Source organism: Cornus florida, unplaced genomic scaffold (assembly GCF_030987335.1).
Source record: "Cornus florida cultivar Cherokee Brave unplaced genomic scaffold, ASM3098733v1 CherokeeBrave_3.0.0_Hap2_Chr04, whole genome shotgun sequence".
In the NCBI taxonomy this organism is placed as follows: domain Eukaryota; kingdom Viridiplantae; phylum Streptophyta; class Magnoliopsida; order Cornales; family Cornaceae; genus Cornus; species Cornus florida.
The window spans coordinates 72,433,242-72,505,330 of NW_026775574.1; the positions used below are offsets into that span (position 1 = coordinate 72,433,242).

The window sequence follows — 72,089 nt, forward strand, 5'->3', positions numbered from 1 at the left end:
AACTATTCTGCTTGAAATCCTTTTTTTATCCTTCTGTGAAGTCTTATTTGAGTTTATACAGACAATGGCTTTTTATGTTAATAGGGCGACGATCTGATTCTGAATAATATTATTTTGTTTGTTTTCCAATCTAATTTCTGTGTAATTCTTGTTTTTTACATCATTCGATACCCAAGTTAGTTCTGAAGTTGAGCCTAAATTTCAAATCTATGTGTGTTTGTGTGACACCTCTTGAGAAAGATCATGTGGCTTAGATTTTAACTGCATATATATATAGAGAGAGAGAGAGAGGGATAGAGAGATTTGTTGACCCTAACTTTCTGACATTAGAGCTGAACTGTATGTGTACAAAAATTTGTTAATATGGATTTCATGATCCATCAAACTTGAACTTAAAATGTGCTTTTGATTCGTCTAATTTGATGAAAGTCTATATATATATATATACATATATATATATATATTTCAGACTGAGTTTGGGTTGACTCCAAAGTCGTACCTTTATATATATATATATATATACACATTTGTTATATATATATATGTGTGTGTGTGTGTGTGTGTGTGTGTGTGTGTGTGTCTTGCTCACCTATGAGAGAGAGAGAGGGAGAGAGGTTTGTTGACCCTAACTTTGTGACATTAGAGCTGAACTGTATCTGTACAAAAAATTTACATCAAACTTGAACATAAAATGTGCTTTTAATTCGTCTAATTTGATCAAAGTCTATATATATATCAGATTGAGTTTGGGTTGACTCCAAAGTCGTACCTTTTTTAGAAAAACGATAATTACTCCAATTGGATAGTCCAAGTGAAAAATTCTAATATTTTAATTGTCAGCTGATACCCATTTCTTTATCTCCCCACTTGACTAATATGTAAAATTATGGAGGGTATGGAGGGCTTACGTGACTCCTGTTTAACAGTAGGTGCTTGTTTCAAAAGGTTAACCTATTGTGTAATATTATATACCTATTTATTTATACACAATTATTTTTTTATTTAGATTTGATGTGTGACAAATAACTCTCGTTATATTCTCCTCCATCTAAATTTGCAATGCTCTCGTTATGACTCGGGCCACCATGTCTACCAGGGCTAAGAGCTTGGCGTAACATCGGATCAAAGACTGTAACTGACTTTGATACTAACTATAACGGGTGGACACTTGTCCATTTACTCAAAAGTTAAAACTGTTGGGTAATGTTGCATACCCACCGATTTATACTTAATCACTTTTTATCCAGATCTAGTATGGAACAAATAAACCTTGTTACAATAGGTCATCCATGATTTAAGTAGCACATATTGATCTAACCCTCATTCTCGATATTGACATTTTCGTGTTTTTGCTCTTGAATTTACTCTCACTTCAATTTTCGCCTTATGTGAGCATCTTTTTAGGAATGCCTAATTTTTGAGAAAAAAAAAAAAAAAAAAGCAATAAAAAGATTTTTGGAATGTCGTGACCCCATTTTCATACGTACCTCTTTAAATGTTACACACAAAATTAGAAAAAAACCATTCCAGTCAAGCTCAAGTACCACCAAAGTCAATTGAAATTTAACTTTAGCGACGTCTGTATATGGGGTACACATATTATTTGACGAATAATGTTCATTTTTTGTAGTAATATTCCCAGTCGATGTGAGACGATTGTCGCAACATCTAGAATTTTCTATGCATTTATGTCTCCCACTTGACAGTGACAACTCAAAGAAAATTAAGGGTACCCTATATTTATTTATTATTATTTTTTTTTTGAAAGGTAGGGTTACCCTATATTTAGCCAAAACAGAATGATGAGGAAACTCGTTTAAAATGTAATTGAAAAAAAAAAAAAAACACACACACACACACACACACAAATTCAATAACAAACAGATCTCCATGTGCTTGGTAGGTTTTATTTTTAAATACACCATAATTGTTTTAGGTTTATATTTAATTGCTAATATATATACCTACATATATATATATATAGTCTATACCCATTAAAAATGGGACCACCATTTCCCTTTGGAAGTTTTAGTACTGTTTTGTATACTGAACTATCCAACCCATGCAACAAGAAAGATACAATAAATAAATAAATAATAAATAATAAAAATATTGAGAGAGAGATTAAACATGCAACAAATGTGATTGTTTTGGGATTAAAAATATACATACTTATTTCTTGATTATAATGTCAACTATTGCCACCTCACTTTCGGCAGTCGAGAAGAATGAAAACAATATGCGTGATTTGATAGAAGTCATTTTGATTTTATTAAAAAGATATTATAAATTGCAATCATTAAAGAAAATGCAATGTTCAACGGTAATTTCTCATATTTTCAAAGTAAAAAATCGAAAAGTTAAAGTTCTCAATTTAAGTTTGTGAGGGTCTTCTCAGAATAAAAATTAAAAAAAAAAAATGAAAGACATAAACGTGAATCACAGGATGTCATGTGTAGCTACTATAATATTTTTACATTAATTTCGTAATAATTTTAAAACATTTATTCAATAATTATTTTAAGTAATTACGTAATATTTGAATTTTTAACTCTACTACCGTTGGAATAGATGGCTAAGGGGGGTTTTAAATGCACATTTTCTTCCAAGCTTTTGTTTGGGGTAATAGAATTTTCTTTGTTCCCAAAGTGAAAGATAGGAGCAAAATTTTTTAAAACTATCGTGAGAGTTATTTTTTTAAAAAAATAATAATAAAATAGAAAAGAAAAATTATATCGACCTCTTTTGAGATTTTAACATATATGGGTAGACCATTTAACATATTTTACTTCGATCTCTTTTGAGATTGACACGTGTGTTCACACTCCTAGCATTTTATTTCTAACAAAATTGTTGATTAATTTTTTTTTTTTAAATGATGATTTTGTCCTTCACTAATATAAAATGTAATATAATACTCCCCCTTTCAAATTTAGTTGTCGATGCAAGTATTGTGTTGTCCAAGTTGTTGAGTTGCTCTTCATATATGGGAGTCCGTGTTCAAGTCTTGCACCTTCCCCATCCCTTTTTAACAATTAACCAGTAACCCCTAACATTCTTGCCTGAAAAAAAAAAAAAAAAAAAAAAAAAAAAAATTGATCTTTCCTTTTCAGGTTGTCCCAATACTTGTCCACTTTACGACTTAGTTTGGATTGAGTGATTTAGAGGGATATGGAAAGAAAAGAAAAGAAAAAATTGAGTTATTTAAAGGGATATGGAAAGAAAAGAAAAAAAGAAAAATAATAGTGGAAATACTATTTGGATAATTTTTAGTAGAGAGAAAATAAAGGATTGTGAGAGTATCCCTAGTGTTCTATCTTCCAAAAAAATGAAAAGATTTTGAGAGAAATGATAATAAGTAAGTAATATTTTCATAATCCCAAAACTAATTTCTTATAACATTTGACTCTCATCTTATAACAAAATAAGACATTGATGTCTCATATTTTTTTCAATGAAAAAGCATCCCATCAATTTTTTTTTTTTTTTTTTTCGAAAGTTTCATCCCATCAAATTTTACAGAATCATAATCAATTTAAAAAATATATAAATGCATGACATAAACATATTTTAGCACGCCCCACTGATTTGAATAAATCTAGAAGCTGCTAGAAAAAGGAAAAGCAGCAAATCTCATTAGTCAAGCTGCTACGAGATTCAATATCTCCACAATCCCGTCAATTTTTTGACCTACTACTCCTCGAGTGACAACAACAAATCCATAATTCCTTTTAAATTTTCTTGCCAATACCATCCTATAAAGAATCACCAGTCTCATTTTTCACCACCATCTCACCATACCCATTTTCATAGAGTTTTTTTTTATATAAAAATAAGGATAAATTTGATATTAGCAAAGTTTCAATAAAAAAATTTAGTTTTCAATTTCTTTTCATTTTTTGGAGGATAACAAAAGTTACTATTTGTACCTAATTCTATCCTACCAAATTCTTTATTTTCCTTTCTTTTCTTTTCCATCCAACATGTCGTACTAAGCACATTTTTATTATTTCTTTCTATTACCGTTCCTTTTTTTTTTTACTTTCTTTTCCATTCTACCAAACCAAACCGACCCTTAAAAAGTTTAAAGAGTAATGATACCATTTGCACCATTGCCTCCAAAACTCAATGCAGAGCTACAATGGAAGATGAATTCAATGTTCTTCTTAAAAAATATACGAGCTCTCTAGTGCCGGCTTCTGTAACTCTGCAAATGAGTTCTTAAACTTAAAAAGTAAGTTGATTGTAATATTAAAAAGGATAGATTATGTATAAGTAGAGCATTTAATCTTTATTACTTTGAACTTTCTTGAAATTTGGCGTATGTACTCAACAACACTCCCTTCCATTAATAAATATTAAAAAAATGACTATATTATCATTTTCTTATATTAAAAGACTTTAATAATTTTATTTTTTGACATGAAATGTCATTAAAATAATGCAAAGTATAATTTTTATTAAATTTTACAAAAACAATTATTTATTTATTTATTTTTAATGACATTTGATTATATTTCATTTTAGAGTTTCATTAATTTTTTTTTTATTTTTTATAAAAAAAAAAATGTTACCCTACTAAAAAGTTACAAGACACGATTTGCTGCAAAAGATTTCAATCAAAGCTACATTATTGACTTTGACAAAACATTAAAAATTCTTTCTTACGTTAAAACCCCACCATTCAATTAGTTCTTCCTCCTACAGTTAGCCACGGATGGCTTACGCGGTAACTTCACATTAAAAATGCTTTCTTATGTTAGGGGATGTATAGTTTAGTGATACTAACTCATCTTCGAGAATAAAATGTTTGAATTAAAAAAAAAAAAAAATTTCACCACTCACACACACTTTGCTCATTTAGAGACTTAGTTTAGTTTGGTTTCAATGGAAAAATAAAATGTAGTACCTAACAACGCATCTTCACAGACCAAAACTCTCACCATCCACTTTGAAAGGAGTAAGAGATACCACTGGATTTGAATTGAAGATTCAAGCCCTCGTAAAAATAAAAGTGAGTATGTGAGTGTGTTTTTTGTCGCTGGTTTAATAATTCTTTTCTTCCGAACTTTTTTTTTCCCAATAAGAAAATCGCATTGGGGAAGAAGTTAAGCATGGAATTTTATTCATGACTTTCAATTTCTTATTCCTCACCCTTACCAGAAAAAGAGAAACAATGGTTTTTTCTCTTACGTACTCCTTTTGTTTTGATAATGAAAAAAAAGGTTACTTGAGATAACGGTATACCTTAGAAGTCCAAGAATTAGATGCGAAGAGCTCATCTCTCCTTTCTAACCTTTGTCATGACTTTAATTTTCAACATCTTGAAATTCAAGTGAAAATGCATTGATGCAAATTGTATAAATGGATGATATATGAATAACATAATCAAAAGTAATCAGACATTAATTTAAAAAATTATTTTATGATTATTTCAAAAGTATCTTTTATGGGTAGGCAAGATTTGGTCCAAGGATCGAATGCACTACTATGTATTAAATATCTTTGCTTTATGAATTCTATTCTCTAGCATCTATGTTGTTTTTTTTGGTACATATAAAAAGTGGTAATCAAAATTGTTAAAAAGAAAGAAAGAAATAAATAAATAATTACTCATGAAGTCAGACAAAGGGGGTGATGATGAGTCATAACATTTGGCTTTTTATAATATTATGAATTGTTAAATAAAAGCCCATTCTATTGCCTTAAATGGTAATATTTTAAATAATTTTAGGAAAACAAATTTTTTAATGGTTGGTTAGCTCATGTTTATATAAATGCACATTTTTAGTATCATCCATTCTTCTTATCCATTCAAACAAGATGGATAAAATTTTACGAATTTTATCATTATAAACCATTTTATAATCCTTAAAATTTTAATCGAATGACTTGATTTTATAATTTAGAATGGAATAAAATTAGTTTAAACTCTATACTAAATTTCTTTCAAGTCTAAATTCTAGTTTAAACTCTATACTAAATTTCTTTCAAGTCTAAATTCCGAGCATCGATTCAATACTCCCAATTGACCATTCAATAAATTCCGAGCATCAATTCAATAATCAGCTTCTCCCTAGCGAGGATGTACGTCATTCTCATTATCAATTTAATAATTAAAGAAAACATGTCAATTGTACTAGTGAGGTTCTAAGTATTATTCTAAAAGTATATAAAAAAAAAATTGAATATATATATATATATATATATATATATATATATATATATATTCAACTGTCACTTATTTGTTGAAGGTATTAAGTACTTTGGAGTATTACAAAATTTCGTTAATGTTGCATGATCATTATCGCTCAATGGATAATCTGAGTCCTACCATGAGACTCATACTTGACTCTCGCCAGTATCCGATGATCATTGAGGGATTAGAATTGGAATTTCGTTAATGTTGCATGATCATTATCGCTCAATGGATAATCTGAGTCCTACCATGAGACTCATACTTGACTCTCGCCAGTATCCGATGATCATTGAGGGATTAGAATTGGATGATGCACTTTCCCACAATAAATATATATATATATATATATATATGTATATGGAGGATGCCTTCTTATTGGAGAATGGAGATGTGAGTCCTGCTATACATTATGAAACTGATACTATCCAACTACGAACAATAACCATGTAACACATGCAAGACTCGTACTATCCAATTGCCATCAACAATAACACTCGTACTATCCAATTGCCATCAACAATAACCGTGTAACACATGCAACATTTGTCAAACGCACCTCTTCCTCATTTATTTTAAAATGAATAAGGTATTGTTTGTTAACCTTATCCAACTGTACAATGGCCGCTTAGAGCTTTAGGCGACTTTCCCACTATCTCACTCCATTTCTTATTTTCTATTCTCTAACATCTTTTGATATTACTCCAAAGAATTTGATGTTAGTTTTTCGTTTTTAAACAACTATGGCCTCAAATCATTTTTATATGTTTTGTCTAAGGCCTCAAATTATATCGCGGTTTGTTCACTATTCAACACTTAATTATAAATAAATTATACATTTATGATTGGTCAATTTGAGATAAAAGATTAGATCCAAAAGTTCAAAATTAACTTAAAGATAAAATTGAGTTGGATAAAGGTGGTTCAAATTCAAAGAACCAAAGGATCTCTTTGAATCCCCAACAGGTTACAAAAGATTGGGAGAATCGCCATCTATAAATACGAAGCCTGACAAGTGAATAGGTATGAGACAATTAATACATAAAATTACTGTTATTATTTTAGAGCTCCGGTGACTGACTTGATCGTCAGAGAGCTCTTGACAGACACCATACCGATGCCGGTCAAGGTTCATTTCTTTTCTTTACAGAAACAGTGTCGTCCCAAGTCATGCTGAATTTCGTTTCAACAATGGCGCTGTTTGTGGGAACGAATTCTCTTTATAAAAAAATCATGGTACAATTGCGGTCTGGACTAGCCGCCGGCAAGGGAACATCATTATAGGACCCCAGTCAAAGGGAATTGCATAGGGAACATCCAGACGCCTCAAACGACTGAGAACGCATTACAACGTTGGAATGACAGGTCCATAACTTGAACCAAGGACTGGACAATTTGGTCCAACAAAATATGACGATTTTGCAACGCCTGGCTGCCCTGGCAGGACCACCACTCCAACAAGAATTGCCGAATGAATATCTAAATCCTCCTAATCTGAATGATAAGGGAGAAAGTAGGAAGACCAAGATAATAATCCTTCTTATGAGGTCGAGGCAGAGCAGAGCCAGGTTGGAAACCGACATAGAAAGCCAGCTCCTCTTTTTCCCCAACGGAATTCCCAACTCCGGGCAGATATGATTGCCTGTATCGAGGAAAAGACAGAGGAAGTCACCCACTCCGACTTACAAATCTAAGAACTCAAGGCAAAAATGGAGTATGTGATGCAGGCTATGAAAGGAAAAAGTCCTGCTGTCATAGATAAGTTGGTGTAGAGGACCAACTTACCATTCAGTCCTACTATCATGAAGTGCCCCTTGTCAAGCAAGTTCAAGATGCCCTTAATTGAAAGTTTTGATGGGACGAAAGATCCCTTCGACTACTTGGAGACTTTCCAAGCTCTTATGCATCCACACGTTGTGCTGGATGAAATCATGTGTTGAGATTTTACCATAACCCTCAAAGCATCAGCTCGTGTATGGTTCAACAAGCTGAAGCTACGAACTATCGAGACCTTTAAAAAACTGAGTAAGCATTTGTAGGCCATTTCATTGCAAGCTAGAGGCGTAGAAGGTCGGCCACCTAACTGCTCACTGTGAAGCAACAAAAAGAAGAGTCGCTACGGGAGTACATTACCCGATTCAATACAGAGATGTTGCATGTAGAAGAGATGGATGACGATGTGGCTTTGACTGCTTTCATAGGAGGATTACAAACTTCCAGATTCTTATTCTCCTTGGCAAAGGAACTCTCTACCAGTATAGCGGAGTTGTTAGTCAGAGTGCAAAAGCACAAGAATACTGAAGACGACAATAACGTTCGGAAGGAAAAGGAAGGAGAAGACAAGAAGATGTCAACCCCTAACACCAGGGATGAGAAGGAAACCAAATACAATAAATCCTTCTTCAACCATAGCGAGAGGACGTCTCATGAGAAAGACTTAGATAAGTAAGTTGACTACACTCCTCAGAATACGTCGAAAGACCAGATCTTCTTACATATCCAAGATGATGCGTATTTGAAATGGCCACAGAGGATGAAATCTGATTTAGCGAAAAGATCTCATGATAAGTATTGCAGGTTCCATCGGGATCATGTGCACACTGTGGAGGACTATTTTGACCTTAAGAATTAGATTGATAATCTGATTTGAAGGGTTTACTTGCAAATGTTCATTGCCAATGAAGGTACCAACCCCAAATAACTTCCCTTTTGAGCGGTAACCAATTAAGGAGACCAGGACCATCTCTGGATGAGTAGACTCAGGATGGTGAATCCAACTCAGCTCATGAGGCTAACGTGATAAAATTTGCCTCCTAATTAGAAGGGGCCTTATTGAGTCATTAAAAATAAAAACCGGGGACATGCTAATTAAGGACTTTGGAGGGAAGATAGTTCTGTCACATTTTATTTTGTTTTCTAATAAAGTCATTATTATCAATAAGATGGATGATTCCTAATGTTCAAAGATCTTTATGCAATAAAAAATTATCTTTTCAATTATCTGTCAATTGCCTATATGCTATGCTTTACATAAAGTTAACAAAAAAATAAGTTCCCTTAGTAAAGTGACGAGTTGAGTGAAGGTCCTAAAAACAGTTCCCTTACTAAAGGGACGAACTGACTGAAGCTCATAAAATCCAATTCTTTATCAAAGGGATGAGCTGAGTAAAGCTCGTAAAAGTTATTCTTTTACCAAAGGGACGAGTTGAGTGAAGCTTATAAAATCTATTCAATAAAAATAATAAACAAATAGCATGTTGGATTCCTAAAGGAAATCCAGCCATGCATCACTAAGAGTTATTGATTGTGAGGTTTGAATCAACGCCCTTACGAAACAAAACCTTGATTTGGTATCTATATTACTTCACCTTGGGAATTATAACCCGAGGCCAAAAAAATATTATAGGTACTATTCGCGTAACAGTACCCAAGGTGGACTATTCACCCTAAAATATTATAGGTACTTTTCACGTAATAGTACCCAAGGTGGACTATTCACCCTGGGAATAAAATAAAATAAAAATTATTTAGTATTTCTTAGTCTATTCTAAACTAGGAAATATGGGGAAACTAATGGGTCAATTTGAGATAGAGATAAGATCCAAAAGTTTGAAATTAAATTAAAGATAAAGTTGAGTTGATAAAGATGGTTCAAATTCAAAGAATTGAAGGATCTCTTCAAATCCCCAATAGGTTGCAATAGACTAGAAGAATCGCATCTATAAATATGAAACCTAACTAGTGAACTGGTATGAGACAGTAAATACATAAAATTGTTGCATTACTTCAGAGCTCTGATGACTGACTTGATCATCGGAGAACTCTTGGCAGGCACCACATTGATGTCAGTAAAGTTTATCTATTTTCTTCACTTTTTTTTGCAAGAAAACGGTATCGTCCCGGGTCATGCTGAATTTCGCTTCAACTTTAATAAAGTGTGTTTAATAATGCAATAAAAAAAAAACCACTTAAAGAACTTAAAATATAATAAAGTTTTTAAATGATAGAGGCATCATTTATCACTGAAGATTGAACATTTAAAATTCAAAAAATGAATTATAAAAATGTTGATTTATAATTAAAGGCCACCAATATCTCATGTGCATCTCTCTCTCTCTCTCTCGTTCTGTCTTAAAATGAAATTACAAAAGAGTCCTTAAATCACAAAGTACTTGGTTCATACATTTTTAATATCACAATTTCCCTTTTCTTATAAATTTTTCAATCATCTTCTCTCACACATTCTCTCTATCTCTCTCTCTCATTAAAGGGATTTATTGATATAATAAAAATTCTAACTCAAAAATTATTTATCCTAATCCCATAACTTCTATTGTCATAATCATGTATATTTGATTAATACGCTCTCAAATTATTATATTGAACTCTAATGGTATGTTTGGTTAAAGGGAAGGATTGGGAAGTGATGGATGAAAGGGGGATAAAATAATTTATTCGTGTTTGGTTGGAGGAAAGGGAAGAGATGGAAGAAACAAGGAGGGATGAAGTTGTTTACACCATAAAATTAAATTTTAAGATCTGGTCATGTGGCAGAAATTAAATGCCATGGTTGTTCTTATTGGGATAAAATGGTGATACTATGTTATGATTAATTTGTTGGTGGTATGTTGTATTTTGCTTGCATGGTTATGGGGGGACATTGTCGTGGTTGTCAACATGTGTGTTATATTTCGCAAGAATCCACATCAGTTTGCATGGAAGATTAACAGTTTGCACAAAAAGCTTGTGTGAAAAAAGGAAAGGATAAAGGGAAGAGATAAGTACAAAATAAACTACTTGCATAGGAATTCAAAAGTACAATTGAAGCAATTGTCATGGAGGATGAGTATAAATAACAGAAGATAAGTCTGAGATAAACATCCCGACCAAAAGAATTACTTTCATAATATAGCATTTAAGTTTTCATCTACAGTAGTATGTTGTAACCTAGTTTAAATAGGATTAGCCTAGTTCATTTGTAAACCAACTCTTATATTTTTTGTACATGACATATCATTTATGGAATAAAACGTGAACACCATAGGGTATTTTCTCTATCTTGTTGCTTTCTTCACTTTGCTTCTGAATTGATTTTATAGAATAGACGTCAATACCACAGGGTGTACTTTACGCATTGACTTTTTCTTCGCTATGTAGTCAATACCACAATGTGTATAGTACATTTTGTCGCTTTCTTCATTGTTGTCCCATATTTTACAAAAGTCCTTGTTTTAGAGGCAATTTGAACCATAGAAGAGGGTCATTCCTACTCTTCTCTACATCGCCTAATAAAAAATAAACCGATCAATCAATGATGGATTGATCGTGTTTTGAATAGGAATAGTTTGGCTACTTGCTAAAATTTGAAACCAAATAAAATGGCACGCCCAATGAGACAGTGATGAAATAATTAGCGTTTTAAATCGCTTGGGCTACCAAGAAACAATCGAACATTATGACCGATCTAAATTGTGCTTGTTAAAATTAAATCTTTAAAAATTCAACTTGCCCTCATTTTCAAAGAGGTGGGGGAACATTGTTTACACCGTAAAATAAAATTTTAAGATATGGTCACGTGGCAGAAATTAAATGTTGTGGCTATTCTTATTGGGATAAAAGTTCTTATTCGGATAAAATGGTGTTAATATGTTATGATTGATTTGTTTTGGTGGTATGCTGTATTTTGCTTGCATGGTCATGGAGAGACAACTTGTTAACATGCGTGTTATTCTTTTTCCTATTGGGAAACAATGCTCGAGCCGAAATCCACGTCAATTTGCATAGACGGTTAACAGTTTGCACAAAAAGTTTGCGTGGCAAAATAAGATGATAAAAGGAAAGATAATAAACTGTTTGCATTGGAATTCAAAAAGTACAGTTGAAGCAACTATCATGGAGGATGAGTATAAATAGCAGGAGAGGAGTCAAAGATAAAGGTCCCTGAAACAATTACTTTCATAATGTAGCGTTTACGTTTTCGTTTGCAGTAGTTATAGCTTAGTTTAGATATGATTAGTCTAGTTCATTTGTAAAAAAAACTCTTGTATTCTTTGTATAAGATGTATCGTTTGTGGAATAAAAAGTGAATACCATAAGTATCTTCTCTATCATGTTGCTTTCTTCAGTTTGTTCCTGAATTAATTGTATGGAATACAAGTGAATGCCACAGGATGTATTATATTATGTATTGTATTATAGGGTTAGGGTTAGCTGGTTTCACCTACCTTCATTACCATATATATCATTACCTTATGTGGAGTTCACTTGCTCTCCACATAGACCTCTCCTATATCCCTCTCCTATTTTCTCATTTATTTATACTTCTAACATGGTATTAGAGCCACTCTTCTTTCTTCTATTTCTTTTTAGGTTCTTTAAATTCTAGGTGTAGGAATTTTTCTACATTCCTTTCCGTTCTTCACGCACTGCTATATGCCACAATTTCCATCCAAGCATGCATACGCGCCACAACGTGTTAGATCCAATCAGATCACGCGCATATACTCCTTTACGTGCCCAGTACATCAGCTCACATTATTCAGCGCTCACACGCGCCTATGCACAACAGATTCCAAAAGACAGTGCCACGTCATCATCCTAGTCAGTTGCCACGTCAGCAGCCATGTCAGCGCCTGGGCTCATCAGCTGCCATGTCAGCAAGTGGCCATTCTGCCATGTCAGCATTGCCACTTCATCAACCACGACATCTGACACGTTAACAATAGGACCCATTGTGCCACTTCATCTGTCCATGTCAACTGCCACGTCAGGATCACATTTCAGCTACCATGTCAGCAATCGGGACCCATTCTGCCTTATCATCGGTCTAAGTCAGCAGCTACATCATCTTCCACGTTGACACATGTCAACAGCGACATCATCTGCCATGTCAGACAGGTTGCCATGTTAGCAGTCTCATTAAGTTTTTTCGAAGAGATCATTCCAGCCCAGTTTTTTCACGCTGAGTCCAAATTTGCAGTCCATTTTTGCATTTGAGATTTCTAAATGGCACAAAATGAGATTATTCCTCTTATTTAAGCTGTTATGAAAGAGCTTGACCAAATGAGGACATGCTTGCAGGCTCCCACTGTGGCTTTTCAGTCGACATCTTCTTATCACAACGGACAGCACAACCACTATGTTCACTCTTTTTACTGCACTTTTTGTCAGATTCGAGGACATTCTTTTCAGGAGTGTCGCACTCGTGCTAAACTGACTCCACTTACTCCAATTATGGCTACCTCTCGCATTGTGCCATTACAGTCACGACCCCCAGCTCCAGTACCCATGTCTAGCACTCCTAACAAGTCTTTATCTTTTTCATCTGCATTTTTTACAACTAACCTTAAGGCAATCATCAATCAAGTTTTGACTAGAAGAAAAGGTGTATCTTCCTCTTCTCTTTTTACCACACTAGGTAAGAATACATGTTGGTATTTTGATTTTGCCTGTTGTAATCACATGACATTCAATTCCACTGTTCTTGCTACTCAAACTCCTGCACCTTACTCACCATTTTAGAAAAAAAATGTAGAATCAAAATAAATAAATAAATAAAAATTTCCCCATTACCATAGCCATTAAATGAGTTATAGATAAATTTGAGATTTTTCGGATAGGATTTGTCTTAACAAGGTGAATAATCTTATCTGAAAAGAACAATTATGGCATTTTAATAAATGTAATAACCAAATATTATGTGGTGTAGGAAAGTTTGATTAAAGATCAAGATATCTTGAATTGTATGGCATAAAAAGTACTACGTGTTCATAATCAACGGTCAGATATTCACTCTCAAAAATGCTCACGTGTTACCATCAATATTCTAATAAAACTTGGCTCAAACATTCCATATTTCCACCGCCATACATCAGATATTGTGCTTACATGTCAGAGCTACACAGATTTGATGACGTTGCACCACACAGATGTTATATTTTGATTCGTCAACGTGGACTCTGTGTATGCATGCGCACAAGGCGCACATTAGCTAAAGTTACTGGTCCAATTCCCAACGCGTGACGTCCACAACTACCGTTTCGGTTAGAATACTCACGTACATCTGGACCACAGTTCTCCTGCACCTAGTTTGAAATTCTTCGCACGAAAATACACGTGTCGTCGTCTAGTAACTCCATTTTCTGAGGCTCCATTGAGCACTAGACTGCTGGACCATCCTATCATATCCTCTTCTAATTTAGATTTTTAAAAAGCTAAAAGAAAAGAATATTTGAATTAGCTAAATTGTAAATTTTAGTCTAATAAATTTGAAATTTGATTAAAGCCTGTAATTTTTATAAAATATAAAAAATATTATTATTTTTATTTAAAATTTCTTCAAAGCCAATCCCATTTCTTATTTTATTCATTCTTAAATATGAGGACTCACATTTTAAACATGCAATCTCTCATTTTATTCGTGTTGTTGAAGTAGTTGGATTGCTTTCCGCGTCTAAAAGTTAATTTTCGAGTCTTGCACCCTCTTCCTCTAATAATTAACCTATCATTCTAGCCATGATAAATATATATATATATATATATATATATATATATATATATCTTAATAAATATTTCAATTAAGTGAATTATTATTTGTATTAATATTTTAGGTATAAAAATAAGAATAATAATTCTTAGACTTAGTAATTTAGTTGAGGAGGTCTTATCTATATTAAATAAGGTCAAAATTTAGATCCAAGTCAATGCATCTGTAAATAAAAAAACTCTTGTATTTGATTTTTTAATTAATATTTATTCCATATTCACAAAATAAAGAAGTGAAAAAAGGAGCTAAAACTCTTAAAAAATGTTTGATTTGATTTGATTTGATTTAATAAAAATAAAATAAAATAAAATAAAATTCAGAGTGAAAAATATGGACAAATGGCTTGAAAGGACACGTTGATTTAAATCTAGATAAAATATGAGAGCACACCGGATTACTAACACACATAGGATAAAATCTACCTTCTCCATGACAAGAAGCAAAGAAATTAATCCCATTTTCTATATTTAGTCATCAACTTCTAGAGAGAGAAAGTTTAGAGAGAGAAAAAGTAAACAAAGTAATAAACACGCTGTATTGCTATAATTAATTTAAAAATTATAAACCCTCTGGCTTCATATATAAGCTCCTCTCTCTCTCTCTGTATATATATATGTACAAGTATATAAACTGCAGAGTGCTCTGTTCTCTCAATTTTCTTCTGCATGAAGCATTTGCTTGATTGAATTGATATCAAAACCTAAGACTCGCATTTTCGAAGAGCTATTCGACGTCACTGAGGAGGTTTCGGAACCAAAGGCATGTTATTGAATTGCTCTCTTTCTCTTTTAATTTCTCTCTTAGTTGGGGTTCTCGAATGATTTTGAGCATGAATTGAATAATTTAGTGTTTGTTGATCATTTTTTCCTATTCCAAGTTTTGATTTTTGTTGTTCGACTGTTGGATTTTGTGTGTATTTTCGAGTTTTGGGTGTGATTTTGGTTTGGATTATAGACAGGGGATTAGGGTTTTGTGGTGAAGAATGTTGATTAGCTTCAATTGTTTTGTTGGCGTGGTCTCTAGGGCTTCAAATTAAGAACTGATTACTTTGATGTGATAAATTGTAAGATATCATTTCCTATTATACTGTGTATTGCTGAATTCATTTTTTTATAATTGAACTCACTCATTCACTCACTCTAATCTTTTTATAAATCTATCTATGCACGTCTATTGTCTGCTTGAATAATTTTGTTGTTATAGCAGATAATCCATAACATAATCACACACATATATAACTATTGTGTAGATTTGTATCTGAATGATATATGTATTTATATATGCATGTATGTGCTTATTCGCGTGCTCATGTACTGAACGCTGAAGTAATTTTGATATCCCGTTATTTTGTGGGATATATGATCAAATATATGCCTGTAATTTTATTTCATGCATTAGATTCGTTGGTATCTTTAAGGTGCAAATGGGGGTGGCCAACAGAACCAAAACCCAGTATTTCGTGGGTGTAAGCAGCCTTTTTCAAAAACTAGGTCAGCTTGGGTTGAAAAATCCCCACTTATTTTCTTTCCAGTTGAACTTGGGATAACATATTGCATGCCCAAATGTAAGCCGAGTTGGCCAAACTGAGCTCAATTCATTTATAATCGAAATCACTTATTTTTCATCTTTCATATTCCTACCATGGAAATTATTCTTTGTCCAAGAGAATTCAACATGTCCAATTTTCTGTCAGCCTGTAGCATGTAAAGCAAACAATCTGGACCTTTGTGACTTTGTCCTGTCAGCCTGTAGCATGTTCAAGAGAATTCAGCATATCCATTTTTTGCTTCACAACATTATGCAGGGGCAGACTTACAATGCCCCCCAAATTCTTTTTAAAACCATCTATTCAGGTCTATATGGTGAGCCTGAAAAAAAATTACATGTGGCTCCCTCAAAATCCATAGAGAATTAGAATTTGGTCCTTTTTAGTCTTTATTTACAATGTTCAAATTTGGTAAAGTAATCCAATAAAATGATAGTCCTAGCTATAGCAAATCAATAATCTGTTCGCATAGATATATACACACACACACACACATCCATATACATAATTGATTCAAGCGAGAAAAAAGATGGATACTTGGTACTCAGCGTGCTCATTCTGTGGTTCCCACTCTTTGTTGAAGGTGCTCTTACTAGACTTGGACCCTTAGAACGATTGGATTGCAAGATTGTGCGGTTAGCCTCTGAATACAACAGTAATCAGGATGTGAGCACAATGAGAGCAATTTCATGATAGACAAGCTCTGGAATATAGACCAAGACATATTGTAATTTTTCAGAATTCTAATTACTTAGTGAGTTCTGGATCCTCCCGACATTATGTTTTTATGTTTCAATTTGTTTTGGATCTTGTTTTTTCGCAACAAAGTTTTCCATGAGCTCCCCGCAGTGGCGGGAGCCTCGTGCACTGGGTTTACCCAATTTTGCATATCGTACTTTGCAAATTAATCTAGTATAAGTAGGAAAATAAATAACAATTAATCTAGTATATTTGTCTTCATTTTTTTATATGTTCTGCACATAGTTTGAAACTTAAATTTTGTAGAAGATATATTGACTCCACAGTTTATAGTTCAGTCATGTCCCACTGTTTTGAGATATGAGAGTTGGACAAGCAATCTGAACCAATACTTGAACCTGAACCCGACCTTAGTTCTAAGTTTCAAGCACAGGCTAGGCTTGGGTTGAAGGTCGGGTTAAGTTGAACTTGGACTGAAAGATTCATACCATGGGTTGAGCCTAGGCTAACCCCTAATCCCTCTTATCCTTAGTTTGTATTTTATCTTATAGGATATGACTATAGATGGTAATAAATATAGATTTAGGGCTGCTTTTTAATACACACTGGCAGTAAAATATGTGTCTATATGCATATGCATATCTATTTATGCTTTAATAATTTTGTTACTAGTGCAGTATAAAATCTGTATTTCATGGATGTTTAGTCTTGGGGACTGTAAGTAATATTAATTTTGGCCTGCTTTTTAGATTACACCGGCACTGAAAAGTGGTTGTTTCATTCAAGGACCTGCAGATCATTCAGATGAATCTGGTAAGACATTGTGCTTATCAAAACAACAATAATGAGAATATGATATGGCATCGTTTCTTTTCAACATAAGGTATATTCAATTTGTGGTGGTTCTCATATCTTTGAATTTCAGTATTATTGTCGGTGTAATTGAGAAACATTCCATGAAATGTAGTAAACAGAGAGTTGGTGTGAGTTTGCTTTCCATTTTTTTTTCGAAGAAAAAAATATTTTCTTATAAAATTTTCCCATAAAACTCATTTATGTTGATAGTTTGGAAAGTGAAAATGGATTCAATAAGGTTAATCTGGGAAAGGAGAAATAAGTCTAATTGGCGTTGAGTAACATTCAAGCCTGTTTTTACTATAAAAAAAATTCCTTAAACCAGGGTTTAAGACGAAGTTTTTGCATGCATTAAAATGTATATTTCCCACAGTATAATTGGTTTCAGCTTGTTGCCTCATAATAAGTAACAGAGAATTTTGTAGAAGATTGTGTGCCTTATTGCTTCATGGAAGTTTCTTTTGAATTTTTTTTTTCTTCTTCCGTAGTTGGTACTCACACACCCTCCCTCCAAGGAATTGTTTGCACCCAGCAGGAATTTTCTTTTAAACTTGGTTTGTTGTGAAAATAAATACTTGACTATTATACCAATTTTGTGCATGGATGCATGCATTTTGTGTTCCTTCATATGTGCATGTGCATCTTTGGGCATGTATTCGTGCATGTTCAAGAAGGGGAGGGGGAGGGGCAGGGGGAGGACGTAACTGCTGTTCTTTTTTAGGCCAAATTTTTTGTTGGGCACTTCCAGATAAATGAAGTAGCTGTCAAAGATCTGAGCTGTATACCAACACACTATGGGTTCTAGCATGATATTTATAGCAGATTGTGTCTACATCGTGTATGATTTTTTTTTTTTTTTTTTACTCTGTACATTATGATTCATAAGATTCAACATTATTGAGTTATAACTAATATGTTAACTTGATTGTCCCTGCAAGTTTCTTGAATATACTGCTTAACTTTTGAAGTTGCTGATTATGGCACCACTATTATTTCATTTTAATTTTGTTTATTTATTATTTATGCTGTTTTCCTTTTTCTCCGTTATAACTTTCCACTTTTTTCATGTCAGGAGTTATCTGGGACTGAAAATATATTTGTGAGGCATTTCACGAGTGGAAAATTTTGCACAAGAACAGAATCTGGGGCGTGCAGTCTTGCTGCCACCCTAAGATCACCTTGTTCACATTTTAACTCCGCATTAGCACCTACGGGCTTGAAGCCCGACAACTTATTAGATGAATTTTGTCCAAGAAAGGTGGCTTGCCGAGGCTCCTTTACTACTGCTGATATGTTATCTCCTTTTAAAAGCAAAGAACACAATTTTGGACATCATACAAGTAAAACTGGTGACATTCTCAGTGCTTGTTCAAGTCATGATTCATCCTCTGAAAATGCAGAAAGCAAAGCTACTTTGATGGCTCCTGATACCTCTGGCATTGCAATGCTTTCAAAGGCAGCTGCCGATCCAACTATTGCAGATGATCAGGGACTTCTTGAGCCACAGATTTTTTGTGGTAAGAGAATCTTCTCAGATCAGCATAAGCAGCAGAAAGTTTCAGAATGTAATGGTGATGACATCTCATGTGTCACTGGAGATGACAGCCCAAACATGATCGTTGGTGATCATAGAGGTGACACAGACAGGAAGAATGTGCCATGTAGTTCAACTTCAGTTAGTAGTTCTGGTCTAGAAAGATTTGAGAAGGAAGTTAATGTTCAACCCACTTCATATTGTTCTGCTGGTAGTCCTGATGAAATAGAAGAGAAACACATTTGCTCAAGTAGGCCAACCGAGTTTAACAAGGGATCTTTACAGGAGACTGCGCCTATTTTTGATAAATCAAACCCGTCAGTGACTTCTTCTTTAGGAGATGATGTTTGTGCTGGAGGTAGTGCACTGAAGGTGCGAAGTCAATTTTTTTTTTTTTTTTTAACTTCAAGTGGAAAATACTTCCTTTAATTCAACTGCTGATAAAAAAAGATAATTTATGTTTCTCATTTCCAGGGAGATCTTTCAGTCTGTTCCATGGAACAAGTAGATTCATCTCTTGCAAGATTGCCAACCTTTAGTCATAATGGTCAAAAACATGATGCACTTGTCAGTGCTGAATCTGTTAAATTCAAAACTGAATTGGATGAGGGGGATCCAACAACCAAAGCTATGAATTGTACAGGCCAGAATGAAAACTTGGTAATGCTTGAAGTGTCCTATGCTCAGGAACCTCCGGTGCATTCTCAGCCTGTCGGCTGTAATGATGGGTCAGATCTTTTGGAGGATGTACGTACTGTTTATTTCTTGAATTATTTTAACATTCTCAATGTGGCACTGTTTGCATTGCATTGACTGACTTTCTAGGAATAAAAGCATGGTCACCGACGCAGACAAGACCTGGACACATCAACCTGGTAAATCTTAAAAAATTAGGACACAATCATGGCAATGAAGATAGATTTTTAATGTCTATGGTTTTATTTTGCATGCTGGGGAGTGCCTATCACATGTCTGAAATTATGGATTTTAAATTTTATGTTCATAGGCACACCTAATATGTGTTGGATACGAGTCTAGAAGATTTGAGCAAGAGCCTACGTCTAATAAATTCTAACATACACGACTCCTAATTAGTATTTGTACCTTTTAGGATGAACGCAATGAAGTTAACAAAGCATAAAAATGACATTATTTTCTTTCATGGAATTGCATTTGACTAATAACACAGTTTTTACCATGAAGAAAAATCAGTGTCTCAAGGTACACCTAGAAAGTACGAGTCCTGATTGTGATCATTGTATGGGGGACTAGCGGTGATTGATTATTTAAAGGGCTAGGTAGCTAATGCAGGAACCCTGACAGGGTGTCAAGGTACACCTATTTATATTTGTTGTTAATTCTCTGTAGTAACATTGCCTGGTTGGTGTCATAACAGGTAAAAGTTTGTGATATCTGTGGGGATGCTGGTCGGGAGGAGTTGCTTGCTACTTGTAGCAGGTGCAGTGATGGGGCAGAGCACATGTAAGTCATTTACAATTATCCTTTGGATGTTTTGTTTTTCTGTTTTTTCTGAAACTATTATTTTGCAATAACTGCATGTTTCAACATTTCTTCTTTTTTGAGGTCATTGACACTTGTTTTCTATCAATCAGTTACTGCATGCGTGTTCGGCTGGATAAGGTTCCTGAAGGCAATTGGATGTGTGAAGAATGCATGCTGTATGAGGGAACTGAGAAACAGACGCAGAATAAATATGGAAAATTAGTTGGATCTTCAAAAGGTCCAGCCTTGAATGAAATACACCAAGATGTTGGGAATTCTTGTACTGCCAATCCCAAAACTTCTTTGTCATCAGACGACAAAGATTCAAATGTCGATAAAAGCAGAAGAGAGTCGAGGGACAAAGTTAGTTCAATTCAACAATTCCCTGCTAAGAGACTTGCAGACAATTCGGAATCTGTCTCAGTGGTGAAAAGAAGGGCTCTTGAAACAAGTGCTGAATCACCCAGGGTGTCCAGTCCTTTGAGAAAATCTTTACTGTCTCGCGAGTCTTCTTACAAGGCCGTGGATGGGGGGAAAACAAAACCAACCTACAAGATATCTTCTCTTGAAGATCACTGTTCTAATAATACATTGGGGAAGGCACACTTGCTTACTAAATCAGTTCATAATTCACCAAAATCGCCACATGTTCTAATGTCACGGGGTAATTTTTTCTTGCATAGCTTTTGCTCAATATAAATTATCTCAATCATCAGGCAGACATTATGTTATAATGAGAATGCCATGTTTCACCTGTGTTTGGATTTATGAGTTCAAAATTTGGTTTTACAGGTACTCTCACAAGGTCAAATTCAGTCACCATTTTAGCCTCAAAACGGAAAATCCAACTGTCAGAAAAAGATACTCTCCAAAAGCAAAAGTTCCCTAGAGAAACTGCTGCTAGCGAGAAGAAAAAGGATGGCACTGTCAGAATGATGAGTAAATCTATGTCATTTAATAATGTCAGCTCTGGCCATTCAAATGCTGCTGATTTAAATTTCAAAATGCTCTCTTCAAAATCTTCTCATGTTGAGGATTTCAAGAGATTAAGACATGCAAAAGAATGTAATTCGATTGAGAGGAAGCATACAGGAAAATTAGATAATACACTAGGTAGTTTAACGATGGCTAGTTCCTGTCCATTAAAAAATGATGGAAAAATTGAATCTCATGCTGAAACTCTATTACGACATCCTTCTGGAACTTATCATGATCTGAAGGCTGTTCAACGTCATGGAAATTCACAGAATTCATCAAAACCAGCTAGGCATCTGGTTCATAAAAGCTCCAAAAATCCCAATCATCTAGGTAGGGGTTCCTTTCTTTTCCTGATAAACTATCATTTTTACTCTCTTTCTTTTCCTTTTCTTTTTTTTTTTTTCTTTTTTAAAGTTTATTGGTTGTCTGTTCCACACTGAGTAATTATCTTTTGGTTAATAGATAAATCTGGTGTGGTAAAGCGGATGTGTACGAGTGGGGATCCATCTTCTCATGCAATATCTGACTCTTATCAGGAAATGAAGCCAAGTCTAGTTGTCCTTAAGGATGATCTTGCATCTAGTTCTTTATTGAGTTCTGGTTGTCATTGTGGTAATTCTGATTCAATTGCAAAAGATATATCACCTCAGTCACGGGAATCTTCCAGTGGGGGTGAGAAAGTCAAGGAGACCTCTGATTTCAGCAAGCCTGGGCAGCATGTTTCAGCTGGAAGTGGAAGTGTATGCTGTCATAAATGTAAGAATATGGGTCACGCTGCAGAATCTTGCCCAATGATTAGTACTCGGGCTCCTATTCTTGATGCAGGAACTTCAAAGGAAGTGGACCGAAGTAGTAGGACGGATCTTAGGCCCATGTTTTGCAATCAACCTGATGAATTTAGGATTTTTTCTGTTCCAAAGCTTGATTATATTTGGAAGTATGCCCTTCTCCACTCCTCTTATTATCTTATTTTGTAGTTTGTTAAATTCGGTTTTGTCAAGATTGAGTAATTGCTGTGGTTTTTAAGAATGTCTTATACACATTTTCCTGACATGCCATGCAGAGGCGAATTTGAAATTCAGAGTAGTGGAAGACTTCCCAGTTTCTGTTATGGGATTCAGGCTCACTTATCTACTTGCTCATCGCCTAAAGTTCCTGAAGAAGTAAAGAAATTCCCTCACAAAATCCTTTTGGAGGAAGTACCTCGTTTGAGTACATGGCCAACTCAGTTTCTGGGGAATCATCTCAAAGAAGACAGCATTGGGCTTTACTTCTTTGCGGAAGATCTGGAAAGGTTTTTTTTTTTTTTGTTTTTTTGTTTTTTTTTTTTCTTTGGCATATTTGCTTTTCCTTATATGCATTATAGGCGCCATCTTCCTTGCAGACTTATTTTTTAACCTTTTCATATGCCTTTCTTGCAGCTATGGAAGAAATTATAAGAGCATGTTGGAGTGCATGATCAATTATGATTTAGCTCTTATAGGGAAATTTGATGGAATTGAACTTTTAATATTTTCATCCAATGTTCTTCCTGAAAATTCCCAGTGTAAGGCCGAATCTTCATGCTCTTTGATTTTCTTTAAGATTGTCAAACTCATGCAAGCTTATGCATTGGCATTTTCTCAGTTGTATGTCATGTTTTTGGCAGGTTGGAATAAGTTGTTTTTCTTATGGGGTGTTTTTAGAGAAAGGAAGGTCAACAATGTAGAATGTCTTGGCTCTCAAAATAAAACTTCTAACCCCAGCTTGAATGATGTACCCTTGGACCAGAATTTGGCCTCACTTGGTATGTTTGGGTCTCGACACATGTATTCTTCTGGAAAGCCAAGTGAATTTTTGTCTACAGCTAAGTTACTCTACAATGTAGAACGATCATCTACTTACATCGATCCTCTGGAGTTGCCCTCTGTTTCTTCTACTAGAAAGGATGGGAATCGTAAACTTATATTACACTCTTCTGAACAGAAGTGTTTCAGTTCAGAAGCAAATTATATTCATCAACCAAGCAGAGATGACGGTGTTTTGCTATCAAGGATTCCAATGGAAGCAGAGCAGTTGTGCAGCGATGTGCAACAAACGAATACCTTTCTGGTAATATTTGTTTCCATTGCACTTTGATCTTGTTATATATTTCTTGCTTTGTTCCTATTTAATTATTGCCTGCATTAACTTTTGGGTACGGTTACAAAAAAGGTTCGGCTTGTATTATAGTTGTTCATATGATTAATTGTCTTTTGGCAGTAAAATTTACAAAAAGGTTCAGCTTGTATTTTAGTGGATCATATGATTAATTTTCTTTTGGGAGAAAAAATGTAGGCTTAGGCTGCTTAGCAGGTGGTAAAATAATTAAATTGAACTATATTGAACATCTTCATCAAGTAAATAATGTCTACAAAAGGTCATGCATGGGGATAAGCAACATTCTCATCAACACCTCTTCGATAGTATTTATTTCTACTGCTATTTGTTGTTATGATAAATGGATTCTCTCCCTCTTGTTTATTTCCTTTGGTTAATGCCTTTATTCTCTTTAGCATAGAGTTAATGAGTTATAAATGGTTTAAGCTTTTAAGTTACTAAATTGTATAATTGTTTTTCAGTTGGCAGTAAAAGTGTAGGCTTAACGAGGGGGATAGTGTCAACTTTAAAGGTCATTACCCACTGATTGTCTGGCAACGCAGAGTGCTGGGAGGTTTTACACTAGATGCAGACCAAAACTTTGTCATTATTTGTACAAGTGATTACTCTGAAGTCTAGAACCTATATCTCAGTTCCTACGCTCAACTATGAATTTTACTATTGCACCAAGTAATTGCCCAAAAAATATAATAACTTTAATTAAATTAAATATTTTACATGAGTTAAATTTATCAAGTACAAAAGTTTAAAAAAAATAAAGGAAGGGTATTAAAAGAGCAAGGGTTATACTTTAAAGCCATAATGATATTTGTGCTGTCAAACATGTGAAGAAATTTTGGACACAAAATAAACATTATTAACCGCATGAAACAACTTAATCAAGGTTGATGATAAAATGGAGAAATGACTAGTTTGTGGATAGTTCATATGGAGACAAGTGAACTACTAATAGTCTAATCATAATTAGCTTACAACAAGGACTTGCATTGAGTGAACTTTTTGACATTGATCTACAAAACCCATTTCTTGGAAACTTAGGGCTTCTCACCCCCTTTTCCATAAAATGATGAACCAACGGTCTATGTAGAAATACTAGAAAGGAATTTTTTTTTTTTTTATCTAAAAAAGGAAACGACTTTGATGACATTTGCGTCTTCATTGTTTTGCTAGAATTGTTTGCATATTCTATCTTGGGTTTCTGATTATTTTAACATTTTTAAATGTGAACACGGATGAGGTAAGTATGTATGTTTGTTGTTGACAATCTAGGTCTAGGTGACGAATGTACAGGGATTAATTAGTCATTATAATTATGTAATTGATTCAGAATTCAAAGTTCTTGTGTTAAATGATATGGAATGCCGTGGGAATGTATTTGCATAGTGAAAAGAGTCGAGCCCATAATATACTCTCTCTCTCTCTCTCTCTCTCTTTTTAAGTAACTTTTTTGGAACATCATGTACTGAAGAGATGTAATTTCATAAAACAGAAACAAAATTGATAGTGGAGAAGCGCTGCTGTTGTGGTATGTACTAAATGGCTAAAAAGTAACCATGCTAAATAGAATGGAATTCTTGGAAAAAATGGAGAAATGACTAGTTTGTGGATAGTTCATGCGGAGACAAGTGAACTACTAATTGTCTAATCATAATTAGCTTACATCAAGGACTTGCATCGAGTCCTTGACTTTCACACTGGTTTGGACCAACTTAGTGGGCATATTTAGGAAAAATGTAGGTGGTTTCAAATGAATAGTCGGGGAACTTTTTGACATTGATCTACAAAACCCATTTCTTGGAAACTTAGGGCTTCTCACCCCCTTTTCCATAAAATGATGAACCAACGGCCTATGTAGAAATACTAGAAAGGAATTTTTTTTTATCTAAAAATGGAAACGACTTTGATGACATTTGCGTCTTCATTGTTTTGTTAGAATTGTTTGCATATTCTATCTTTGGTTTCTGATTAGTTTTAACATTTTTAAATGTGAACACGGATGAGGAAAATATGTATGTTGGTTGTTGACAATCTAGGTCTAGGTGACGAATGTACAGGGATTAATTAGTCATTATAATTATGAAATTGATTCAGAATTCAAAGTTCTTGTGTTAAATTATATGGAATGCCCATAATATACTCTCTCTTTCTCTCTCTCTCTTTTCAAGTAACTTCTTTGGAACATCATGTACTGAAGAGATGTAATTTCATAAAACAGAAACAAAATTGACAGTGGAGAAGCGCTGCTGTTGTGGTATGTACTGTATGTTTAATATTTTAAAAAATAAACTGAAATCTACTAAATGGCTAAAAAGTAACTATGCTAAATAGAATGGAATTCTTGGCAGCAAAAAACATGTTCCATAGAATGTTTGTAAAATGAATTGAGGGTTCAGGTCTCCACTGGGGCGTAATGGGGGTGTGTGTGTTGAGTTGTGTGTCTGCACTCACTGAAATACAAAAGGGAAATGAATAAACGATGTTAATAGCAAGAGACATTTTGGCCAATGATTTAGTGAAGTATGCCAGTACATGTTGTAATAAAGTTGAATGGCAGAAAATGACTTAGCCCAATCTATTTGGCTGTTGTTGCCTTGGATTAAAAAAAAAATCTATTTGGTTGGTGGCTTAGGATTGGTGCTTGTATTTTCTCACACTATTATAATCATCTATCAATGCTAAAATTTCAAAGCTTAAATATTCTTCCCTGATTTTGTAAAATCGGTGCTAATTTCTACTTGTTCTAATTGCAGAAAGAACATGAAGTTACTGAGAGAAAGCAAGGAGTTTCAGCAAGTCAAGGTCCAGTGGGTGGCATGTCAGAGGTCATGTCCTCAAAATCGCAAGTTATGGCATCAGATTACAAGGATCAGCTGGGGTTTGAGTTTTTAGATCTTCAACTTTCATTAGGGGCTGGAAAAAATTTGACAACGCAGCGGCTCAGGCCTTCATTTCTTGGGATTGTGGAAGAAAAGCATAACCAAGACAAGGTTCCAAGTTCTGTGGCGAGCAAGAAAAACAATGATGGTGGTGAATTCCCAGTATCACTCGATCTTTCCCTTACTTTACCTTCTCATGATAAGTGAACAAGTTCCAAGGCCTCATTCAAACAAGAAGAAAAAAGCAGTTTTTGCTTGAGAGTGCAAGTACTAGCTGCTTGTTTGGTGGTTTCTGGAAGACTTGGATATAGAAATGATGCACTGTAAATAGGGCTTGAAATGGATGTTGGTGGTGTATACTAGGCTAGAATATAATGATCTTGATCCTGTTATTGTAGAGAAAAGATTTTCCTTGGTATCATAATCACATGCTTTTTTGCCTCCAAAACATTTCTATGGCCTCTCCTTTTTCTATGTTTTCCTGTTCATTTCTCGTTTGATGTCATGAATATCGAAGCAACTGTTTCTTGTTTCATCTTGTTTTATGAAGTGATGAAAAACAGCTTTCATGGCCGAGACAGTTTGATATCCAAAACCCCATTTCTAGGGTTTCTTTCTTTCTTCTCTCCCTCTTTTTTTCGTTCTTTTTTATTTTATTTTTTATTCGGAAGGTAAAGTAATGTATTGATAAAATAAAAGCATGTGGCAGTTGCGTTTTTTTTTTTTTTTTTTTTTTATCCTAAGATTTATAGAAGATGAAAAGAAATTGAATGCAATCTTGGTGGTTTTTGGAGTATGACAGGAAATAGCTTGTGGTGGTAATAAATAAATTAATGGATAACGTGTTATTTTTAACAACCAACTATAGACACTACTTTTGGTCCTACTACATTTATTAAGGAACTATATTAATTGAAAAAAATAAACTGCAAAATGTTGGAAGCACCATTCCTTTCATTTTCTTCAAAGATAAAATTTGATAAAACAATAATATAAAAACAACTCATCAATTGATAAATAAATAAATAAATAACTACTAAGAATTAAAAAAGTTCAAGACAAGTGAAGTCCAATACACACTTGCCAAAAAAAAAAAAAAGAATTGAAGTCCAATATAAGATAATTAAACATCAGACAAATGGATATAATTCCATTTGAGGATTGAATTCCATTCACCTCTAATCTACTTTATTTTGTTATTCAACATTTTTTTGTATAGATTTTTTACCATTGTTTCGACAAATGGATATAAATTTTAGAAATGAATTAAAACTCAAAATAAGCTTGACTACTTGAGCTCGTTTTTCACTGCTATTATTAATTATACACAAAAGGAACAAAAATTAGAAGATTTGTATTTCATTTTTTTTTTCTTTTCAAAATTTAGAAAAAATTTGACGCCAATTTGTCTTAAGTTTCCACTTAATTGTCTCTTCTTACTATTTAAAGGTCTTTGATAGAATAAAAAAGATAAAGAGCCAAAAAAAACAGAAAAGAAAAAGAACCCTACTATATAGAAAATGTGCAAATTTTTAGTCATGTTAAAAAAACTTTACATTTTTCAAATTGGACAAATAAGGACATTTTCTCAATTTGAAGATTAAAATTCCTAAAATTCCCATAAAGCAAAATTAATATAGATATATATATATATATTAATTTACATATTTATTGAGGGTATTTTGGGTTTTATAAAAAATATCAAAATTGACAATCATGGACAATTTGCTACAAAAATTCAAAAGTTAGGGATGTTTATGCATATAATTATAAAAATTTGAAAATAAACTTTTTTTATGACTGAATTTTTATTACTTAATTTACAGAAAAATGACAACCAAACAAGTTTTTTTTATTTTTTTGAAGTTTTTTATTTTCAATTTTCTGAAAAATAAAAATTATTTCAAAAACTTACAATGGGCCCACATGCCTAACTATGATGCAGGATTTTTAAAGAAATAGAGAATAAAGTAAATCAAGACAACAAAATACAACATCAATTGTAATGTTAAATAGTACAGTATCTGATAATACATACAAAATAATTGTACGGTTTCTTACTAGGATCAAATACAACATCAATTGTATCAAACAATGAATTAATAAAAATGCACCTTTTAAGTTTATTATTATTATTATTTATTTATTATGTTTTATCAATCACACTGACACAACTTTACTCACCAAACACGCCACACAAATATAAATACAAAGTCTGATGCACTCAATGCACACTTTTTGGCCTTCACATCATCATCAAGACTTGTTGTTTCTAATTATCCTCCGCTTGTTCCTGAGAATCAAACATAAGTAGACTGGTTATATGAAAAGCATTGGCACAATCATTTTTTCACTAGTCAACATTTGACCACTACTATGCTGGAAAACAACATCTTTTACTAAAATTTCATCGTACCTTTCCTTTCCCAACCAACCACCTCTGCACATGGCTATTATCCTCCGCTGATCATGGCTATTCATCATCATCATCATCATCATCTTCATCATCTTCTTCATCATCATCATCATCATCATCTTCATCATCTTCATCATCATCATCCTCTTCTGATTCCTGAATCAAACAGAAGTAGATGTGTTATATGAAAAGCATTGGCAGAATCATTTTTTCACTAAAATTTCATTCTTACCTTTCCTTTCCCAACCAACCACCGCTGCACATGGCTATTAAGGTCGCTCACATCGTGTTGGTCCTCAAAATCAATTCTTAAGGTTATGCCTCCAGATGTGGTTATGCCTCCAGATGTGAAGGTCTGCAATTTGGGACATTCCTCCACCCTAACCTCCTCCAAGGATGGGAAATTAAAAGCATTATTTGTCCCACAAAAACATGTAAGGTTTGGTAGCTTCCTCAACCTCAGATTCTCTAGTTGAGAGAACACAATTTCCTCCATGTCATCTTCTTCTCCTTGTCCTTCACTTCTAACTATTTCTTCCATCACACTACATTCTTCAATGTCTAGATATCTGAGTTGTGTGAGACCTCTTGCTATTGAGAGTGAGAATACATACCTCAGGCTGTTGCATTTATAAACTCTCAAAGTCGTTAGGTTGTGAAACCCCAAAAGCCCCTGAGATTCCATTATCCAAATACGCTCCAATTTAGGTAAATCAATCAGTGTCAATTCTTTTGCTTGAGAAGACACAATTGCCTTTCTTTCAATGGCACCAAGTCCTTCAAGGTTGAAGATAACCTCCAATGAGTCACAAGATTCCAGACTGAGTTTTTCAACTACCTCAAACCACTGTAGCAGGGTACAAGCATTCACTAAGTTGTTGTATTTTTCCACCTTCATGGATCCTACTTTGTACCCATTTTTCCAAATACCTTCAAAGTTGCTTTCATCACCTAGTACCAATTCCTCCAACAAGATAGGAAATTCAACCTGCTTCCAGAAATCAATCACTATGTAGAGCATGTATATATATTCATAAAAATACATTTAAATCAAACCAAGCAATAATGACTACCCCTTTGTCATGCATATTCTAGTTTTCAGTTGTAATTCCATTTCATGTTCTACACGTAAATAAAATTATTCTCAAATCATATATATAATTGCATATTAGCCAGTGGAATTCATTTGAAACTCTGCTTTTGACTTTTGAGGCTCTTCTACATAAATAGATGGATGTAATTGATGTGCCAAAATCCATTAAAAATTTCAGTTGATGAAACAACACAAAGCCACCAAAACACAAAACGTTCAGTGGAAATCTAATTGAAATCCATTTTAAAATTTTCAGCTGTTTTGAGTGCACCAAATGATTAATTAAGGACACAGGTGCGTATGTACCTTGTAGTTGAAGAGAGCTTGTTGTTGGGAAATATTACTCTCCTTCAGTGCACTTTCTTCTCCGCCTCTTCTTGAGCAGCAGATACCGCTGAGCTGTGGCAACTCTTCAAGTCTTATAGTGTTTAATTGAGGGAACACCAAGGTCTTACCACCACCTTCTTCTTCTTCTTCTTCTTTGGATCCACCAATATTACTGTAGCAGAAACTTTTGAGGTTTTGCAATTTTTTAAGCTCCAATTTCTTTAATTGAGGAAACCATTGAATCACACTGCCTTCTTCAATAGCAGCCACTTCTGCTCCATATACCATTGAATCACATGATACAACTTCAAGACTTTCAAGGTTCTGTAACATTGGGAATGCATTGGGTGGAATTACATTCACTAGTTTATCGCATTCATGAACGGTGACAAATCTTAGCTGCCGAAAGGATTCTTGTGCTTCTGAACCTAGGAATAATTGTTTGTCCCATATCACTGTGAGTCTTTTCAATTTTCCAATTTTCAATGCCTCCAAAGCTGGAAACCTAACCTGCAAAATTCATTACATCCCATTTTATTTTAATTAATGTGGGAAAAATCACACAAGGTCAAACTAAAATACCCCACTAAATTAGACTTGTTAGAATGTAATAGTTAATTTAGATAAATGAGTGAATTTGAAATTAAGAGATATAGGCTTGAATAAAATTGATGTCAGTTTTGAATGTTCAAGGTGATGTTTGGTTAGATTCAACTAAACAGTAATGAGTAATGCAGTATCAGTCGATATTAGAAGTCAATGAAGATGCTTTTCATGCCGAAAATTTGCTAGACTAATTGAGAATACTATTTAACAATCAAAAGAATTTTAAGAATATCAATTGGATTTCTGTTTTTCAAATATGTAATAATTAATTAGAGTCACCCCATTCATTTTCTAATTTTGTGAAAGTCGATGAAAAAAGTTGAGTTTTCTTTATATATATATATATAATTTAAATTTTGAAAATTTTCCTGACTTTATAATGTGAGTTTTCTTAATATATATATATATATATATATATATATATATATATATATATAATTTAAATTTTGAAAACTTTCCTGAGTTTATAATGTGAGTTAATGCCTAGAAGCTAGTTTTAGAATTTCAAAAAAGGGAGCCGATATTTGCAATTCACTTTTTTAATTCTTTTAAAGGAAATAACAAAAAAAATTCATAAATTTAACTCTTTTTTTTTTTTTTTTTTGACAAAAGATAATATTTATTCAACAAGACAAAATAAGAAATAAAATGATAATATTTTATGTCCAAAGCTCTTATTTAGCAATACGAAGTCAAATAGGCAAGGCCAGCTCTATTGTGTGTCCAGAAGGGGATCATGGTGCATTTGAGCAGAATACTCATTGGTACGTGGTGCAAATTTACAAGACTTTTTTTTTTTAATTAAATGGTTCCATATAAATGGTTGAAATTAATTAAGAAGTCCAAACTGATTGGCTTGTGAAAACTTTTCACTAATTTATGGAGCTCAAAAGGGACACTGGCGGCATTGATGCAAAACTAACACAATCAACAAAAATAATCCCCAAATTCATGCACGTGTCAGTGAAAAAAAAAAAAAAAAAAATTTGCGGTAGTATGATATCCATTCTATTTTTAATTATTTATAATTATTTCTATAGTTAAATTTTAGTTACTAGCTTGCACCAAATATATTATTAATATTTGGTGCCAAAAAAAAATATTATTAATATTTAATACTATTTTAGTTACTAGCTTGCACCAAATATATTATTAATATTTTGGTGCCAAAAAAAAAAATATTAATATTTAATACTATTACAGTGAGTTTGAATTCTATATATGTAGCGAAATCTTCTTGCCTTGGTTAAAAAAAAAAAAAAAAAAAAAAAAAGAAGAAGAAGAGGAGAATGTGTACTTGAAGATTTAGATTGTAATTATATAAGAATAATATTTAAGTATTCATCGGTAAGATGTACACGGTCTTCACAACTGATATAGATTAATAACAAATGAACACGTCTTCTTTCATTACAAAATCAAAGATGGTTGTAATTATAATTATAATTATTTGTCCAAATATGAGATGGTGTACATCATCACCGGTGATAACCTAAATATTGTCCATTATATAATACAGATACTTGTCACTTAAGTTATAATTGGGTTCATTGAAAGAGAAAAAAAAAAAATTAGAGAGGGGTTAAGATTAAAATATATATATTATTCCATATTTCAAAGGATAGATATTGCATTTGAGAAAAATAATCATTTATTTATAGAGTTAGGATTAAAAATGTCATTAACTAAAAAAAAAACTGAATTGAATTAGCGTTGTACAAAAATGTTCATCAAGAGAATAAATTTACAATTCAAATCATATTGTGATCTAAAAATTGTTAATTTAGGTATGCAAAAGCTAATATTGTTTTCTGATTGGATAGCAGGCTCCAACCCAAGCACAGTGAATCAGATTTTATTTAGAAAGTAATTGAAAACTAAAGAGAAAATTCTTTTAAAGGCAAAAACGAAGTGCCTAGTAGATACTGAAATGACATCAGTTTGATCTTCGGATGTGTAGTGAAGGATCGGATTCTAACAATGTACATAATATGTAGGTGAATCTTCATTCCTTGCAACGTTTGTTGAACTAGTTAGCAAATAGAGCAGTGAAAAAGACAATTACGTCAATTCATCATATAAAAGGGTTGTGAGAACTGAGAATCCCAATTTGGATAAACAATAGTCCCTGCTTAATAGCTATTATGTTGTTATTTAGGAGATAGAACACATGTACCTTGTAATTAAAGAGGGCTTCCATTTTGCCAAAATTCTGCTCCGCAATTTCTTCTTCCTTCTCGGATCCACAAATGCTGCAGAAACTGTTGAGGTTTGGCAATTGTTGAAGGGTCAAGTGTTTTAATTGATGGAAGACAATGATCTCATCATGCCCTAGATCTTCTTCTCCGTCTTCGCTTAATAGTCCCCTTTCAACTGCAACAATCTCTTCCATCTTCTCACAATCGGTCACTTTTAATTCTTGGAGGTGCACAAGATATTTTGCCATGGATGATGAGAATACATTTATCAAATTGTGACGTTTAGAAATGTGGAGTTGTGTTAGGTTCTGTAACCTTGGGAGACCATTGGCTGGAATCACATTCACCATTTTGTTACATCCATTGACCTCTATGCACTTCAGGAACTGGAAGTTATCTTCTGCTTCATTCAATAGAAGTGATTGTGATTGGTCATTCCATATGGCTTCAAGGCTTTCCAAATTTGTAATACTCAATTTCTCCAAGGCAAGGAATGCAACCTACAAAATTCAACATATATTTTGTAGTTACAAAACTTCAAGATTATATCTATATCACAAGTTTCTGCTCCTATCGTTTTAAAGAGCCCAGAGAAGAGAAAAGCAAAAAGAGAAGGGGAATTTCACTATTCTTCAATCTATATTATAGGATTTTCATGTACTCTGTTTATTATGAATAATTGTCCTCTTAAATTGTTCAAATATAAATTTATTTTGTATTAAATTCCTTGATATATAGGTGGGTTTGTAATGTGATTCATATAGTTCCTAATATACATAATATATTTGAGTCGTGATGCCCTAGGGTAAATTGAAAGCTTAATATATATATATTCATGAATATACCTCACTTATGGTATTTTAATATATGACACGTGCAATTTTTATTAAGTTTGATTGTTTGTTTGATATGTGACTGATATTTTTGACAAATGCATAAATAATGGAGTTATGATACATGCATATGACAATTCAGAATTATGATTAAGTGTTACCGAATACATTTCAATTGTGTTAGCTCAATATATTCTTAAGGACTTACTATTGTGATTGGAAATTTATGATTGAAAATTTGTGATCAATTCTTGGGATAAAGAAATTGTCTGAATTCACAAGTGCAATGAACTAAATTTGACAGGTGAGTTCAGTAATTTGTTATATGGGTTGTATTGAAAATTGTTTGATTGGATAGATTGATACTGTTGAGATTTGTAAACTTGGATGTAAAGGGTGTAAAAACTTCACTTTGGATGGCAAAGAAATACCACTAGATTATTGCTTTGGTGTTAAAGCATGAGATTGTTAATGTCATCAAGTTTTTCAAGTTGTCTAAATTCTTCATAAACAATTCCTCCAATAAAGAAAATTTAACCTGCAAAAATCAGTTTCCACGTGATGATACCAATAACTCAACAAGTATATCTTAGTCATTAAGAGGAACATAAAGGAAATTTCAATTAGAACACGCACATTGGTAGCTCATTTTCTTCTACTAAGACTCGTTTATTGAAAACGAAGTTACTGAAAAATTTTAGTATGGTTTGAAACTAAGAAACATTTCTATATTCTATAATTTAACAGAAAGGAAATCTTATTTTATGATAATAAGTGCTTTACTTTTGGAAAATGTTTTTTTTGGATAATTGCACAAATTTGAAAAGCCAATCAAGAGGTTCATCTTTATGCCAAAATCTTATTTAAATCGTAGTGAGCTGAATTTTTTTTTAGCACACTGAATTTTCTTTCTACAATGACTGGTTTCACTCAAATTCAAAGAGAAATAAAATTTTCACAACTTATGCACATATAATAATCTTGTTTGTTACAAGTTTTAAGACATCGTAATGCATAAATTGATTGGGAATATGTTTCACCCACAATGTTTCATCGTGAGTATATAGTTGACTGGGTTTTCATATAAAAGTAAGGAAGGTTTACATTTTGAATTAAAAATTATTAAATATCAAATCAATGAAATAGCACGTTTCTATATATTAAGAAATTCTATACATTCACATTGTTTCCATATTGCTGTAGTAGGACTTTTCAAATTATGAATTATCAGATCCTCAATACGACCAGCAGATTTCATTATTTATGTTACATTTTGTAATAAAGAATCCAACAGTTGGGCCAGATATTAGTATATTTTGTTATAAGTATTCAATCTGCAATAACAAGCATCCTTTTAATTTGTGAATATGTCAACTCATTGTGGTTCATTAGGCTATAGAAGCCTGTCACACATTTATAATATCACACTTTGTGTTCAATTAGTGAAATTTGGCACTCGTATCTCTTCCAAGTTGTCTAATTTCGTCATAAACAATTCCTCCAAGCAAGGAAATTTAACCTGCAAAATATCAGTTTGCAAGTGATAGTACCAATAACTCAACTAGTATATCTTAGTCACTAGGAGGAACAAAAAGGAGGGAAAGAGGGCACAGCTTCCCTTTAAAATAATGGTTTTAAGTTTTCTTCCAATAATTACTTGGTATCTACTGATTTCATATATGAGCTTCACAATTAATGCTTGTAATAATTAATGATTTTAGTTCTTATTTTATTTAGATAATGATGTATAAGCAGATTAAATAAATCAACAAACAGATTACAGCACAATCACATGATATATTCATAGGAGTTCACAAATGGTGTTATTTTTTCCCCCTCCTTTTTTCGGTTGCTTAATGTGTGGTTTTCTTTTGAATTATAATACTTGGATGAGATTAGGAGAATACTCCTGGAATCCATATTTCCTAATTTATAACCAAGTCATCAAATAATTAAAATAGTCCAATAAATAAGTGAATATAGTAGTATTTTGTTCCGCCTGACGATTTGTCATATTGTCTTCATTGATGCAAGTCTCAACACTATTGGTAGTACTCACAAAGATTTATTCAATTTTATGGTAGCTTCATAGTTGTCATCCCAATGAGACCAGACCACCAAATAAATGAAATTATGCATCACTGCATATTTTTAGTTTGTAGTTGATTATAATTTCAAAGTTAAATTATATTAATTTTTTTGAGATTTTTAAATTTAATTATTCACACATACTCTCAGTTTAAAAATTTTACATTGACCTCCTAAGAGTAGTTGACTTAGTAAGAAGATCTAAATGACAGGAAGAAAAAAGAATACTAAAATTTATCAGAGACTAAATTTAAGGACATGTGAGTGAAATAACACAAAGCCAAAACACAAGGTTTCGTGTACCCACTAATGGTTAATTAAGATTAATTAAGGACACGGGGGTGTATGTACCTTGTTGTTGAAGAGTGCTTGTTGTTGGGGAATATTACTCTCCTCCACTACCAATTCTTCTCCTCCTCTTGTGGAGCAGCAGAAACTACTGAGCTTGGGTAAGTCTTCAAGTCTCATGGTCCTTAATTGAGGGAACACAACCGTTCCTTCTGCCCCCTTTGACCCTTCAACTTTAAATACCTCTTGCAGGGACTCACATTGTAGCACTTCGACTTCTTCTAGGTTCTGGAAACTTGTATGCAATTCTGTTGAAGAAACATTTAATAGCTTGCGACACCATTCCAATTCTAACTTTCTCAGTTTGGAAACAGAGTCGTTTGAAATTGTGCTGTGCCATATCTCTTCCAAGCTGTCTAATCTCTTCATAAACAATTCCTCCAAGCAAGGAAATTTAACCTGCAAAATATCAGTTTGCAGGTGATAATACCAATAACTCAACTAGTATATCTTAGTCATTAAGAGGAACAAAAAGGAGGGAAAGAGGGCAGAGCTTCCCTTGAAAATAATGGTTCAAACTAAAAATGAGACCTGACCACCAAAAAAATGAAATTATGCATCACGGCATATTTTTAGTTTGAAGTTCATTATAATTTCAAAGTTAAATTATACTAATCTTTTTTGAGATTTTTAAATGTAATTATTCACACATACTCGGTTTAAAAAATTTACATTGATCTCCTAAGAGTAGTTGAGTTAGTATGAAGATTTAAATGATAGGAAGAAAAAAGAAAACTGAAATTTATCTGAGACTAAATTCAAGGACATGTGAGTGAAATAACACAAAGCCAAAACACAAGGTTTCGTGTACCCACTAATGGTTAATTAAGATTAATTAAGGACACGGGGGTGTATGTACCTTGTTGTTGAAGAGTGCTTGTCGTTGGGGAATATTACTCTCCTCCACTACCAATTCTTCTCCTCCTCTTGTGGAGCAGCAGAAACTACTGAGCTTGGGTAAGTCTTCAAGTCTCATGGTCCTTAATTGAGGGAACACAACCATTCCTTTTGCCCCCTTTGACCCTTCAACTTTAAATACCTCTTGCAGGGACTCACATTGTAGCACTTCGACTTCTTCTAGGTTCTGGAAACTTGTATGCAATTCTGTTGAAGAAACATTTAATAGCTTGCGACACCATTCCAATTCTAACTTTCTCAGTTTGGAAACAGAGTCGTTTGAAATTGTGCTGTGCCATATCTCTTCCAAGCTGTCTAATCTCTTCATAAACAATTCCTCCAAGCAAGGAAATTTAACCTGCAAAATATCAGTTTGCAGGTGATAATACCAATAACTCAACCAGTATATCTTAGTCATTAGGAGGAACAAAAAGGAGGGAAAGAGGGCAGAGCTTCCCTTGAAAATAATGGTTCAAACTAAAAATGAGACCTGACCACCAAAAAAATGAAATTATGCATCACGGCATATTTTTAGTTTGAAGTTGATTATAATTTCAAAGTTAAATTATACTAATCTTTTTTGAGATTTTTAAATGTAATTATTCACACATACTCGGTTTAAAAAATTTACATTGATCTCCTACGAGTAGTTGAGTTAGTATGAAGATTTAAATGATAGGAAGAAAAAAGAAAACTGAAATTTATCTGAGACTAAATTCAAGGACATGTGAGTGAAATAACACAAAGCCAAAACACAAGGTTTCGTGTACCCACTAATGGTTAATTAAGATTAATTAAGGACACGGGGGTGTATGTACCTTGTTGTTGAAGAGTGCTTGTCGTTGGGGAATATTACTCTCCTCCACTACCAATTCTTCTCCTCCTCTTGTGGAGCAGCAGAAACTACTGAGCTTGGGTAAGTCTTCAAGTCTCATGGTCCTTAATTGAGGGAACACAACTGTTCCTTCTGCCCCCTTTGACCCTTCAACTTTAAATACCTCTTGCAGGGACTCACATTGTAGCACTTCGACTTCTTCTAGGTTCTGGAAACTTGTATGCAATTCTGTTGAAGAAACATTTAATAGCTTGCGACACCATTCCAATTCTAACTTTCTCAGTTTGGAAACAGAGTCGTTTGAAATTGTGCTGTGCCATATCTCTTCCAAGCTGTCTAATCTCTTCATAAACAATTCCTCCAAGCAAGGAAATTTAACCTGCAAAATATCAGTTTGCAGGTGAAAATACCAATAACTCAACTAGTATATCTTAGTCATTAGGAGGAACAAAAAGGAGGGAAAGAGGGCATAGCTTCCCTTGAAAATAATGGAACCCAAAATTAATGGTTTAAGTTTTCTTCCAAGAATTACATGGTATCTATTGATTTCATAAATGAGCTTCACAATTAATGCTTGTAATATTTCATTTTAGTTCTTATTTTATTTAGATAATCATGTATAAGCAGATTAAACAAATCAACAAACAGATTAAAACACAAACACATGATATATTCATAGGGGTTCACACATGGTGTTATTTTTTCTCCCCTCTCCTTTTTCGGTTGCTTAATGTATGGTTTTCTTTTGAATTATAATACTTGGATGAGATTAGGAGAATACTCCTGGAATCAATATTTCCTAATTTATAACCAAATCATCAAATAATTAAGATAGTCCAATAAATAAGTGAATATTGTAGTATTTTGTTCGGCCTGATGATTTGTCATATTGTCTTCGTTGATGCAAGTCTCAACACTTGAACTGGTAGTACTCACAAAGATTTATTCAATTTTTAGTTTGAAGTTGATTATAATTTCAAAGTTAAATTACACTAATCTTTTTTGAGATTTTTAAATGTAATTATTCACACATACTCGGTTTAAAAAATTTACATTGATCTCCTAAGAGTAGTTGAGTTAGTATGAAGATTTAAATGATAGGAAGAAAAAAGAAAACTGAAATTTATCTGAGACTAAATTCAAGGACATGTGAGTGAAATAACACAAAGCCACCAATGTTTGGTGGAAATCTAATTGAAATCCATTAATAATTTCAGTTGTTGAGTGCACCCCTAATGATTAATTAGGATTAATCAAGGACATAGGGTGTATGTACCTTGTGGTTGAAGAGTGCTTTTCGTTGGTCAATATTACTCTCCTCCACTACCAATTCTTCTCCTCCTCTTCTGGAGCAACAGAAACTACTGAGCTTGGGTAAGTCTTCAAGTCTCATAGTCCTTAATTGAGAGAACACCAAGACCTTACCACCGCATTCTTCTTGTTCTTCTTTTGATCCATCGCATTCTTCTTGTTCTTTTGATCCAGCAGTATTGTAGCAGAAACTTTTGAGGTTTGACAAATATTTAAGTTCCAAATTCTTTAACTCGGGGAACATGGTGATCTCATCATCGCCTTCTTCAATGGCAACCATCTCAACTCCAGATACCACTGAATCACATGATACAATTTGGAGACTTTCAAGGTTATGTAACATTGGGATAGCATTTGGTGGAATTACATTCACTAATTTCTCAGAGCATTTCACATGGATGAGCCTTAGCAGCTGAAAGGAATCTTGTCCTTCTGATCCTGGGCATAATTGATTGTCCCATATGGCTGTGAGGCTTTCTAAATTTTCAATCTTCAATTCCTCCAAAGCTGGGAACCTAACCTGCGAAATTCATTACATATTGCGTTAAATTTTGGGATTTGTCAATCACAAGAGTGGCACTTCTTGTTTCCCTTAACTAGACCTAGAAAGAAAATGAAAAGATTAAAAATATCACTACAAGCATGCTGCCCCTACATTGGTTGCTCATTGCACTATAGGAGTTAGGACATATCTTGTTTATGTCTTTTTAAAGTTCAAAGTTTTATTAAGCATGCTGCCCAAATTTTCTTCTACTAAGACCAGTTTCTTGAAAACGAAGTTACTGAAATTTTTTAGTATGGTTTGAAACCAAGAAACATTTCTAGATTCTAAAATTTAACAGAAAACGAATCTTATTTTATGATAATGAGTGCTTTACTTTTGGAAAATGTTTTTTTCGATAAATGTGCAAATTTGAAAATCCAATTGCAAGAGGTTCATCTTTATGCTAAAATCTTATTTAAATGATACTGTACGTTACAAGTTTTAAGACATCCAAATGCATAAATTGACTAGGAATATGTTTCATATACAATGTTTCGTGAGTATATTAGTTGATTGGGTTTTCATTTAAAATTTAATGGAAGTTTACATTTTTAATTAAAAATTATTAAATATGAACTCAATGAAATAATAAGCTTTTAAGAACTAGAATTATTTTAATTTGAAATAAACCTTAAATACAAAATGTGGGGTCTCAGATTTTAAAATTCAGGCGTGACAAAGAGACCCTGGATTGTTACATTCACATTGTTTCCTCAGTCCACCAGACTAAATTCTATATATTAAGAAATTCTATATGTTGTAAAAAAGAAATTCTGTACATTCACATTATTTATATAGATTAAGTTGCATAGCACATCCCATCCAAATCCAAATTTGGAGAAAGAAAAATCTTAACCGAAACATATAATAAAATAGAAATCTATGCACTTTAAGAACCGGAAGGAATTTCCTCCTTCATTCACTAGGAGTGAATGTGATTGGTCATTCCGTAGTGCTATAACGCTTTCCAATTTTACAATACTCAATTCTTCCAAAGCAGGGAATGCAACCTACAAATTAAACATATTATATTTTGTAGTTTCAAAAATTCAAGAAACTCATCTTTGAAATGATAGCCAGTTTTAGAAATTTTTGCAACAAGATTATATATCTCTATCGCAATTTTCTGCTCCTATCATTTTAAAGAGCCCAGAGAAGAAAAAAGAGATTGGGAACTTCACTATTCTTCAATCTATACTAGGATTTTTGTTTACTCTATTTATTTATGAGTAATTGTCCTTTTAAATTGTTCAAATGTATATTTATTTTCTGTTAAATTTCTTAATATATTGGTGGTTTTAAATTTGGATTAATTGTTTGCTTGATATGTGATTGATATATTTAAGGAATATTTAAATCATGGATATTTCAATTGTGTTAGCTCAATATATTCTAATGGAGTTAGTATTGTGATTGGAAATTTGTGATCAATAGTTGAGAAAAAGAAATTGCATGAATCATATGTGAAATGACTTGAATATGAGACTGGTGATGGAAAATTGTACAGGTTTTGATTGGATACATTGGTACCGCTGAGATTTGAAACCTTTACATGTAAGGGTGCAAGGTTTGGTAGCAGCTCATTGCACTTTTAAAACTAAAATTTATTAACTAGCATGCAGCCCAAATTTTCTTCTACAAGACAAGTTTATTGTAAACAAATTTACTGAATAATTTCATTATAGTTTTAGACCAAGAAACATTTTCTATATTCTAAAATTTAATGGAAATCGTATCTCATTTTAAGATACTGAGTGCTTAATTTTTGGCAAATACTTTTTTTGGATAATTGAGCCTGCACAAATTTTAAGAGCAGAGTTTTTCATTTTTTTTAGTAAGCTGACTTCGCTTTCTAAAATTACTGGTTTCACTCAAATTCATGGAGAATTAAAATCTTCATATTTCACAACATATGGACAGATAATGACATAGTTGATTGGGTTTTAATTTAATTTTTAACGGGAGGTTTACATTTTGAATTAAAAATTATTAAATACGTAGTCAATGAAATAACAAGCCTTTAAGAATTAGAATTATTTTAATTCGAAATAAACCCTAAAATTGGTACAGTGGTGCAAATTTACATGACTTTTTTCTTTGGGCAAATTTTTTTAGTTAATTGTTTACATGATTGGTTAAAATTAATTATGACAACTTTTCACTAATTTTATGGGGCTCAAAAGGGGCAGTAGCGGCAATGAGAACAAGAAATAGCACACAATGATGCAAAACTAACAGTCACAATCAACAAAAATCATAAAAAAAATTCATGTATGTGTCAGTTAAAAAATAAAAGAAAAAAAGTAATTGTGGTAGCATAAATCAAGTTAGATTTTAATTATTTCTATAGTTAGATTTTAATTACTATCACAATGAATCAGATTTTATTTAGAAAGTAATGAGAAAATTCTTTTTAAGGCAAAAATTATAGTTAGATTTTAATTACTATCACAGTAAATTTATGTACATACCTTGTGGTTGAAGAGGGCTTCCACTCTGGGAATGATTTGATCCACTGTTTCTTCATCCTCTTTGGATCCATGAGTGAAACTTTTGAGATTTGGCAAGTCTTCAAGATGCAAATACTTCAATTGACGGAAGACAATGATCTCATCATGCACTACATCTTCTTCTCCTAATTGTCCCCTTTCAACTGTAACTATCTCTTTCACTGAATTACAGTCAATGACTTCAAGTTTTTCTAGCTTCTGTAAGCTTGGGAGAACATTGGAGACAATCACATTCACCAATTCGTCACATCCCCACACTGACATGAACCTTAGGCTTTGAAAGGAAACTTGTGCTTCCTTCACTATGAGTGATTGGGATTGGCCTTCCCATATAGCTGTAAGGCTTTTCAATTCCTCAATTTCTAGTTCCTCCAAGGCAGGGAATGCAACCTGCAAAATTATGAGTAAATTCATTACTATATATTCAATTGACTAGTGGCAGCCGATTATTAGTAAACTTTGCACCTACTATTTTAAAATGAAAATTATGAGCGCTGCATGAAGAGTCAACTATAGTTATTTTTTCTTTTTTGTCCTAATTTGTTTTCCAGTAAAACTAGTGGTCTTGTTATCTGATACACAATTACAAATCAAAAGTTAACTATTTTCGGGGAAAAAAATGTATTTTAAGAAACTAAATGGTTTTATTATTATTTTTCAAACAAATGAAGCACAATCCAGCTATTCTTGGGCTGCTCTCTCATTTTGGAGCCTACTTGTCTTTGGAATTAAAAAAACCCAAGTAATACTTTGATTCTGCTTTGACTATTTTCTGATTTTTTTAATTAGATTTTTTAAATTTCTTATGTATGCTATTTTAATATATGACGTGCTAATTTTATTGAATTTGAAGATTTTTAGATTAATTGTTTGTTTGATATGTGAAATAACTAGTCTTTAAGAACTAGAATTATTTTAATTCTAATTAAACCTTAAATCCAAAACCTAGGATCTCAGATTTTGAAATTTAGGGTATGACAATGAGACTAGAGTGTGACCCTACATTCACATTGTTTACTTAGCCTTAATTCTATATATTAAGAAATACAGTTATATAACTATTATATCACAGCCAGAAATCAAAGCAGGTTTCATTGTTGCAATAACACAATGACTCTCTATTTCTTAGTGTTGCAGACTTCCAATTAGAGAAAAGCGAAATTAAAATTTTAGCACCTGACTGTATATTGCAGAAATAATATAGGGGAAAGAAATCAGTGTAGGTTTCAAGGTTATTGCATTGCTTGAACATAATAAATTAAAATTTCATTAAAGTAAAAAAATAAGTACACAAACTTTAAAATTGATTGATATTTCCAAAACATTTATAATTATTCTGGGCAAATAATTATTTTTGAAAACATGAGAATTTTTTTTATTTATATTCTTAACAAGAAACACATTCAGGCATACCCACTTGCCCTTATGGGGACTTAAACCCTCGACCTCAATTTTAAGACCCCATAAAATACCACTAAGTTATAGCTTTTGTAATAAAGCATGAGATTATCAATGTCATTAAGTGTGTCTTTCACAATATATTCAACCAATGTACAGTTTTTGAAGCTTATTCAAATTTTTTATTTTTTATTTTATTTTTCTGTTAACAAGTTTATGCATTTATAAGCCACAATTAAGTATTTAATTTGCAATAAAAGCATCCTTTCAATTTGTCAATGTCAACTAATTGTGGCTCATTAGGATGTAAGATGGTCCTGATCTGATACTCTGCAATTAGTGTTCAATTAGTTAAATATGGCACTTGGATACACAGGTGTTAGTCAACATCATTCTCCAAGATTTTTGGTTGATTGTTTGGAGAACATCATATATATTTTTTGGAATAATTACACTTATCCAAAAATAAATAAAATTTTCATAGTAATTGTAATTTTGTAGGTTTTCAAAAAGATGATTTCTTTAGAGTCAACTATAGTTATTTTTTCTTTTTTTCCTTCCGGTAAAAACTAGTGGTCTTGTTATCTGATACACAATTACAAATCAAAAGTTGACTATTTTCGGGAAAAAAAAAAATGTAGTTTAAGAAACTAAATGGTTTAGCGCCTGCTTGTATACAGCCAGAAATAAAATAGGGGAAAGATATCAAAGCAGCTTTCAAGGTTATTGCATTGCTTGAACTTGCCATATAGGAACTTAAACCCTCACCTCAATTTTAAGACCCTAGAAAGTACTACTAAATTATAGCTTTTGTACTAAAGCATGAGATGTCTTTCCCAATATATTCAACCAACGTACTGTTTTTGAAGCTTATTCAAATTTTATTTTATTTTTTTTGTTAACAAGTTTATGCATTTATAAGCCACAATTAAGTATTCAATTTGCATTAAAAAGCATCCTTTCAATTTGTCAATATGTCAACTAATTGTGGCTCATTATGTAAGATGGTCCTAGTCTGATACTCTGCATTTACTGTTCAATTAGTGAAATATGGCACTTGGATACACGGGCGTTAGTCAACATCATTCTCCAAGATTTTTGGTTGATTGTTTGGAGAACATCATATATTTTTTTCGGAATAATTACACTTATCCAAAAATAAATAAAATTTTCATAGTAATTGTAATTTTGTAGGTTTTCAAAAAAATGATTTCTTTATATTTCCGGAAAAAAAAATTTCCCAAAAAACAAAATTGATTTCTTTAGAAATTTGAATAAGAATTGTGATATCGAGCTGCACTTTTAAAGCCGAATTAGAGATGGGTTTGAGCTCATTCGGTTTTCAGAGTATGAAGTTTGACTGAGATTGCTTTCTCATTAAGAGTCACTCCATCCATCCCTCAATAAGTGCCCATTTTCTAATTTTTGGGAAGTCTGAAAAAAGTTGAGTTTCTTAATATTTTTTATTTAAATTTTGAAAACTTTCCTAATTTTTTAATATGAGTTAATGGGGAGCTAGTTTTAGAATTATTTCAAAAAGAGAGACAATATTGGCACTCCACCTTTCTACCATTGCACTCCACTTTTATTTATTCTTTTAAATAAAATGACAAAAAAATTCATAAATTCATTAATGCATCATCTTTTATTTTTTAATACCATAACTATCATTTTTACTATAAATTTAACTATTTTTTTTTTGACCTTTATTTACTTCTTGTATTTTCCTTTTTTTCGGGACAACAGATAATATTTATTCAACAAGACAAAATAAAAATAAAATGATAATATTTTATGTCCAAAGCTCATGGTGCATTTGAGTAAAATACTTGTGTGTCCGAAAGGGGCTCATGGTGCATTTGAGTAGAATACTCATTGGTACGGTGGTGCATTTGAGTTAAATATTTCCCTTGGGCAAATTTTTTTAGTTAATTGTTTTCATATAATTGGTTAAAAATAATTAACAAATTTTAAGAGGCAACGGCAAGAGAATCATTTTTATGGTAAAATCTGATTTAAAGGGCGGCATCAGAGTTTTTCATTTTTTTTTATTTTTTATTATTGCACTGACTTTGCTTTCTAAAATTACTGGTTTCACTCAAATTCATGGAGAATTAAAATCTTCAGATTTTACAACATATGGTATGGTTAATTGGGTTTTAATTTAAATTTTAATAGGTTTACATTTTGAATTAAAATTTCTTAAATACGAAATCAATGAAATAACAAGCCTTTAGGAACTAGAATTATTTTAATTCAAAATAAACCTTAAAATTGGTACAGTGCTGCAAATTTACATGACTTTTTTTTCCTTGGGCAAATTTTTTTAGTTAATTGTTTTCATGATTGGTTAAAATTAATTAGGACAACTTTTCACTAATTTTATGGAGCTCAAAAGGTGCAGTAGCGGCAACAAGAACAAGAAATAGCACACGAATGATGCAAAACTAACAGTCACAATCAACAAAAATCATAAAAAAATCGTGTATGTGTCAATTAAAAAATAAAAGAAAAAAAGTAATTGGGGTAGCATAAATCAAGTTAGATTTTAATTATTTCTGTAGTTAGATTTTAATTACTACCACAGTGAATCAGGTTTTATTTAGAATGTAATGAGAAAATTCTTTTTAAGGCAAAAATTATAGTTAGATTTTAATTACTATCATAGTGAATCTATGTACAAACCTTGTGGTTGAAGAGGGCTTCCACTGTTTCTTCTTCTTCTTTGGATCCATGAGTGAAACTTTTGAGGTTTGGCAAGTTTGAAAGTGTCAAGTACTTCAATTGAGAGAAGACAATGATCTCATCATACACTACATCTTCTTCTCCTAATTGTCCCCTTTCAATTGCAACTATCTCTTCAACTTCAAGTTTTTCTAACTTCTGTAAGCTTGGGAGCATATTGGAGGTAATCACATTCACCAATTTCTCACATCTACTTACACTCATGCTCCTTAGGCTTTGAAAGGAAACTTGTGCTTCCTTCACTAGGAGTGATTGGGATTGGCCTTCCCATATAGCTGTAAGGCTTTCCAATCTCCAAATTTGTAGTTCCTCCAAGGCAGGGAATGCAACCTGCAAAATTATGAGTAAATTCATTACTATATATTCAATTGACTAGTGGCAGCCGATTATTAGTAAACTTTGCAACCTACTATTTTAAAATGAAAATTATGAGCGCTGCATGAGGAATCAACTATAGCTATTTTTTCTTTTTTTGTCCTAATTTGTTTTCCAGTAAAAACTAGTGGTCTTGTTATCTGATACACAATTACAAATCAAAAGTTAACTATTTTCGGGAAAAAAAATGTATTTTAAGAAACTAAATGGTTTTATTATTATTTTTCAAACAAATGAAGCACAATCCAGCTATTCTTGGGCTGCTTTCTCATTTAGGAGCCTACTTGTCTTTGGAATTAAAAAAACCCAAGTAATACTTTGATTCTGCTTTGACTATTTTCTGATTTTTTTAATTAGATTTTTTAAATTTCTTATGTATGCTATTTTAATATATGACTTGCTAATTTTATTGAATTTGAAGATTTTTAGATTAATTGTTTGTTTGATATGTGAAATAACAAGTCTTTAAGAACTAGAATTATTTTAATTCTAATTAAACCTTAAATCAAAAACCTAGGATCTCAGATTTTGAAATTTAGAGTATGACAATGAGACTAGAGTGTGACCCTACATTCACATTGTTTACTTAGCCTTAATTCTATATATTAAGAAATACAGTTATATAACTATTATATCACAGTAGAGAAATCAGAGCAAGTTTCAATGTTGCACTAACACAATGACTCTCCAATTAGAGAAAAACGAAATTAAAATTTTAGCACCTACATGTATACAGCCAGAAATAATATATGGGAAAAAAATCAGAGCAGGTTTCAAGGTTATTGCATTCCTTGAACTTGCCCTATGGGGAATTAAACCCTCACCTCAATTTTAAGAGCCTAGAAAGTACCACTAAATTATAGCTTTTGCATTAGAGCATGAAATGTCTTTCCCAATATATTCAACCAATGTATTGTTTTTAGAGATGGGTCTGAGCCTATGTGATTTTCAGAGTTTGAAGTTTGAATCTTTATTGTTAGAATAAAGATATGTAGAAAGGTGTAAAACTTTTGCTAACAAATGCATGTTAAGATGATCTAATCTGATAGGTGTAAAAGCATATACAAAGATTAAAAAGAATATAAAAGCTAATTGAATATCTCTAATTTAATATATATATATATATATATATATATAAACACTTGTTTGCATGAAAGTTTGAAACATACTACGTGTGTGGGCGGTTGCATGAAATGCGGTTCATGACATATTAGAGAGGGGCAGTGAACCAGCGCAAACCAGTGAAGAACAAAATTAGAGAGAGTTGGATAAGGCCGACTAGAGGCATATGAAGGCCTCAAAATTTTCAAATTTCCTTATATAAGTTATACTTCAATTATTTCTCAATATTATCAAACCCTAATCAAATACATAAATTTAATATTAGGCCCCAAATATTTATATCCTATAATAACTTTTTTTTAATCTCTTTTCTCTCTCATCATTCATTCTGTTTTTTAATTAAACTCTAATTAATACGGAAATTTAATATTAGGTCTCAAAAATTTATATCCTTAAATTTAATACGGAAATTTAGTATTAGGTCTCAAAAATTTATATTCTTAAAAAAAAAAAAAAAGTGTATTAAGATAACAAAAGTAGCCATATATTCAAATCATACTATCTACAAATTGTCAAATAAGACATGAAAAGGTTAATATTGTTCCCACTCAAACCCAAGTACAGTAAATCAAATTTTATTCAAGAATGTCATTTTTAGACAAGGAGACTTCCTAATTCGATGATAATTAAAAAAATAAAAGAAAATTATTTTTAAGAAGAAAACAAAATGGCTAATAGCGCTGCTGAGATGACATCAGGTGGATCTTTGAATGTGCATTGATAATTTCTCATTTGCATTGTTCTTCTTCTTCTTTTCATTTTTTGATAGGTAATTACAGACTCCTACCCAATGAAATTTAATTAAATACGCAACCTTTCTGTGGGAGGAGGAAGAGGAAATAAATTGTTACATTTGCATTTTTTTCCTTTTCCTGTTTTGCTTTACTTTCTTGTTCTCTTTGCATCTTGTCAAGGAAAGCAAAAGGAAAAAAAAAATAATTATTATTATTTGGAATGTGAGGAAGTAGCATTAAGCTACATAACTCTTGGTAAGGGTAATAGAATTTGTTTTTAATTTACTAAAAAATTTGTTGGTACCAAAGCATAAAAATAATTTATTCTAATTTATTTCAACAAAATAATAATTATAATAATAATAATAATAAAGCAAAATTCTAATGTTTTAAGAAAAAAAAAATAGGATCTTGAATTTAATTAAAATTGTACAAAAAGAGTATATTAAGATATCAAAATTAACTACTATTCAAATCAGATCTACAAATTATCAAATTAGACATGCAAAATGGTAATATTATTTCTCAGCTCAAAACCAAGAATAGGAAATCAAATTTTATTCAAGAATGTCGTTTTTTAGTCCAAGAAATTATATAGAAATTTATTAGAAGTAGATTTATTGGATTGGTTCATCAATAGTGTTGGGTCAGAATCTTTTTTTGACTCATACAAATTAAAAATAGATATATATTCTTTTAAGAAGAAAACAAAGTGGGTAGTAGTTGTTGAAATTCAGAGTGTGACAAGGAGACTAGAGTGTGACTCAAAATTAAAACATTCACATTAACCATTATATCAAACCCCAAAAATCAGACCAGGTTTCAATGTTGCACTCACACAATGACTCTGCTCTACAATGTTGCAAGGCATGTTTCAAGGATTTTGTATGATTGTTTGGGAAACATCATATACATATATTTTTAGAGTAATTGCACTTATCCAAAAATAATAAAAATTTCATAGTAATTGTAATTTGGTAGGCTTTCAAGAAAATGATTTCTTTAAATTTCTGGGAAAAAAAAAAAAAAAAAATTCCAAAAAAAAAATTTTGATTTCTTTAGAGTAGGCTCGTTTTTTATTAATTTATTTATAGGAAATGTATATAGATTAAGTTGCATAACACAAGTTACACAATCCATCCAAATCCAAGTTTGGAGAAAGAAAAATATTAATCGTAAACACAAGTCATCAACTCTAAATCCGGAGTGAAAATAAATAACTAATAGATTTTTAATTGCATAAATTTTTATAAAATAAAACATATAAAAATAGTACTCTAAGGAAAATAAAAAAGTGGAGAGAAAAATAGTAACCTAACTTGCGTAGGAAAAAGAAAAGTAAGAGAAGAGCTAAATTTTAACTTAAAGACTTAATATTGTTGAAAAGGACATAATTGAAACAAACTTCTTCATTCCTTTTTTTACTAGAGAAAATTTAATGACTTTTCTAATTCCGGCAAAAGACAAATTTGTTTTTTTTTTCGCAATTGAGTGGGGGGAAATGTTGCCATATTAGAGAAATATGTAGATAAAAAATAGTGTGGAGCAACTGCTTCTTAATATGATATTTTATTTTCAGTTAAATGTAAATTAATTTAAAAAATGCTTCTTGGGCCAACCATTGCAACCAAAAAAATGGGATGGCATTCAAGTGGGACCATTGGGCCCATCATTTCTGTTGGAATGGGTGGGCTTGTAAAGCAAACTAATATTGCAATTAAATATAGAAATTTGAATAAGAGTTGTGATCTGAAGCTTACTTTTAAAGCTGAATTATAGATAGGGTTTGGGTCCCTTTGAGTTTGAGAGTTTGAAGTCCAAATCTTTAATTTTTGTATAAAGACAAAAATCAAGAAAAGTGTAAAAGTGTATAACATGTGCTAATTTCTAACATGATAAGTGTAAAGCATATATACAAAGATTGAAAAGAATATAAAAACTAATAGAAGATCTTTAATTTAATATATATATATGTGTGTATATACTTGTTTGAAATGTCTGGTGTGTTTATATGACATAATAGAATAACATATGTAACTCTTCTTGAGAAGTACAAAATTAGAGAGAATCGGACCAGAGGCCATGGGCCACGGTTGAGATTAATAAAAATGGACCAAAAAAAAAAAAGAGGCATATTTTAAGCTTAATCAAAATGGCCCAAACTATTAAAACCATTGCTAAACTATGTAAATAAATATTGTTTTCCTAAATTTTAGAAACTATGTAAATAAATATTGCTCTCCTAAATTGTTCTCTAAATTTTGAGTTCGTGTAAAGTTAATTTTAGAATCTCAAAAGGCATCTTTAGTTGCGAGTCTCAAGCTTTGTCTTGCACAAAAATAAAAAAGGCTTACACAAGGTAAGCTCAGAATTCTAATTTATTTTTAAAAAAAAAATCAGAATTCTAATGTTTTAAGGAAAAATATAATCCTGAATTTAATTTAAATTGTACAAAAAAAAGTAAAAAAGTGTATTAAGATAATAAAATTAACCATATATTCAAATCATATGATCTACAAATTGTCAAATAAGACATGAAAAGGCTAATATTTTTTACTTGTCAATGGTAATTTAATTAAATGTGCAACCTTTCATGTGGGAGGAGGAAGAGGAAATAAGTTGTTTCAGTGGTCATTGTATAGAGAAAAACCTTAGTATATCTATATTCTAATTTATTAATGCATTGTTCCCTTTTAAAATTATTAATTTGTCAATTTTAATTTAAATATGTATAGTTATCAAATTTTGAAATTTTTTGAAAATGTAAAGGACAATAATGGAAAGATAAACTTATTTGCTTTGACTTTTTAGAGTAGACAATTAATTTGTGACATCTAAAAATGAGGTAGTGGAGTATTAATATGGGACAGACGTAATATATTTATATATTTATGGACACATATTATTATTTAGGCGTTATCCTTATTTAAAATTTAGATAAGTGATTGTATTTAAAAATAAAAGGAGATAGCAGAGTCATTATTTGGTTTATTTTGGAATTTAAAAGAGTTCTTATTTAACTCAATCACTGCATATATATATATATAGACTTAGTTGTATCTAATTTTTTACCCAGCGATCTTGAGGATTTTATATGTTTATTGCGGAAAAAGCAAAGAAGCTTAAGCCGATTGCAATTACATTCTTGCTTTGATCCCATGTATATACTATAATATGTTATTAATCATAGAATTAATTGCCTCATGTTAGGAATTTGATTATGCGTACTTGATCATGTGTAGTATTAAAGCATGAATGAATTTATGTACTTTTATACCTGTACTTGTGTCCATGTATATTTCTTGTACATCTTAAACTTGTCGTCTTGGGTGTAAGGAGGTAGTAATGGGTGTATGAAATCAAGCATGTATGGGTACGATTCAATTTGACATTTTACTGTTATAGGATTGAATTATGGAATCTAGTGAATCGGTAGTATTTTATATATTTCATTTGGTCATTGGAGATGCATTTAGTTTAACGATATTACATCTATATCTGCACAAAGTAGTGTGAATTGCTGAAAGGTGACTGATTGATTGGTGGAGGTTTAGATACTAATCTAATTTATTTATTTATTCTTTTCAACTGCGGTGATCTAACGAGACTATGCATTTCTGTAATGTTAATCTTTATATAGTAATTAATGAGAATGAGAAATTAGTTAGCTGACCTATGAATGATTCTATATATAGGTTATTTTAAGAATTTTATTTATTGATTATATAGTCGGCTACGCATATTTGAAGGCACTAGAATTTGAATGTTAATTGGTGGATTTTGGAAGTAATTATCTAATGAAGGGTGCAAACCTTAGTTGAGTGAACTGTGAATTCTTGATGTGGGAATATGCATTTACTATATAATTATACAGGTGGAAAATTGATTATATATATAAATGTACTAATGCAGGTGTGAGATTAAGTTATCATATTCACTGGATATTATAACTAGGTTTTGGGTGCAAGTGCTTCTATGTAATCATATGCAATTACGGTTACATTATATCAATAAGTCTAGGATTTTGTGATTCATGGACTGAGAAATTTGAGTAAAGGAGTCATGGAAGCAATGTTTAGTTGACAGACATTAATTATGAATAGAACTCCTAGGATTGACTGCCATGAGTTGGGCTAAAGCAATGAATTGAAAGATTAAATAGGTTCTGGGAATGATTTGATCCACATGGCTTATTTCTGCCATTGATTCTTATTTTGTCTTGGTTTTTTTTTTTTTCTTTTTGGTTCTCTTTGCTTCTTGTCAGGAAAATAATAAAATAAAATAAAAATAATTATAATTACAAGGTAAGTGTGGAGCATACCTTATGGTTAAACAAAGCTTGCACAAGGGTGGACGTGTTGCATTCCCCCCTAGTTGTCGACTTCTTCATATTGGCATTGAAACTTCTGAGCTTGGGTAGATCTTCCAACATTATTTTCTTTAAATGGTGAAAAATAATAACAGCATCCATAGCTTCCTCATCATCTCTTACTATTTCCTCCATGGTTTCACAACGACCTATAATTAATTCTTGGAGTTGCAAAAGATTTCTTGCAGTGGCCGAGGAGAAGAGATATATCATTGATTTACAGTTTACAATTTTTAAGAAACTTAATTTACTAAATGAACCAGATCCACATAGTCCATCAGGAAGATTCTCTAAAACTAGTACTTCAGCTTTCTCTATCAAAATGTTAAGCTCCTTCTTGATACGAAACCTATATAGTTTCAACATCCTTGTTGCTGAATGCCAGGAGTCAAAACGGCTCCCAATGGATATTTGAAATCTGATCAACTCCTCAAACAGAGGCTCAATGAGGGGCGGCAGTAACACAACATCTGGCACAAAAACTTGTAAACTGATTAAGCGCTTCAATGAGTTTAGTTCATTAAGACTTGCATTGTCTTTAACCACCCATTGGTCAAACTCATCTGGAATGTACAATTCCTCAAGTTGGGATAGACTTGATATGACACCCGAGGGAATGATCTCGAGCCTGTAACAGCCCCTCACATCCAACAACCGCAAACTAGTCAACTGTCCTATTTCAGGAGCCAGTTCTTTGAGATCAGAATCTTTAATGCATAGTATCTCAAGTTTTTTAAATTCCTTGAGAAAAGCTACATTCACCAATTTGCAGTTGTATAGCCGTAACATCCTAAGATTTTTAAGCGATGAAGGTAGTTCCGAAATTTGCATATTCCGCAATTGTAAAACTTGAAGCTTCTTCATCACTTTAAGAAAGGTACTTGGAATTTCTGATGAAAGCTTACGGGATTCCAACATTAAGGTGCATACTTCTATACATTCTGAATCACCCGGAAGCACACAATCATCATTAAACCTTAATGAGATTGCTTTGCATTGTTTATTTCCATCCTCATCTGGCCACTTCTCAATACCAGCTCTCACTAGAAACATGGCAACTTTATCTTCTGATGCAATTGATATCGCCACATCTCGAATGACATCGTGCATTTTGACAAAGTTTTGATTCCTGCCATTTAACAACAAGTTAGATTTCTTGAGGGTACCAATCAACGTATGTGTTCTCTGTCTTGCTTTTTCCATTGATTCTCTATCTGTGCCTTCAAGAAATCTCGTTCCCACTCCATATATTGCCAAGTCATCAATAGAAATTTCAGCATCTTCCGGAAACAAACTGCAATGCAGAAAGCATAACCGTTGATCTTTCAGCTTCAGATTCTTGTAACTCAACTGTATGCACGAATATAGTTTGTCTGACACTCCTGGAATTTTATATGCCTTAGAATGTTTCAATTGTTCAAGTGCATCATTCCACCCTTTAGTTTCTCTCTCATACTGCAATGCTGCTCCAATTGTAACTATTGCCAACGGCAAACAATCACATTCATGACACACTTCTTTAGCTACAGAATGCAGTTCACCAGAGTCCGTAAAATCTCCCACGGTTTCGTTAAATAGCATCAATGCTTCATGTTCCGACAAGAGCCCAATTTCGAACTCCTTTTGAACCCGCATCCGAAGGCACACCTCTTTTATCCGAGAGGTCAAAATAATCTTGCAGCCCTTAATATGATTATCAGCAGCGGGTATTCCAATGTGCTCCAACTTAATTTCATCATTCCAAACATCATCTACCATTATAAGAATCCTTTTACCATTTCTCAATCTATCGCATATTTGCTCCTTACTCGCATTACTCGGATCTTTCATATTCAAACTTTTGGCGAGCTTTTGTCGAATATCTTCCAAAAGTGGATTCTGGGAGACAACTATCTGGGTGACCTCATCGAACAGGCTCTCTTTTTCGGCTCGTTGAGCAACTTCCTCCATCATTTTTGTCTTTCCAACACCAGGCATTCCGTGTATCCCAATCTTGTAAGTCCCATCATCTTTTAGTGCCTTCATGATCTCCTCAAAAACAAACTCCCTGGATTGAAAACTCTCATAGTTTCTGCTGTATGTCTTCTCGAAAGTAACGGTGGGACGACGTTGGTATCCAACATCGCCAAAATTGTTGCCATCGGCTATAAGCTTGGTAACATCAGGCTGCTTCTTTTTTCCTTCCTTACCCAATCGGTACCGTGAGCAAACATGAAGACACTTGAGATTATCTTTGGCTTCGAGTAATCTGCTCTTGTCGTCTTCCATGCTCTGCACATCCCTCTGCCACTTTGAAACATAGTCGTGAATGACTTCAGCATTGTCCCTGGCTGCACTAACCTTTCTCTCCACAACTTCCTTGGTAGCCCTGAGTTTCTCCACTTCATCTGCAAAATCCTTAATGTTCTTCTTGCACTGAACCAAATAACCAATTTGACGGCAGATGGATTTGTACAAGCCGTCTATGAGAGGCTTTAAAATACTTCCCACAATTACATTAACATTACCTTCAGCCATTTTTAATTTGTTTCTTTTTTCTTTTCTCTCTCTAAGCAGACGATGGAATACAGAATATAGAGGAAACGGAAACAATAGGATTAAATAAGGAGAAAGCTAAGAAACTAAAGGAAGAGAATTCAAGACAAACACACACAGTTTGATTTTGAATGACAAACAAGTCCAAAAGCAAGACAAAGAAAAGTGAAGATTTTTTTTTTTTTTTTTTTTTCTCCGGAAAGAAAGTGAAGATTCACAAGGAGACACTCGAGAGATAGAGATACAAATTAAGGTGTAAGAAAAAGCCTATTTCAAATTGAACAGAAAAACTAAGAGAGTGAAATTGCAGACACAGAGGAAGAAAAGAAAGAAAGAAAACAAGACAGTTGATGCAATACGGAATACAATAAAAATGAAATGGAAGCAATTGAAGCTAATACAGAGAGGTAAAAAGACAGTTGTTGAGGAAACTAAAGAAGAGATTTGAAGACATACCTCTGGCTTATGCCCATTTTGTCCAGATAAAGCTATATATATATATTCCAAACCCAATTGAACCGATTAAGTCTGATTATCAATGGCTGACAGACCAAGAGAAAGAAAATGGATGAACACAAAGTGAAGATTCAGGAGATGGATTTTGGTGCGACAGCAGCGAGATGAGAGAGAAACAGAGATTGTGGGAGAGAGAAATATGCAAATTCAGATGTTAGAGAGAGAGACTCGCCAGAATGAAAAGTAATTATCGCTTAGAACCAAAAACAAAGAACATGATTTTTCATGTCCGTCGTCATCACACTGCACGATTTGACATGGTGCTGTCAAAGTTACCTAACTAGCTTTAAGACAAAATAAAGTGCAAGAAATTTTACCACTAGTATTCTACGTACAATCCTAAACTTTAAATTAATTATACTAACTCAAAATTGGTAAAACTGAATAATAGTATTCTACATACAATCCTAAACTTTAAATTAATTATACTAACTCAAAATTGGTAAAACTGAATAATAGTATTCTACGTACAATCCTAGACTCATTATCACTGCATCATTGGCTTTTGTTTCCAGGAACAAGATAAATGAGGTTCGCCATCACAACAAGTTAAATTTGTATTTAGATGTTCAAAGTGACTGTAAATTAGAGATTTAGGACAAATATTTTATTATGATAATGATAATTTGAATTTTTATACAACTAAACATAAATAAATTTCTTTAGAATCCTTTAATCCATATAAAATCTATCTCTAGTTCTTTATTTCAGGTTTTAAACCTTAATTTCGTATTCATCACAATTATCAAAACATCAGAGCATAATTTATGTTATTACTAATTTGAAGTCCATATATTTTTTGTTTCAATGTAGAAAAAATAATAAGTATATTTCAAAGAAAAAGTAAAGGAGATAAAAATGATAAATGAAAAAACATAACACAATTTCTTAGTTATGATACTATATTATTAAAGATCAAAAATGAAAAGGGCTAAACTGATGAATCCTTTCAATAAATTTAGATATTTTATAGGGTGTTGGATTTATTTTTGATGGTGGACGTGTAATCATAAACATTAAAAAATTATAATATAAATCTCATTAAGTAATAATATTAAGGCTTCATTTGTTTAGACGTAAAATGTTTTCCTTGTAAAATATTTTTATCTAAAATATATAAATATATTTTATTTTTAGGTGTTTGGCAACTGTTGATAAAATATTTTCTAGATCAACTTTTATACACAATTAACTCTCTATTTCTTTAGTGTTCCTCACCAACAAGCATTATAGCCTATGTAAAATGATTTATGAAAAAAAATTTGGTAAATCTTTTTCAGTCATTTGGGGATAAAATGTTTTACATGAAAAATAATTTTCTAATCTTGAAATCTTCCAAATACCTAAAAATAAGGAGAAAAAAATTTCGAAATTTTTTTTACAGTGAAATATACGAAGACTTAATTTATAAAGTTGGTGAAAAATCCATTACCTATCTAAAGATTTCATCCAAATTTGGTCGATACTTTATTTGCTCTCTCTGTTTTTTTCGAAGGAGCGTCTTGAAATTATTGTAACTGAAAAAAATTAATTAACGGTTTAATTATCAATTCACTTAGGTATTCGTTGCAAGAATAATTTTTCTATTATTATTATTATTATTATTATTATTATTATTTTCGCATATAGCCTATTCAAAAGTAAAGTAGAGTATAACAATTGATACAACCAAAAGAAAGGACAAAACAAATACAGTGACAATTGAAAGGACAAAACAAATACAGTGACAATTGTTGTGCATAATTGTCACTGATTATTAGCTTTTGGTTTTTACCGCTTAGATGGATTTACTTTTGCATCCAAAGGTTTCTTTAAAATTTCGATCTCCAATTTTTGTGCATAATTTATAATTACAATTAGTAATTGTGGTAAGTGTTTTTTAAGGGTGAATCTTAAACACAAAATTAGAGTTAGTTGTTTTTTTTTTTTTAAAGAAAAAAAAAAACAACATAAATGGAGTGTAGATTGTAGAGTAAATATTTTCTAAAATTAATAATGCTTTATTCTCAAATAAGTGAAAAATTTATATATACTCTTGTTATTAGATATAAAATTTAGACTCAAAACTTTCATATATACATGCTTACAAAACTTGATATAAAATTTAACGATTTTGAAAACAATATATTTTATTATTATTTTTTTTCTCTTAATTGGTACCATAAGATATCGCTAGGCCAATAGTACATTAGTAAAATAACTCCATTTTATTGGTGCACATATTATATATATATATGTATATATATATAGATATTCATTTAAATCTTGTTTTAGACTAATCTTGTATCTACCACAATTATCATAACATAATTTATGTCATTACTAATTTAAAATTCAAATATTATTTCTTTCATTTAATTTGAATTCAAGTCTAGTATAGAATATAATTGTTAATATAATTCTATTATATTATAGTCATTGTATAGATTACTCACTTCAAATCAATTTTTTGACAAAAAAAAATATATAAATTTTTGTAGAGAGGGAAGGTCATTACAAACTTGAGAAAACCTCAGTGTCGCTGCAACCAAATGATAAACCTTAAGTTTAAGTGTAATTAGTTCAAATCTCATGAGAGCCAATTGTAGTCCACTCTTATTGTATAGTCACTCCGAAATATACAGATCATTTATATGATTCCTTCGCATTACTTTCCACTAAGTCCTACTACATCTGATCTTTGTTTTTGAAGTTTTACCGATTAGAACCATTTATTCACGCGCCCGGCCCTACTGCGAGTAGGTTTAACGCGCTATTTTCTCGCGCATCGATTCAAAAGGAAAAGTCAAGAGTAATAATTGGATACGACCCAAAAAAACAAAAAAAAGGACGAAGCAATTGAAAAAGCAAATAATTGTGGTAAGTGCTTTACTGCTTTTGCTTTTTAGGTGGGCTTCTAAATAAAGTGACATATTCACATGGCGTGTCAGACTTTGAATTTACTTTTGTATCCAAAGGCCTCTCTAGAAATTTGTATCTCCGATTCTTATGCATAATTTACAATTACAAATAGTTACTGTGGCAAGTGTTTTTTGAGGGTGCATCTTAAAAACAATATTAATATTATTATTATTATTATTATTTTTTTTTTTTTTTTTTTTTTTTTTTTTTCACCAAAAACTCACCTAGGCAAGGCCTTAGGAACCCACCCTAGACTATAAATTTGAGAAATATTTAGATACTTATTAATGAGGATTTACACCATACTCATTGTTGATGTGGACTAATAATAAATAGACATATTCTATTTTAATTACCAAATTATAGATGATATATTGATCCACATCAACAATGATATAATGTAAATTTTCATTATTGATGACTTAAGTACTGTTCAAATCGTAATAACAAAATTTACTCAAAAAATTATACAAGTTCAAAATTTTTTTACTCTATTTGGAATCCAAACATAAAAGAAAGATCAAAAATAAAAACCCACGAGGGTGACGATGAAATATCAAGGAAGCAAAATTAGTGATTATATTAGTCCTATGAGTATGACATTTTCATGCCATACTGTATTATTAAAGATTGAACAGGAAGTGACTAGATTAAAGTTTTAATAATTCAATTGAAAACGTAGGCCAATGTATTGCTCTTAATAATGAGGAGCAAAAAGTTTTAGCATCGGTATCACATATATATATATATATATATATATATATACATATATATATCTAGAGAGAGAGAAAGGAAAGGAAGACAACAAAACTAAACTGGTACCATGACACTGCAATCAACGATGAAAACCGGAAAGGAAAAGTTGGTGGCAAGTCACATCATAATTTGACGGATCTGAATCACTCGATAAGATTTTGCGATTTCTAACCAATAGTAAAAAGATAAATGTATCATTCACATCTAGCGATAAATGATGTCTTTCTCTTTACCAATATTCAGTATACTCAAATTATATTATCAAATGTATTTAATTAAATAAATATTTAATTCTTTTAAAATTAAGCAATAAATTATATAATCAAATAACACTTTGTCGATTAGAATGATGTTCGGAGCTCAGATTTAAAGGTTTTTTACACGCACACAATTGGTTGATGTATTCTAATCGTGGTAAGTGTTTTTTAAGGCTAAATTTAAAAAACAAAATCAGAGTTAGTTGCTTTTTTTTCCAAAAAACACATAATTGGAGTGTAAACTGTAGAGTAAATATTTTTTAAAATTATATGCTTTATTCTAATGAAGTAAAGAATTTATATATATATATATATATATATATATATATATATATATATATATATATTTGTTATTAGATATAAAATTTAGACCACCCAAACTTTCATATATATATACATGCTTACAAAAGTAGATATAAAATTTAAAGATCAAGAAAATAATATATTTTTTTGATTTTTTTTTATATTTTACAAAATAATTTTAAAATTAAAATTAAATTAAATTAATTATTATATAAATTCATAATACAATTTTATTAAGTAAGTAAAAAAAAGCCAACAAGAATTCAAATTGAGATGGCCTAATTTTACGAGCTTGGATAAAGATAAAAAGGAATTGAAAAGTATTACGAGTAACAAATAAATGTAAATGTGAAAGGACACGATGGGCCAATGGCGAGTGCTATTATTATACAAAGAGAGATCAAAAAGAAAAATGGCTCCATTTTATTAGTGCACATGTTGACAAATAAAAATGCTATTGAAGCTACATTTTGATATTAAAATTGATTGTAAATTAGAGATCACGAGAAATATTGTATCACTATAACTTTTTTTAAACTCGTGAAATTATATTTTTATTTTAAATTTACATATATAATTTCTTACATAACATGATTTATGTCGTTACTAATTTGAAATTCATATATTGTTTCTTTCATGTAGTTTGAATTCAGTTTTAGAGGAAAAATAACAATATCTCAAAAAAAACATCAAAATGTCAAACAAAAATAATTTTTATTTGTTTGCTTGCAAGAGGAGAGAGAGAAAGAGACTGATTCAAAAGGAAAAGTAGAGGACACAATTGGTTGATGCAGTCAAAACATCAAAATGATTAGATAGGACCCAAAAAAAAAAAAAAAAAAAAAAAAACAACAACAACGAAAAGCAAATGAACACAATTGGTTGATGCATTCACAATTAAAAAGCAAATACAGTGACAAATTTATGTGTGTCGGTCGTTGGATTTTGCTTTTGCATTCAAAGTAGCATGCTTTATATATATATATATATATATATCGAGTATAATTTACTCTAACGAAAAGAATCAATCAGAAAAGAAAAGAAATAAAATATTTGAAACTTTTTTAGAATTTGGTTAAATATAAAAAGAAAAGTTATGAAAAATTAAAATTTCCGCAATCCTCAATTTTTTCCAAAATGTTACTTGTACAAAATACACAAAAATAAAATTTTTGCCTAAAATTAACATTTTATTAATTTACATTTTTATTTTACCCAACAACTTTATTGTTATTATTTTATAACCAACAACAACAATTTTTTTTTTATTGATTAAAAAAAATTGCAGTCCAACAACTTTATTATACGCCAAATAAATAAAAAAAATTACTTTATTATTGATATGATTTTAATTAACTTGACTTTCATTTCTAATTGTTTTCCATCATATATAGAAATGAAATAAATAGTAATTTACAAGGTCTAAATTAATTAAAAATACCATCGTTATTTTTATATATGCCTCTACTAATTAATTCTTTATTATTCTACTATTTATTTTATTAATTTATAAAATGAGGTCAATTTAAGTTCTTTATAATTTTCTTGAATAAATTTTCATCCGAACCAAATTAATGTTAAAAATTAATTTTCTTTTAATTCACTTCACTTTTTTTTCTTTTCTTTTGTTGCTATTTCCATCTAAACAAAAGAAAGCCATAATGTATTATTACAAGTGAAAGCCATAATATATTATTAAAAACGACAAATAAAGATAAAAGCGAAAGAACACTAAGTTCGTGTGAATCATGTCATGGCGCACTAGCAGTCTAGCACCGCCTGCATTATTACACTAGAAAAGATCGAAAGGAAAATGGCTGACTCCATTTTTTATTGGTGGACACATTGACAAATTAAAAATCTATTACATTTGTTGGATATGCTTTTGGTAAAGAGCTATTATAAGTATTGCAAAATGATTTAGTTAAAAAAAAAAAGGTATTGCAAAATGTATCCATTGGCTTTTGTTCTTAGGAAGGTAAATGAAGTTGTCCATCCCAACAACTGATTTGTTAGTTTCACTTAGCGTTCATTTGAATAAATAAATAAATTTGAAATTAATTGATGTTGAAAATGACTGTAAATTAGATTTTTAAGAAAAGTATTTTGTAATGATTATGACAATTTGAATTCTTGTTGTCATGGATTACAAATAACTCATTTTACTGTATTATTTTAAATTTACATATATAATTCTCTCAAATTTATGGAGTTGTATTTCTTATACAATTGAACATCAATCCATTTATTTGGAATCCTGTAATCCATATGAAGCTATCTCTAGTTCTTAAATTGAGGTTTTAAATCTCAATCTCGTAACCATCAGAATTATCAAAACAAAAACAGAGTACTAGTTGTTTTTTTAAAAACCAAAAACGGAGTAGTTGTTTTTAAAAAAAATTGGGTTTTAAAAACAAACACACTCTGTAAATGGAGTGTAGAACGTGGATATTTTCTAAAATTTAAATTAATGATGTTTCTACTCTCGTAAAGTAAAGAATTTATATATAGAGTCATTAAAAAACAAATCCCTTCCACAAATATTTTGAGTAACTAAAATTTTAAATTTTTTATGAAGTCAAATGGGTTGTCATTTTGCACAGTTATTAGTAAAATGTAGGATTTTAAGAGTAAAGATTAAAGTTTAAGGATTTATAATTTTTTTATTAAATAATTCTAAGATATTAGATATAAAAAATAATTTTAAACAAAAATTAAAATTCATATTTTAAGCAATTAAAAATAATTGTAACTCATAACAGGAGAACAACATAAACTATTAAAAGATAAAAAATAAAATAAAATAAATTAAGATTGTAAGGGAATTGAGAGAGAGAAATTATATTCCATGTGCATTTACTTGAACAATATAGAGATAATAATTAAAAATGCTCGTAGAAGTCAAAACTCCATGGATTAATTTTTAGCCGACTCCTTGCAATGCTAAAGAGATTTAAACAAATTCATAAATTTTGTTGTTGAAAATTTGAAGGTAGCAATGATTAATCCAACTATATGTTTGAAAATGCACTTAAAAACGTCAATATTGATTTTGTGAAACACTATTTATATACATTATTTATTATTTATATTGTGTGGGACGATTCAAATTTTCTTTCAACCACTACTCAAATGATGTATACTTGGTTTTTTTCATTTGATCAAAATCTCAAAACCTAATAAGACTCAACTTTTTGATTTATTTAATTTGTCACTTGTAATAATTCTTGTAAATTATGCATAAGAATCGGATATCCAAATTCTAAAAGGAACCTTTGGATGCAAGGGTAAATTCAAAGTCTGAGACACAAGTGAATGTGTCACTTTATTTAGAAAAATGCCCATTTAAGCCATAAAAAAATTCATTTTGGGTTTAAATTTTTTATTTTTAAATTTTATATCTAGTTTTGTAAGCCACATATATATGAAAGTTTGGGTGGTCTAAATTTTATGTCTAATAACAAAAGTATATATAAATTATGCACAAAATATATATATATATATATATATAATCATGTAAATGAAGGAAAGGATTCAGAGAGACCCAAATCCTGGAGGTCTTTGAATGCAAAAGCAAAATTCAACGGCTGACACACATAAATTTGTCACTGTCTTTGCTTTTTAATTGTGGATGCATCAACTAATTGTGTTCAGTGGCTTTGTCAAATTTTTTTTTTCTTCCTGTCTAATCCTTGTCCTCTACTTTCCCTTTTGATTCAGCCTCTCTCTCCCCTGCAAGTAAACAGATACATCTGAATTCTTGTTGGCCTTGTTAGTTACGTAATAAAATTGTATTATGAATTTATATAATAATTAATTTAATTTAAAAATTATTTTATAGAATATAAAAAATCAATAAAATATATTATTTTCTTGATTTTTAAATATTATATCTAGTTTTGTAAGCACATATATATATATATATATATGAAAGTTTGGATGGTCTAAAACAGAAATATATATAAATTCTATACTTTATTAGAATAAAGCATATAATTTTAAAAAATATTTACTCTACAATCCACACTCCATTTATGTATTTTTTTTTCTTTTTTTTTTTTAAAAAAACAACTAACTCTGATTTTGTTTTTAAGATTTATCCTTAAAAAGCACTTATCACAATTAGATCCAAATTCTATAGAGACCTTTTTAAATTTTATATCAAATTTTGTAAGTGTATTTGCTTTTTAATTGTCCATGTTTATTTGCTTTTTTAATAATTATTGTCCAACTAGTTTTGATTTATAACTTTCGTATCAAATTTTAAGAAAAAATGTGTTGTGTTATGAAATTATTTATTGATATAAATTATACATCGATAAATAAAATATCAGGCATGACTTGGTGCAGGACTATTAATGTGAATCATACACTTGATTTTTTACTATTAGTTTGAAATAGTAAAACCTTATCTAGTGACTCAAACCTGTCACATTATGATGGGGACTTGCCACCAACATTTCCTTTTCAATCTTTGTCGGTGATTGCAGTGTCATATATATATATATATATATATATATATATACTGATAGTTTTGGTAACGCCATTCATTTCAAAATTTTATCCATCTATTGAGTGACCAGACTGATACCACACAACATACTAAAATTTTTTACTCCTTAATTATTAAGAGCAATGCTACATATGCCTACAGCTTCAACTGAAAATTTCTGTTTATAAATTACTCCATTATTGAATCATTAAAGCGTTAATACAGTAATTTCCTTTTCAATCTTTAATAATATAGTGTCATGTAATGAAAATGTCATACACATAGGAGCACTATAATCACTAATTTTGCCTCTTTGATATTTCAATTATTATTCTTTATTTTTCTTACAGGGTGCTATGTTTGCCAAGCATATAATTAAAATTTTAGAATTCGTATTGAAATTGATGGAATCCAAAAAAAAGTAACTCAATAAATTGAATCAATTTTTTTTTTTTTCAATTCCATGCCCCAAACACAACATATATAAATTCATTTTTTTAAAGGCTAAAATCATAAAACTCCCACCACTTTTAATCTTTTATCATAAAACTTTAATATGTTTCTAAAAACACCAACACTATTACAAAATTATCACAATAATTCTTAATTCCCTTTTATCTTTATTTGAATTCTTGTTGGCCAATATGTTTTAGTTATTTAATAAAATTGCATTATGAATTTATATAATAATTAATTTAATTAAAAAATTCTTTTGTAAAATACACTATTTTAGTACAATATTTTTTTTAATCATTCTATAAAAATTTAATAAAATATATTATTTTTTCGATTTTTAAATTTTATATTTAATTTTGTAAGCATGTATATATATGAAAGTTTGGGTTTAAAATTTATACCTAATAACAAGAGTATATATAAATTATTTACTTTAAGATGATAAAGCATTATTAATTTCAGAAAATATTTACTCTAACCATACTGACTGTTTCTTGATGTGTAGTAATAATAAATAAATATATTTAATAATTAAAATAAAATATATTTATTTATTATTAATTCACATCGATTATAAATATAATTTAAATTATCACTAATAAACACCTAAATATTATTCTTAAGATTCACCCTCAAAAAACACTTACCGCAATAACTATCTGTAATTGTAAATTATGCACAAGAATCGGAGATTGAGAGACCTTTAAATTCAAAGTCTACTAACACGCCATGTGAATATGCCACTTTCTTTAGAAAAAGTCCACCTAAAAAGCAAAAGCAGTAAAGCACTTGCCTCAATTATTTGCTTTTTTTTTTTGGTCGTATACAATTATTACTCTTGACTTTTCTTTTGAATCAGCGCGTGTGAAAATAGCGCGTTAGATCTACTTGCAAAGCGTCGGGTGCGTGAATAAATGGTCCGAATCGATAAGACTTCAAAATAAAGATCAGACGTACCATTTGGAGGTATGTGATTCAGTACATGCCATCAACGAATGGCTCTGATACTATTATAAATACTAAAAAACAAAGACGTTCTGTTTATTTATTTCGAGCATAAAATATATATTTTTAAAAATATAATTTTTTTAAGTAAAATATTTTTTTTTATTTTTATTTTATCCGTATTTATTAAAGATTTACGTCGAGTTTGAAGTCGAAAATTAATTTTTAAATTATTTTTGTTAAATTTTAATATTTTTTTTCTTCGTAAATATTTTACGATAACCAAACATCAGAAAATAAAAAAATATATTTTTAAAAAAATATTTTACGTCAAAACAAATAGAGTCGTAATGTATAGAGATCCTATAAGTTTTGAACTAATTGCAATTAAACTTAAGATTGGTTATTTGGTTGCAGCTTGACAATGAGGTTTTTCCAATTTTATAATGATTTTTCCTGGTACAAAAATAATATTTTTTTGTCAAAAAAAAATTGGTTTGAAGTGACTAATCTATACATGGACTATAAGATAATCTAATTACGTCATCAATTATATTCTCTGCTAAACTTGAATTCAAATTACATGAAACAGAAAATATATGAATTTTAAATTAATAATGACATAAATTATGTTACCATGTTTTGATAATTGTGGTAGATACGAGATTAGTTTAAAACAAGATTTCAAAGGAATGGATATATGTTCAATTGTATAAGAAATATAATTTCTTGAGTTTAAGAGAATTATATATATATATTTAAAAAAAATCAGTAAAATGAGTTATTTGCCAAGAATTCAAATTGCCATGATTGTAATAAAATATTTTCTCCTAATCTCTAATTTACAATCAATTTCATCATCAAAATATAGTTTCAATAGTCAACCTTTACACTTTGTTTGAAATACTGGATTTGAATTTGGCATTATTAACAGGTTTTTTATTTGTCAATATAAGCACCAATAAAATGAAACCATTTTATCAATGAATTAGTGGTCTAGCGAATAACAATATCATGTTCTTATTTTTTTTTTTTAAATGTCAATGACATATGTGTGAGAATATCAACTAAGAAAAAAATAAATAGAACTATTTTCCTTTTAATCTTTATTTGTATAATAATGCTGTGATTGTGCGCCATTGGCCATCACATCCTTTTTGCCTTTTATCTTTATTTGTCGCTCCTAATAATTCTTAATTCGCTTTTTATCTTTCATATTTATTTGAATTCTTGTTCGCTTAATTTAATTTAAATTCAATTAAAAATTTCTTATGTAAATTATATTACAAAAAAATTAATTAATGTATAAAAAATCAATAAATTATATTATTTTTTAGATCATTAAATTTTATATCTAGTTTTGTAAGCACGTATATGTGAAAGTTTAAGTCTAAATTTTATATCTAATAACAAGAGTATATATAAATTTTTTACTTTATGAAAATAAAGCATTATTAATTTTAGAAATTATTTACTCTACAGTATACACTACATTTATGTAACTACAAACTCGGATTTTGATTTTGTCATCCTCTACTTTACCTTCTTTGGCATCCTGTGACACACGCACACTTTTTTTTTATTTTTTAGGGTAAAGTGTATTAAACCGTCCCGAACTATTGGGGTATGTTCAAGAAACCTCCCTTAACTATAAAAGTTGCAAAAAATCCCACTGAACTATTGGGGTATGTGCAAGAAACCCCCCTGAACTATAAAAGTTACAAAAAAAAAACCCCTAAACTATTGGGATATGTGCAAGAAACCCCCCTAAACTATATATTTTTATGCAGTTTATCCCATCCGCGCGAATTGATTGACTGAAAGGGACGACGAAGTCGAGGAATTTGTGGCTGGGATTGGAGTGGTAGATGTCGTCTGAGGAGTGTTTGGACAAGCCAAGGAATCTGTTGCTGGGATCGGTGGGTCTCTTGTTATAGCTCCATCATAGCCGTTGCACCACTCGCCAGATCCGTCGGCCATATATATCGCACTTCTCTGCACCGTTGCGTCAGCCCATCGCCGTCACTACCTTGCCCGCCGTTCAGCTCACCTAGCTCGCCGATCCATTCCATCGTCCATTCCAAGCTCGCTGGCTCATTCCGCCATCTCCATAGCCAAGCACACCACCGTCCGTGTTTCGAGCACACAGTTGTCCATAGTTCACAGCCGAGCCCCCTTGAGCTCGTCATCGCCTCCACAGTTCAGAGCCGAGTCCTCTGCGCATAAACCGCCATCATCCGAGACTAAGCCATCCCGCCGACCTCGGATTTCTTTGGTCTCTTCTCTCTCTAGCTCTCTATTTTGGGTTGTATTGGGTGAAAAGTATGTTTTGCCAGAAAAAAAAAAATGTAAGAAGTGTATAAGTTAAAACGACACAGTGTGTTATAAGGGTAAACAGGTCTTTCAAAATTTTTGGTGCCAGAAGCTGATGTCATGGGGGTAAATTGTAACAAAATCATAGTTCGGGGGGTTTTTTGTAGTTTAGGGGGGTTTCTTGCAAATGACCAATAGTTCAAGGGGGTTTAATGCACTTTACCTTATTTTTTATTTATTTTGAAAGGTTAAGTTGCCCCCTTCAAAAAACACACAGAGAACAAATAAAAGGCAATTTTGTATAGACCAAATTTGGATGAAATCTTTAGATAAGTAATGGATTTGTCACCAACTTTTTAAATTAAGGCTCCGGATGTTTCACTGTAAATAAAAATTTGAAAATTATTTTTTTTAATTTTTTGATTAACTTTAAAAATTATTTTCTATGTAAACATTTTATCTCCAAATAATTGAAAATGATTTAACAAAAAAATTTTCATAAATCATTTTACACAAACTAGCTTTAGTCATCTAACCATCTGTAATCTTATTGAATTACATATTTCTCTAGTAACTAATCTTTTTTCAGTCATTGCAATCTAAATATATAATTTTCATGTCTTCTCTCACTCTATATATACATACAGTGAAAATAGAGAAAAAATGATGGACACAAATTTGGGTTGGTGGATGAACGGATTTGGATCGAAAACATGTTATAGAAAGAGAGTGGAGAGAGAAAGTAACGGGATGGTTTAGTGTAGATAAAGAAAAGAAACGAGGAGAGAGGGAGATGTTTTAGTGGGTATTATTCTTTAATGGTGAGGAATATTAGAGAGAGAGAGAGAATTATGGGTATTAATTTCTGTTGTTGATAAACTAAAGAAATAGAGAGTTAATTGTGCACAAAAGTTGATTTATAAAATATTTTATATCAAAAAATTAAAAATTAAAAATTAAAAATATTTTACATAAAAATATATTTTTTAAAAATTTATTTTATAAGAAAAACATTTTAACTCTAAACAAAGTAAACTTAAATATTGTTACTTAATGAGATTTATATTATAATTTATTTAATGCTTATGATTGATTACACGTTCACCTTCAAAAGTTATTCCATCACCCAATAAAATATCTAGATTTATTGACAGGATTCATCAGTGGAGCCCTTTTCGTTTTGATCTTTAATAATATAAGTATAGTAACAAGAAATTATGTTATGTTTTTTCATTTATCATTTTTATCTGCTTCACCTTTTCTTTGAGATATGAAACAAACAATATATGAACTTTAAATTAGTGATAACACAAATCATACTTTAATATTTGGATAATTGTGATTGATACGAAATTGGGATTTAAAACCTCAATTAAAGAACTAGAGATAGATTTCATATGGATCAGTGGGAGGTGATGGAAATTGATAACATTTATTAGAAAATCTTATAAATGTGGAGGTGGGTGACCAGATCCAATCCAATTGCCGGCTGGGTTGTCTCTTCCAATTGCCAAGAACATGTCCTATGTGGGCCTCAAGCTGGCTTTTTAATTACCAATTCGAAGAGAAACTAAATTCTGATGCGTCCAACTTTATTAGGACTTACAAGTTATCCAAATTGATAGTTCAAAATCTTGTGTTGCTAGAAACCATTTTAGTACTTATGTCTGAAATATTACTTGCATATTCATTTTATACACTTAATTTTATACTCATGCGTGAGATAACGGATAGAATTGAATTCATGGAATGACGGATCGGATTCGTGGATTGAAATTTTTCTAAATAATCCAATATTAATTATTTATTTACTTTTCTTGATAAGTAATATTATTTAGGATAAAGTGCAAAAAACTCCCCTGGACTATCAGCTAATTGCACAAAACCCCCTTCAATTAACAAATACCCCCCTGAACTATTAAAAAGTTGCATTTAAGGACAGTAGGCAAGTTTCTGTCACCGAAAAAAATAAAATTACAAAATTATCCTTTACTGGAACGACGCAGTTTTGATGGTTTATCCCCAAATCACACCCAAACACGGCCTTAGTTTACTGTTACACCTAATTACCCAAACATAGCCTTATCATTACACTGTTTATCTTCTTCATCAATCCTAACCGCAAGATTTCGCCGCTCCAACTACGGCAGCGTAAACAAAAGCTCTCTCCCTCCCTCTATGTGTGTGTGTCTATATATATATGTGTGTGTGTGTGTGTGTGTGTGTGTGTGTGTGTGTGTGTGTGTGTGTGTGCTTGTCCAGAAAATTGAAGATATCCAGAGGAAGCATTTTCAGGAGAAATAGTTGAATATGAAACAAGGGGATTGAAATCCAAACAAAACCCTCACCACTCCTCTCCGTCGATACCCTCACACTCCTCATCGGAAACGTAACTCAGCCGGTGACACACCCCTCTTTCACTCGTCGCCGAATTGATAGTTCAAATTAGACCCAATTGCTTGTTTCAGCGAACCCAAATCGAGAGCATGGTCTCGTCGCCGAATTGAAGTTCAGATTGAAACCCAATTGGATCGCCGTCGTCGCCTTCATTGTTCATCGTCGTCATCGTTGTGTCCAGTGCTTATGGATTTTGTGATACCCCAGATTTCCGGATGCGGATTGGCCAGGCCCACGCTCGATTACTCGAGGATATAAAACCAATTAGCAATAATCGAACACAGAATACAATTAAAACAAATGAGATAAATAAAATTTGCTGAAATGGAAACTAAAATGATAATCCAATAATTGAAACCTCAGAATAAATAATTCCATTGATAAATAAGCTATTCTATTACAACTGATCCTCTACGAATACAAATCATTCTCCAAATTATACAACTCGAGAATCCATCTAGTGGACCCCTAAAATATCCCACTGAACTCAAATGACTGGAAATAAAACCAAAGCCTAAAACATGAAACAAAGTCCTACAGTATCGGTGGAGTGAATAACTACATCTGCTCAGCATGATCCAGCTCTAAGATTAGAACT

The 72,089-nt window shown here is 31.4% G+C and overlaps 3 protein-coding genes across 10 annotated transcripts in view; 2 read left to right on the top strand and 1 right to left on the bottom strand.

The window, feature by feature from the left end:
- Positions 1-134, top strand: part of LOC132303513 (acetylornithine deacetylase) — an 11,837-nt gene extending 11,703 nt beyond the window's left edge. Inside the window, exon 10 of the mRNA XM_059800791.1 lies at positions 1-134. This exon is cut by the window's left edge and continues 258 nt beyond it. The gene's annotated coding sequence lies outside the window, so the exon portion shown is untranslated.
- Positions 135-16,872: 16,738 nt separating this feature from the next.
- Positions 16,873-27,488, top strand: LOC132303515 (ASI1-immunoprecipitated protein 2-like). 2 transcript variants are annotated; one of them, XM_059800800.1, is made up of 12 exons: positions 16,873-17,041; positions 17,736-17,799; positions 18,914-19,747; positions 19,850-20,122; positions 20,772-20,857; positions 20,989-21,542; positions 21,671-22,186; positions 22,319-22,793; positions 22,920-23,150; positions 23,278-23,402; positions 23,505-23,947; positions 26,746-27,488. In XM_059800800.1, the coding sequence occupies exons 2-12, from the start codon at positions 17,791-17,793 to the stop codon at positions 27,076-27,078; spliced, it is 3,879 nt and encodes a 1,292-aa protein (XP_059656783.1). In that variant the 5' UTR covers positions 16,873-17,041; positions 17,736-17,790; the 3' UTR covers positions 27,079-27,488. The 2 variants fall into 2 exon arrangements, with proteins under 2 accessions (XP_059656783.1, XP_059656784.1); XM_059800801.1 differs by lacking the exons at positions 16,873-17,041; positions 17,736-17,799 and adding an exon at positions 17,806-17,869.
- Positions 27,489-28,842: 1,354 nt separating this feature from the next.
- Positions 28,843-56,911, bottom strand: LOC132303514 (uncharacterized). Of its 7 annotated transcripts, XM_059800792.1 has the most exons (12): positions 53,573-56,910; positions 46,961-47,350; positions 42,839-43,267; positions 39,789-40,343; positions 38,496-38,891; positions 37,640-38,035; positions 36,784-37,179; positions 33,490-34,011; positions 30,687-31,217; positions 29,520-30,275; positions 29,288-29,443; positions 28,843-29,164 (listed from the first exon to the last, which is right to left on the bottom strand). In XM_059800792.1, the coding sequence occupies exons 1-11, from the start codon at positions 56,135-56,137 to the stop codon at positions 29,345-29,347; spliced, it is 7,035 nt and encodes a 2,344-aa protein (XP_059656775.1). In that variant the 5' UTR covers positions 56,138-56,910; the 3' UTR covers positions 28,843-29,164; positions 29,288-29,344. The 7 variants fall into 7 exon arrangements, with proteins under 7 accessions (XP_059656775.1, XP_059656777.1, XP_059656779.1 ...); XM_059800794.1 differs by lacking the exon at positions 46,961-47,350; XM_059800796.1 differs by lacking the exon at positions 33,490-34,011.
- Between the last annotated feature and the right edge of the window lie 15,178 nt (positions 56,912-72,089).

Coding starts and splice junctions, on each gene's coding strand:
- LOC132303515 (XM_059800800.1), top strand. Junction 19,748..19,849: donor CTGGAGGTAGTGCACTGAAG/GTGCGAAGTCAA, acceptor TCTCATTTCCAG/GGAGATCTTTCAGTCTGTTC. Junction 20,858..20,988: donor AGTGATGGGGCAGAGCACAT/GTAAGTCATTTA, acceptor TCTATCAATCAG/TTACTGCATGCGTGTTCGGC.
- LOC132303514 (XM_059800792.1), bottom strand. CDS start 56,137: ATGGCTGAAGGTAATGTTAATGTAATTGTGGGAAGTATTTTAAAGCCT. Junction 43,268..46,960: donor AAGCCCTCTTCAACCACAAG/GTTTGTACATAG, acceptor ATAATTTTGCAG/GTTGCATTCCCTGCCTTGGA. Junction 31,218..33,489: donor AAGCCCTCTTTAATTACAAG/GTACATGTGTTC, acceptor TGAATTTTGCAG/GTTAGGTTTCCAGCTTTGGA.